This window comes from Poromitra crassiceps (assembly GCF_964638095.1).
Source record: "Poromitra crassiceps genome assembly, chromosome: 4".
Lineage (NCBI taxonomy): Eukaryota > Metazoa > Chordata > Actinopteri > Beryciformes > Melamphaidae > Poromitra > Poromitra crassiceps.
The window spans coordinates 6,778,312-6,850,400 of record NC_139626.1 but is presented as its reverse complement, the minus strand read 5'-3'; the positions used below and the strand labels follow the sequence as shown (position 1 = coordinate 6,850,400).

Sequence of the window (72,089 nt, the reverse complement as noted above, 5' to 3'; positions counted from 1 at the left end):
GGATCGTTAAAGCTTGTTAAACTTTCTACTAGTCTCTCATGATTGTACTACTGTATGAACTGATGCAATAAAAAGCAGTCCATCCACATTCCCTGTACAACCAAATCTGAGTTGAGACTGAGAGTAAAAAATAACCACTGATCACCACCAGATTTTCTATAATGATGCAAGAATTAATTTAAGAACTTTTAGATAGTTTTGAACACCCGCCTGAGAGTCATACCAGCGCTATTGTAATTCTCAATAATAGCTCTATTATAGGTCTCAGATCTAATAAGTGTCGCTCAAAAATAAACACGTACTGACAGGGGAAAACATGCCGCACGAACAATGATTTCCTGTGTGCTGTTCGTCTACAGCCAACAAAGCAAATCTGGGTATATATCCGACATCTACTGAACTTTGACTGTATGTCACATGCTGTGCTACATTACATTAACACCCGGGCAATTTCTCCTTCGCGGCCGAGGATGTATGTGCCTCCATTCCTCTTATATCAGGAGACTTATGTACCCGAGAGGTATACTCAAACTTTAAATGAAAAACCTGTTGACACGTCCGTGGGGACAAGAGGAGGGCTGGTGAGGACTGCAGCCCTCTCTTTGGCTCAGCTGGATGGACCAATAGGAGGGCTGGTGGGGACTGCAGCCCTCTCTTTGGCTCAGCCGGATGGACCAATAGGAGGGCTGGTGGGGACTGCAGCCCTCTCTTTGGCTCAGCCGGATGGACCAATAGCGAGCGGGCTGCCATGAGGTGTTTAATGGTTGTGTGAAGTTCCCACAGGGGATGATGGCTGCTGGGAACGCGGACGAATCCGGCCTCCGTGCCCCCCCCCCCTGCTCTACAAACACAGCTCGAGCCCCACACACACACACACACACACACACACACACACACACACACACACAGTGATGGATGAAACAGGCCGGAGCCTACAGTACCCCGGCCTTATTTATGGGAGCAGAAAGCTCTCTCCGTCTGTCCGCACACGGCCCAGTGAATGCATTACATTGCGGGTAGAAAGAGGAAAGAAGGAGGGGGGGGGAAAGACATCTGACATTGAGATGAACTACATGCTTGTAACAGTTCTTCTGCAAATGCGAAGTGATTGCAGTTTGTAATATGGACATTCCAGAGGTGGAAGTGAGGCAGACCACCAGAACTATCCTGAAGTAGTCTGCTCTTCCAATCATGTTCATCATCATCATCATCATCATCCATGGGTTGCTGATCCAGAACGCTGGAAGGCCCATTGACCTGCCCCCTTCTCTGCAGCCGCCCTGGCTGGGTATTGGGGCTGGCTGGTGGGAAGGGGTCCACGGAACGGCTGGAAGCTTCCATGTTTCTATTTTGTGCTTATTTATGTGCGTGTGTTTTGTGCGTCACTGTGTGCGTAAATATGTACATGTGTACAGTACGTGCATGCAGCAGGCGTGGGTGGTTTGGTGGTCCTGGGTGGGCCATCGGTGTCTCAGACTGTGACCCGAGCCAGTGTGGCGGGGTTCTGGACTGTTGGCCACAGCAGGGCCTTTACAATGGGGGTCTGCTTTTTTAAGAGTCTAGTTACTTTTAAGGACTACACAACAATGTGCACAAGTGGTTCCGCGCTCCTGGAATTTTTTTTTCGTGCAGAGCAAAAAAGTTTTGTTTTTAAGAGCGTGGGCAGTACACGATTATGAAACACTTCAACATAATGAGAAAAGTATGATTGGAATTGTAAATACTGCAACTTGCTTTGGTGTCGGTTGAAAGAGGTCGATCGGTGTTTGATCACTGTCCAGATCGACGACGTGCTCTGAACACATTATTTAGAGATTGGGGGGGAAACACGCTGTACCGGATGATTAACTGTTGACACAACAGAAATCAGGTTTTATTTGAAGGATATATCTCTAAATGTGCTTCCCTCTGCCAAGTCGCTGCAAAATATGATCAATCACGTCATAAAAACCTCATCCCCGCGGATGCAGGCATTTATCAACGAGGTACTTGGGCTCAATGGGTGTCTTTGCAGACATATTTCATTTGCTGTTGAGCAACATTATTCAAATGAGTCGGGGCGGAAAACATGAATTCTGTTTGGAAAATTGTGCAAAGATGTGACGCTGGGGGGTTTGTAAAGTACTGCCTTTTGACATTCAGCGATGAAGTAGCGATACACAGTAGCCTGAGACGGCTTTGGTTTTGTAATGCATTTAATCGTCCATATTCTTCTAGGTCTCCTATCCACAATAACATCCAGAAGAAGAATCTGCTGATGGAATCAGCTTCCCCCATCCATCCATCCATCCATCCTCAGTGGAGGTATAAAACATAGCCTGCCCCTTGTCTCTTCCCATCTGGGTCAGATGTGCCGACTAAGGGAGCCATCATCTCGGCACACAATGATAACAATATGAAATGAAGCAAGGCGTCTCCAAGCGCCAATGAAACTCAGGCATGTGCGTTTGGCTGAGGGAGAGAGAGAGAGAGAGCGAGATCCTTCTGACAGTGTGTTTGTTAAAAAGATAGCAACAGATCATTTGGAGATGCCAAGAAACTAAACGGAGAGGAGGGACGTTGTCTCTGGTATGTAATACATCATTATAAACAAACAGCAGAAAGGTTGTATGTTGGTCTACGCTTTCTGAGCCCTGTCCCGGGCTTCCACCAATCTCGGTGAGGGTTTGGAGATGGTGCAAAGCCCGATGTTTACAAGATGGAAAAGTCGTCCTCGGATAGACAGATGGTAGACGCCGGCGAGTCACAAAAAGACCAACTCTCTCACAGAACCGTTTTATGAACAATTATTAGCCTTAGCTGTCATAACAGAAGTAATCCGCTCCACGCCCCAGTGTCTGCCTGCTGCTCTCATTCCCTCGTTGCACCGAGCAGACCTTTCTGTGAGGACGAGGCGTTGGATCTTAATGCCCAGCTCTCCATCATGACGTTGTTTGTCAAGTACGAGAGGTCTGCCTCAGAGGGATACGATCGTCTGAGCCCGTCACAAAAACTCTCCGGGAAAAGATGGAACATCTAGGCAGAAATATTCCAAAATATTATTATTACAGCGCTATATGGCGCCTCGACTGGCCCGACACGAATCGTTTGTTTCGCTAGCAACGAGCAGATGCAGTGGCCCTCTCTGCTGCTGTGTTGTAATTCTCACCGCGGAGAGAGCAATGTCCTTCCAGGGACTCTCTTGTAGCTTTGCAACCTGGGTCAAGAACGGGACATTGCATTAGGCACACAGTTCCAGAGGCTCTTTGTCATCTGATAAGGGCAGGGGAGCTCAATTGATCCTGATCTTAAACTCTCCTAAGCCGGGGAGATTGTGGAGATAGGGCCCTTAGCCTCTCTTGGGCCGCGCAACCCAGAGCCACACGGCGAGGAAGCAATTTCCACCGCACTTTGGACTGATTGCGTCGAGTCGATCCAAGGGGGGTCCTAAAAAAAGAAACCGATGTCTGATTAATCAGTACCGGGCCTCGAAAAATAAAACAGCTTCCATCTGGGACCCAGTCAGAATGTGTGCCGGCGCCGCTGTTTGTGTGTGTCTGTGTACGTATGTTTATGTATTACTAGATGATTATGAAGTTCAGGGTGAACGAGACGCTGCCCACCAGTGCCCTCAAATAACCTCCCCAGCTGAGGAAGTACGACACAAACATACAAACAAGCACAAAGGCACCGGCCTGTCTGTGGAAGTGACCATAAACCCTTCGGGGGGGAAAAGAGCGAGTCTCCAGTTTGTTGTTCTGGGAAGCCCAATACGCCACTGTTTACTTCTCAATCTGGCATTTTGCAATGCCAGTGAGTTTTGAGCATGGTGCCTGTGGGTTTTCTGAGCAACGCTACGCTAGGTACGCTATCGTCCCTCAAGGGAGTTCAGAGCCCAGCATTTTACCGAGACGATCGGGAAGCAAAGGGGGGGCTGAGATCTTCCTACTATAAGAATGAGAAGTGTCCGTCCACAGCTATGCCGTTTTACGTGGGATCGGGCTGAAAATTTCAGGAAGTGTAGCACCCATGCGGGTGACCAGACGGAGACGGATTTTTTGTATTAGGTAATTGCCCTAATGACCTCATCAGTGATGATGTCATCAGTGATGTCATCAGTGATGATGTCATCAGTGATGTCATCCTTCCTGGCTGAGGCTATGTAAGTTCAGTGATGATGTCATCAGTGATGAGTCATCAGTGATGTCATCCGTGATGATGTCATCCGTGATGTCATAGAGCAGGCGAGGCCACGGTATCGGGCGAGCTGCGTATGCGACGCACAGTGGGCGAGCTGCAGGGCGGGCGAGCCTAGGAATTTATTTAAGGCCAAAAGGACAAAGATCCTGCTGTCATCAGCGAGCTCCTGTGCAGAGAGCTTTGGTCATGATCAGAATCAGCTGCTATTCCCCGCAAACATTTATGAGAGAAGCAGTGGAAAGGTCTCGATCACCACAGTTATGGTTTGGTTGATACCAGCGTGTTACCAACGCGATCAATAACACTGTGGTGGCCAGTGATGACATCGAGGGCATTGATTAGCCTCACTCGTCACAGTCTGTTTCTCCACGTTGAACTGCTTTGGGGAGCTGTGGGTTAGAAGCTGCCTACTGACTCCATTTATATAGAATCCCTTACATGCCGTGCACCACCCACTCAAATATTTGACTTTGGTGGGACAAAGATTATCCCACCAGATTTAATTGTTTCTGTGTGCTCTTATAAGGGAAGCTATGCTTTAACGAGCTCTGTTCTTATTTTATGATTTCATAAATGTCTGCTGAATTCACTTGACTTATTGAAAACATGCCCGGGCTCAAGTGCTTTGGGTGACCACCAGATTTCTGTGTGTCTGTGTGTGTGTGTGTGTGTGTGTGTGTGTGTGTGTGTGTGTGTGTGTGTGTGTGTGTGCGCGCATGCGTGTGTGCGTGCGTAGGTGCGTGTGTGCGTGCGTGCGTGCGTCTGTGTCTGCAGGCCATGCCTGCGTGCCAGTGTGTACGTGTGGACATGTACCATGTGCAGCTAAAATTGAAAAGACAACTTTGTCCATTACCCAATAAATTGATCCAGTCAGGTTTGCTCAGCCACCATCTGGAGATGACATGGCTGCTGAGAGGAGCCTGAAGAGCAACTGAGCAGAACAGACATATTTCAGAGATGATGAGACACAGCAATTACTCTGAAGCCATTTTTCCTTTCAGCATGAGACGGGGCGCTGGGTTGGGCCCGACAGTATATGACCAGACCTGGGTCACTGTTGTTGTATAATGAACTGTTGACAATGAAGAGCGAATAGAATCCATTCATTTTATGTACAATGTCAAACCCCAGGTGTACAAATTATTCCCTTGATTGGTTAAAGAGATGTGTAGTTTTCATCTGTCAGCAGGAGCTTTTCAAACAATTCTTCATTTGCTGCTTTGAGCACCAGAAGAGCGGTGTCCACTGCATCAGGACAAAATTCACATCACTTGATGTCAGGCCATTAAAAAATACATTACAGTAAACAAACTATCAAAATGCTGGACTAACACTTTCCTGTGATTGTCTTAACATTTCTGTAATTCATTGTTTTATCATCTTGTACTCCAACAGGATTTAATCAAACACAGACTTATTTGCTATTTGACCCAGGTTTGTATCAAAATGTAACTGACCTTGACCCAGGTTTGTATAAAAATGTAACTGACCTTGACCCAGGTTTGTATCAAAATGTAACTGACCTTGACCCAGGTTTGTATCAAAATGTAACTGACTTTGACCCAAGTTTGTATCAAATGTAACTGATTCTAGAGATCTGCTTAGGCCATCTGCACTCAGATGGCAGGAGAGAATATGGTGTTCTACAGTGTGAAAGCAGGGTTTACAGCATGTCAAGTGCGTACAGACACCTTTCATTGCTCGTGCGTGTCGAGTAATTCACCTTGCCTATTTCAACCTCTCTGAAGTCCATTGACCTCAAGCAAACTGTTGGATGGCATTATAAAACTTATGTATTATTATTATTATTATTACAAGCTGTGAAAAGTCACGACACTGTGATGCCACACACATGCTAGCTATAGGTTGACCTTATGCCTGCTCCTCTCTCTCTCTCTCTCACACACACACACACACACACACACACACACACACACACACACACACACACACACACACACACACACACACACACACACACACACACACACACACACACACACACACACACACACACACACACACACACACACACACACACTACACTACACAGAGTTAGTGGTTACACCAGACAAACCTCCTTCTGTCATCTGTTAGCATTGGACATATTGTATCTTTTTGCACACAGTCTAATCGGGTGCCAAAAAACCAAAGCTCGACACCCAGTTGATGTGGTCTTTGTATGGCAATGACTATTACTTCAAAAATCCACACAAACAACACTCCAACCGCTCAGCACATCTGCCACCTCTGGAGTTAACTTATTTGTCAAAACAGGCGAGAAAATTAATATTTTCATTTGAGGTTTCTCCATGATGCAATGTGCATGCGGTGACAATTAAGCAAAGAAAATTACATTCTCGCCCCTGGAGTTTTGGTTGAGCATGCGGTTGTTTAGAATTGTTTGTTGACAGTCCTGTTTCCTATCGCGCCGCACCTCCTGTTGTCCTGAGCACACATGCTTGGCTCCCCTCCTGCATGCCTGGCCTCGGCTGAGAGACTGTGAGGCTTACCATGGCTCAGTGGAGCTCCTTGACCCGTACGCCGCTACCGTCCATCTCTGGAAGAGTCACACACTTCGAAATCGTCTTAAGGCCCAATTATACTCCATTTTCATCCGTAAATAAGGGCGTCCGTTTCAAACGGTGTAATCGTCACTGCCCACATACTTCCATGCGTCTTTCACGTTGGTATCATGTTAAGCAATATATCCACCAGTGGGCAGTAGAGAGTCAAATGCATGAGTGTGTGTTCCTCCGTTGCATGCGTATCCGTAAGCTTTCAGATGACGGACAGAAAACGGACGAAGTTAACGCAGAGTACGGACAGAAGGCTCTGTCCGTCTCCGTCTCCGTCTTTAACGTTGAGTATAATTGGGCCTTTAGTCGCGCGCAGATTGCCTGCGCTATCACGTACCGATACCCACTTAAAGCCCAATTATACTCAACGTTAAAGACGGAGACGGACAGAGCCTTCTGTCCGTACTCTGCGTTCATTTCGTCCGTTTTCTGTCCGTCATCTGAAAGCTTACGGATACGCATGCAACGGAGGAAAACCACACACACACTCATGCATTTGACTCTCTACTGCCCACTGGTGGATATATTGCTTAACATACCAACGTGAAAGACGCATGGAAGTATGTGGGCAGTGACGATTACACCGTTTGAAACGGACGCCCTTATTTACGGATGAAAATGGAGTATAATTGGGCCTTTAGCCCAACCTAGCGCAGTTGCTAACGACGCAAATCACTTACTAGCATGCGTCGTGGGCGCTGGAGTTCACGCGGGAGGACATCTCGAGGACATCGCCTCTGTCCTGACCTGCACCGTATCCCCTCCCCTGTTGACAATGACTCTCTCAGCCTGCAGGAAACACTATCCACCTTTCAGCGTCTGCCTCCGTGAAAGCAACACACAAAATGACTTACACTTCATGCTTTTTAGGCGGCGGCCAGACGTCTCTTCTGGTTTCCATTTGTTTGACGCTATTAGTGCTTATGACCTGATAAGGGAGTGGCTGGCGGAGCACAAACATCCGTCTCCGAATACATCCGTCATAGTCCATATGTGTTTGACTGGAGCAATAATATCCGTCGGTGGAAAGGTTTGACTGGGGGAACCGGGAGGTGGAACTACTGGGGTGTAGCAGCAGCATCTTGACTTTATATAATCCTTGACCAGGCCAGGGTCTGAATATGATGTGTTGCATTAACAGTCTTCTTGTGCTCGGTAAATGTATTCCCTCTCAATAAATGTCTTGGATAGCCGGCAAGGTTGTTAAGCAATTGCGCAGGCAGCTGAGCAGCAACGTAATACATTAAAAAGAGTGAGACTGTTATAGAGCTTTTGTTTCTTGGCCGATTTAAATGAGCCAAAGTGCTTCACATGCTATGACTGACTGTCTCCTCAAGTTAATTTCCAGTGGTGCATTTGTGGTCACCAGAAGAGACCCGCTTGCTTTTTGCAACATGCAGATCGCAGTCTGGCAGAAATGCGTATCAGTTTAGAATCTCTTATATTTGCGGATGATACACAATCTATTTTATTTGGCTGTTTCATTTGCATCTGGCAAGACATCAGTTAAGTCTGTGTTGACAGTGCGTAAGCTATTTAAGTGGTGCCTTCTCGAAGACGTTCTGGCAGAGGCCGAGACAATAAGCCTGCGCTGCACAAAGCTGAAACGGGATATTTTGCCATTCCATTATGTGACTTCAAAGGGAAGAAACGAGAGCTAAACACACATTTGAGAGCACAGCGCGTCTTCGACGTTGATGTACGTCTTCAGTCAGAGGATTTAAAGTGAAGACGTGAGGAGATACTAGATGGGGACGGGCTTGCGTTGAGAGCCTGAGTCAAGAGAGGACTTTGTTGGGAAACAAGATTAGCTTAAGAAATTGACAGTTGAAAGATCAGCATGAATGCAGAGTCCACAGAGAACTCCGAGTCCATTCAACCGGATGAGCAGAGTCTGCGTCTTTCACTATAGTGCAAAACATCTCCTTCTCCCACATTTGGACAAAGGAAGTCCGCCGTCGTTTATTGTGGTTAAGGTCGGAGCTATAAATATTCCAAACAGCGGGCGTGAGTCAAGCAGGAACGCTTCGTGACCTGGTGACCTGACCTCTCTGCATTGTCTGTCTCATACACTTGCAATTAGAGAGACACTGCATGAAATAGGCCACGCCCATCACGGGGGAAAGCGCTCCATTCACTCCCATACACCAGCGAATTAAACATAGCTAAAAGCTGTTGTGTGGGGGGGCTGCGCAGACAACAAATGTAAAAAAGAAAATCGGCAATTAAAGTTTTTTTGTACTCCCGAGCAAGACAAGGAAGCCATTGAGAATGGGCGAGAAGAAAAATGTGGATCTAGCTGTCAAGGAAGTAAGTTGGAGTGTTCATGTTCCGTATATATGATCTTTGTGTGCAACACACGACCATGCACGCGACATAGGAGAACCCCAGGATGGGGGGGGGGGGGGGGGGGGTGTTGTTTCCCCCCGTTTTGGGGGCGTGGTTTCTGAATGATAACGTGCTCCGCAGTGTCTCTATATGAGTCAAGCAGGAACGCTTCGTGACCTGACCTCTCTGCATTGCGTGTACCTAATAATAATCGGAGTCTGTCTCATACACTTGCAATAGAGTGGAGTGGGCACCCTCAGAGGACTCCGCCTGCACCTGGTGTTAAAACCCCTCATTGATGGCACTCACATGGGAGCCAGGTTGCAGTGTCGTCCACTTGTTACATCGTTGTGCGATGGATCACATCTGACTTCCTGACTGTGCACCTTAAAGCCCAATTTATGCTTCGTCTGCCGACACTTTTGAAACGGTCGCCGACAGAAATGAGGACTTGAATCGACACTTTCAAGTGTCTGCGAGCAGCGTCTGCTACCTGGTGAAATGTCTAGTGTCGCTGACTACGTCACATAATGTCGCGCAAGTCTGATTGGCTATATAGACGGGCACGCGCGACTTCCTTGTTTTAGTTTTCGCTGAAATGAAATTAATGAGCGTGTCCCCGCCTCCTGGTATTTTTATCAGCATCTCCTTGATGTATGACTTCGTGAAAATCACAAAGAACACCGTGACCAACTTCCCAGAGAGAGAGGAAGTGATTGTGTGGTTGTGTGTCGTTATATGCGGCGACGTGGGTTCACTGACAGCATTCCCTCTCTTGCCTGTCTACACTGCACTAGTTCTCTGCCTCCCTCTGTCTCTAGCGTCACGTGACCGTTGCGCCGTGGAGAGAAGCATAAATGCAGCAACATGAGCGACACTTTATTTTTCGTCTGCGACCATGTGCTGAGCGACACTTTCTAATAAGTATAAATTAAGCTTAATAGTGTTCGCCCCGCATCCCCGGGCCCAGGAGGGTCACCGGCAGGTCGCCGCGGAGTAATGACCTGTACGCACGCAGTAACGCGGGGCAGATGCTTTGTCAGCAACAATATATTTAGGTACCGCTCATGTACGCCACTTAAGGACGTGTTCTTGAATTACTTGGGAAACCTAGTTCCCGCAAGTTGCTTGAGTAAAAGCACGGCACGTCCGCTCTCTCTTGGAAAACACGGGCTTGAAAATGACTTAATGATTGAACATTATGGATGATGTAGTGAAACGTAATACCAATTGTTAGCCATTGGCACAGCTAAAGACAAGCTCCGCGCACTCACAGGAGTACAGTTGCCACAGGGCTGTTCTGTTTTGTGTTTACACTAAGTTTATTTAGCTCTCTGAGGAGCTCACGTCAGTGCACAATGCCCCAGTAGTGGTGATTAAAAATTACGTTTGCCGATAAAAGTCATCATAAACACCAGCTGGGTACATTTTCAGCGTCTGATTGGATAACTCCTATTTGTCTGCAAGTGCAAGGTTTCAGTGAGTACTCACTGAAACTTTTGACAGTACTGTACTATTAGGCAAGTGCGCTGCAGATAAGCACCCACAGAGCTATGAGAGAAACCGAGGAGGGGTGCGTTTTGAACTCTCTCTCTGTGTATGAAGCTGAAAGCCTTGAGGGAATGAGAGAGGAGAACGATGTCGAGTGATGCCTGTGGATCACCACCCACCCTCGCCAACAAAGAAACGTTAAGTGTTGTGACTGAGCAGAGAACATCTCAAAGAAACGTTAGTGTTGTGACTGAGCAGAGAAGATGTCAAAGAAACGTTAGTGTTGTGACTGAGCAGAGAAGATGTCAAAGAAACGTTAGTGTTGTGACTGAGCAGAGAAGATCTCAAAGAAACGTTAGTGTTGTGACTGAGCAGAGAAGATCTCAAAGAAACGTTAAGTGTTGTGACTGAGCAGAGAACATCTCAAAGAAACGTTAGTGTTGTGACTGAGCAGAGAAGATCTCAAAGAAACGTTAGTGTTGTGACTGAGCAGAGAAGATGTCAAAGAAACGTTAAGTGTTGTGACTGAGCAGAGAAGATGTCAAAGAAACGTTAGTGTTGTGACTGAGCAGAGAAGATCTCAAAGAAACGTTAGTGTTGTGACTGAGCAGAGATCTCAAAGAAACGTTAGTGTTGTGACTGAGCAGAGAAGATCTCAAAGAAACGTTAGTGTTGTGACTGAGCAGAGAACATCTCAAAGAAACGTTAGTGTTGTGACTGAGCAGAGAAGATCTCAAAGAAACGTTAGTGTTGTGACTGAGCAGAGAAGATGTCAAAGAAACGTTAGTGTTGTGACTGAGCAGAGAAGATCTCAAGAGGGAATTCCTTTGTGGAAGAGGACTTCCTTCCCATTTGTGAAGCTAGAGAAATTCCAAAGTGCGGCGAAAAGCTCCACTTCCTAATAGCTTGTGTTTGTTTTCACAGAGACATTAAGAGGAGTGCCAGGTGTACAGGTACAGACGGGAAAAGGAATACACTCAAAGGAAGAATGACAACAGTCCTTTCAAATATATCTGCTTTGACTTTATTCATGTCCTGTACAGTATTTCATTTCCAAAGTCTCTATCATACTATATGACAATAATGGCTATCATTTACTACAAAAGGTTGCATAAATAATTTAAATGTGGAAATAAAAAATAAATATGCGGTTCATTCTTTGTAACAGTCCCTCTTTTGTGTCTGTATAGGAAACAGCCCTCCTCTTTAATACCCTGCCATGAGAGGGCAGCACTGCAAAAGACCACACAGGTACAATATGTACAATCAGGCAACTCTCTGCTTACATGACAAAATCCCTCCCAGTTGCTATTTCAAACACACCATTGAAAAAGGAGCAAACATTGTCGGCACAGTTTGGAAAACCAAAATCAGGAAGCAATATGAGGGACAACAACGGAATGCTGACAATATGCGGAAACGTTCCGAGTGTTCTTTGCGAAGCGCAGGCCCGTCTGCCTGCCGTGCTGAGAGAGGAGGAGGCTGTGTGCTGTTGTCAGCGCTGAAACACTGGGTATCGCAACTGCCTCTTCCTGCCTGCATCCTGGCCGGAATTCACCAGTAAATACGACGATTCAAATTTCAATCGTGATTTCACTTTGTTATTCCTATCTTTCCTGTTCGTGCTGCTATTCCGAGAACAGGGACAGAGGAGTGGAGGCGTCATGAAATACCGTCGGGATGGATTTTGGCTGTGGCTAGTTGATCGCTGCTCTATTTGGCTTGTTCCAAATGAGTTCCAGTGTGGGGGTGTGCCGGAGAATGCTTTGCCCCCAGGTAACGAAGCAGAAGACTCCTACACACATGTGGACTGTTCTGTGTGTGTCTGTGTGTCTGTGTGCGCGTGTGTGCGTGCGTGCTCGTGCGTGTGTGTGTGTGTGTGTGTGTGGTTCCAGCAAACAGGAAGTGGCTATGTCTAGAGGAAATGGCTTTTTTATGACTCAAATCCTAAACACAGGAATGGGCTCATTTAGCAATTAAGAGGAGTCACAGGAATGCCCAATGCCCCCTTGGTGTTGGAGCGCTGACACAAGCGTTCAGCCTCTCTCTCTCTCTCTCTTTCTCTCCCTCCACCTCCACCTCCGTCTCTCTCCATCAGGACGTGGGAAAAGCCCTACTCTAACGGGACGGGCCCGGCTGGGGTGCTGCGGCAGCTTGGAGAGCGCTAGGGGGTGGGGGGTGGGGGTGGGGGGGTCTAGTCCTGATGAGTGAGGCCTTCGCTGGGGGGCTGCCAGAGGGCCGCCTGGTGGACCCCGGAGCACCAGGGGCGCAGTGGCCTCTCAGAGCCTGTCAGCATCCCACCTCCCAGAGCCCACAGAGCTGCCACCATCTCCTCTGCGCACAGCCGGAGGGAGATGGATTACAAGCGGTTTGGAGCAAAGATACACCTTTTCACCGTTAAAACCGAGCTGCTGCGGAGTGGTGCGCTGCGCCGCTCCGTGTGCCTCCGCCGGATGTTTGAACAGGTGGGTTTGGAAAGCGTCGGAGGACTTTTTTTCTCGTCGTGCTCAAAATGAAATGTATTTGTGTTTGAGACAGAGCCAAACCCCAGAGTCAAGCCAAGCCAAGCCAAGAGTCGGGGCGATCATCATATACTCACATCATATTCTCTCCAAGAGCTACTTCTCCTGACCAGTCACATGGCAAGCCCTGGCATCGTTGGTCCACTCATTTTGGTCATGCAATTTAAACAAAGTTCACAAATATGCTGACAACTGGCTGAGAAAACAAACAAGGGTAGTGCCCGGTATGGTGGTCACGAGTTAAAATCAGCCAAATCAAACATGTGCGTGTGTATGAGCGAGTGTGCTTTGGTCTCTCTGTCCTTGAAGTGGAGGAAACTGCGGAGTGGACCCTCAGTACGAGTTGCCCATCACCGTCGTGTTGTTCTTGTTGCGGCCCTGTTGAGACAAGCGGCCGTGCTTCTTGTTGCGCCGCAGCCTCGGCACCTCCTTGGCCTCCGACTGGTTGTGGTGGCGGCTGTAGCGCTTGCACTTGCAGGAGGTGACCACGCGGATTTTGTACGTCCGATTGCCGCCGCTGGGACACTGCAGCTGGACCCGCTGCGTCCGCGAGTGGGCCGGGATGCAGCGGTAGTCCGAGGCGCTGCTCCTCCACCACTTGCCGCGGACGATGGAGTTGGGCAGGAGGTGCGCCGGCATGCACTGGCCCGAGCACACCAGCTCCTTGACGGGCTTGGCGCTGCGGCAGGACCCGTCGGTGATGTAACGGGTGGAACGCAGCTCCCTGCAGCTCAGCTCAGAGGCACCTGGGGTTTGAAGAGCGGGGATATCAGTTACACTCATGGCTTTGGCCCAAAACAAACACTTTGAAGTATACCGCAAAAACTGCACGGACCATCTTCGGTTTAACTTCTTCAGAACAGCTGCGTCTAATTTTGATATCGGCTAATTTCTCCGAGGCTGTGTTCGTGTCGTCACGGCCTCACGTACGCATTTTGCATGCTGTGATTCGATTAGATGATATTAGATATTCAGAGATGGTGGAAAACATGACATGAGCCAGATTCAACATGTACCATGACGCAAGCAGACTGAAATGCATTTTTTTTATTTTTATAAATTCAACATAATTTCAATATTTGTATGCAGTTAAGTTCTGAGCCTATGAGACCAGATCAGATTTGCTGAATTTGATTCATGGTCTGATCATTAGCTGACGATGGCGCTTGACAAAGAATTCCAGCTGGCAGTAATCAGCTGATAGCAAATCCAGACCAGAGGGCCATTAAACAGCTCAATCAAACCTAATGGAGGTTTGAGTCGGAACGAATGTTGGCATAGAGAGTCGGCCCTCAGGAAATGTATGTGGCGATGGAAGAGTAAATAGCTGTCTGGTTATTTTAAGGCAGTAATGCAAGTGTACAATTTTGAACAAATTGGACATCTGCCAAACTGGTTCAAGCTAGACCTTATTCAGCATGTAATCCTATATTTTAGCCACGGCTTTTTAACAGAGTTTAACATGAGTTATTGTCCACCATTTTTATTTTTTTTTATTTTTTTTATTTTTACAAGCACCGTGTAAAAAGGGGCAGAGAGGAACTGCCGGTTAAGAAATGATACACTCAGAGAGGGATCTGTTTTCCTCCGTGGCTTTCTTTGCAAAAAAGGGCTGAACAAAGGATTTATGCGAGATGACTTCCTTTTTTCTCTCTCCATGAGAACCTGATCTAGTGTTATTCTGTGGCCACGGCAGAGAGGGGCTGGACCACAGTATACAATGTCTACAAGCGCGTATTCAGCAGCGCTTTGCATCAATTACCCCGAAAAGTCCGGTCGCCTTGTTCTCTGAGCTGTTAAACGCACTTGGTGCACCACGCTTGTGATGTGATCCTACATAAGGCTCAGGATCCAGTCACACTCTCTCTCTCTTCTCCCCTGCATCGACTGTTTTCTTCTCTGTACCGTCGGCCTGGAAAAAAGCTGGATCTCACCGCACTGCTATAGTTCTTCCTTCTCCCCCCCCGGCGGCACTGGGAGACGATCCCTGATTTGGAGCGGGCTGGAAGGAGGCCAGGCTGTGGTCATCAAAGCCTCTGCCTTGACCCCTGACCCCGCACAGGGACCGCGAGAAGCCATCGCCACAACACACTTATCCGAGAAAATAATCTTAGGATTATGATTTATGTGTGAAACTCGGTGGATATTGCTTATATCCGCTATGAGACATGAAGAGATGTGTTTTACCATCTCCATTTTGGAGACTGGAAATTGCTTTTAATGTGTAGATTTGTTGCTTTATGTGATTTCCAATTCCCAACAACCTGCAGAGGTAGCCCTTGCAAGGGGGAAACAATCACTCACAGTAACCCATCTTGACTTGCTAATTGCCCTATAGTCAACTGTTGTTATCCTAATCTAATCAATCATTTTGTTGTCTGATCTCTGATTTGAGTGCTCATGATTAAATGAGGGCTGTGAAAACGGTGGGAATAATCACACCACCCATCTTGAATTCATGAAGCAAGCAGGAGATCATTCTTGGAGCACGGGCCAATCAGAATATACTGTTCAACCTTTACACGGGCCAATCAGAATATACTGTTCAACCTTTACACGGGCCAATCAGAATATACTGTTCAACCTTTACTAGCCACAGGTGGGAGTCATTCTCAAAGCCAGTGTTGCATTCAAAAAGCAATTTCCAAAACCCCCGAAGACGTCCCCCGAAGAACAAACTGTGGGGTTTTCTCTATTTGGGAGACATGTTGTTGCAATCAAATAGTTATGGCGTAAGTAGAGCTTGACTAATAGCATAAAGAGAGGAGGAAATAACCTGGAAGACAATGTGAAAAAGCCCTGATCTCTCTATAAATGCTCCACTTCAAATTATGTAGGCAAGAAACCACAACTATGTCTGTCTGTGCTGCTCTTCATCTCGACTTTGGCGTTGCATAGAGCTACTAGAAGTCACCCCTGCCTTCCCACACAGAGCTGTCCTTTATCTGAGCATCAATGTAAAGATGAATTGAATAACATCTGCTGATGTGGGTGTTTTAGTCAGATCAATCAATCAATCAATCAATCTGTAAAAACTAATAACTTAGGCCTATAAATTATGAAAACAAACGAAACATGAAGGCAAAGCTTGATGCGTCATTTACATTTCTCAAGTCTCAAACAATTACGCTATGAAGTATTGAATATTATGTTTCCTCAGACACACAATAAAAACGGTAATCAACTTATTTAATCTAAAAAGTGAGACAAATTAATTAAGTTGATGAATTGCAATATTAACCTATTTGGTTATTGATAAATGTCTGTCTGGATTTTGCTACAGTATTATGTCCCACGCACTGGAGTAGACAGTTAAGACTAAAGTAGCCTAGTATAATACTGTAAGTTAATTACTAGTGATCACATGTAATTAACTGTAATAATACCTCTGGCAATATAGTTTCTTCAATTTTGTGCATTTTTGGTTCAATGCAAATGATTTAGAATGCCTTCTTCAGGTTGAGCTGAACAATAGCTAATTTAATCAGAACCCTTTATGTTCTGAAGGGTTGAAAATTGCTGCAGATTTTACATATTTTTTTCCAAACACTTAACTTCGGGTAATTAACTTTTAAAAGGTCTATATTTAAAAAATATGTAGCATTCTATAACCAACTTCAAAACGTGAATACTCACTATAGGAGACTGTGTTTGCTGTTCTCCTTCCACCGTTTTTCGCCCTGTTATTCATTGTGCTGTTATGGTGGTTGTTGTTGTTGTTGTTGTTGTTATTGTTGTTATTGTTGCCATTCGACGCCTGTACTGCCTCCTGGGGTGTCCGGGTGTCTTCCGTGTACTCCGGTACGATCTCCGTAGCATCATTTTGTAGTACCTTCCATCCCTTCACAGCGGTGCAGCATCCGTGGAGCAGCAGGAGCGCCGCGCTGGAGACGAGGAGCGCCAGAGACACCTGCATGCTTATCGGTCGGCGGCTAAAGAAAAAAAAACAACCCCTCTCTGACAATGATGCCCGCTTGGACAAGTTGGTCAATTCCACCCTTATGCAAGAGGCGCACACGCTATTTAAGCCTACGCAAGTTGCGTCAAGGCTGACAATTAAGCGTTTGTGCCAAGTGGGAGGGGTTGAACCTGAGCGCAAAAAAATTCATTGAGAAACTATATGGGGAGAGGTTTGGATGCGTGCGCAAGGGGAGGGGGGAGAGGAGAGCACGCCGGGTTGGTTAGTAGGAGTGTGTGTGTGTGTGTGTGTGTGTGTGTGTGTGTGTGTGTGTGTGTGTGTGTGTGTGTGTGTGTGTGTGTGTGTGTGTGTGTGTGTGTGTGTGTGTGTGTGTGTGTGTGTGTGTGTGTGTGTGTGTGTGTGCGTGCGTGCGTGCGTGCGTGCGTGCGTGTGCGTGCGTGCGTGTGCGTGTGTTGAGTGAGACAGCGGATGCGGACATCTCACCGACGTGTTGTTGTTGGAATTAAGTGTGCAATTGCAACTTTCTCCCCCTCAATGATTCCCGCAGCCATGACGTGTCTCCAAAGTATCCAAGGCGTTTTTGAAGCACCGGCAGTTTATTTTGGACTGCTTCTCAGGGCGCAGTGAGGAGATAGCCTACAGGTTTAGTTACCCTGCGCAGCACTGATGATAGCTATTAGGCCTACCTACACAAGCTAATCATTAATTTCTCTTTTTAATGGCATGGCCCAACATCAGTTTAACTCTCAACAGAAACAGAGGGTTATTGAGGGTTCATTCAAATAATAAGATGTACAATGAAAGATGCAGGGCCTCTTCGCCTCTCCAAAACTTAAATTCTTTGCACAACCAAAATAAATTCACTGACTTGTGCGTGTGTGTGTGCGTGTGCGTGTGTGTTATGAACCATTTTTCTATATTCCATGTTTGTCATGGGAATCCAATATTCTATATCCCTGTATCTGGTTTGAATAAAATAATTTGGACTGACTGGATGTATACTCGGAATTCTTGGCATCCTTCATGATGAGTGCTGAAAGATGGAGCCTCCTTTATTCAAACACTGCCCTCTTGAGGGAAAGTAAACAAGTCAAGTCCTGTGAGAGAGGAATTGGATTAGGATTTAGGGCCCATTGATCAAACTGCTCTCTGACTCCTTTGGTGGGCACACACATGCAGAGGCATGTCAAAAGGTAAAATAAATAAATCCACAGATCTAAGGTGGAATAGCTCACACACACACACACACACACACACACACACACACACACACACTCATATTCGTAGTCAATATCGCTGTTTTGACACATTCTTGTACCCATTCATTTGAGGGGCAGAGATGCTTCCATAATCATACATGTAGGCCCTGAGGTCCATCTAGTTTTATCCAAGCCCTAAATCAGGGTTTGTAGAGCTGTAGCCAATGGCCATCGGTCACAATTCACAATGGTGGATATATAATTGGCGATAGCACCAAATTAAAATAATGATATTGTATGTCGAGTCTTAAATATAATGTTTGTCAGTCAACAACATCATTCTTCTGGCATCTCTTTTACCCCCGGGGACCATGCAGGCATTCAGCACTCACAATGCAGCCCTTCATCATGTCTGATCGAAATCGCTTTTCAAATCTGGATTAACAGACAGGTGATTGATTTTATTTGATAGAGTGTCAAGCATCACTTTTAAGGATTTAGTATTTGTATTTATTTAAGGTGACCTCTATTTTATTTTGTGTGGAGTCGCCAAAGTAATTCTTGTCACCCACTTTGGATGCCAAGTATTAAAAGGGGCACCGTGCAATTTAAAGAATTATACGCTTTACTCCACAACTGTCTGCCAAAGCCAAACATGTCTTGTTTGTCAGGTGCAAAGTCTGCAGCTGCACCTAGAAAACTACAAAAGAAAGAAAAAGGGTAACTTGGAGAGCACACCTTGGGGAATCCGAGTACATTATCAGAACGACGTGAAGAACGACTCACTCACTTGTTGTCCATGAAGACACTCCAACAGACTTCGAGGACCTCAACAAGTCTCACTGTTACGTTCTCTGCTTTCTGGCTTTGAGGGCTGAGTTGTTATGTTCACAAGTAAATGAATGGAATAACATATGAATTGTCAAGTTCAGCGCGTGAGTCCCTTTTCATAAGCCAGTTCCTAAAGTAACCAGAGCCGACAGCTATGTCCTCCTAGTAGTGTGTGTAACCCTACAGCTCGGAGCTCCTGCCAGCGTTCTCTTCGGCGAGCGACGGACGGTCCCGCTGTCTGCCACATAGCGAGCTCTGATTACAGCCTTGTCTCTGTCGCTGCGACGGATGTCAGTCACAGTCTCAATTTAGAGCTCTCTGGGTTTCTTCCCAGAGCCCTCGGGCCGCAGCAGCAGCGCAGGGTTTTTTATCATGATAACAGCATGGAGACGCCTAAATAACAATCAGATGCTCGCCAGATTGCAAGACGGCCTATGGCGCTCAGAGAGGAGACGCTAGAGTCTTTTCTTTTATGGCACATAGGAGGAGGAAAACACAATGTTTGAGAGGTCCATAAACAAAGCATTCAACTCCTCGTGTTGGCAAATCGTTCATCATCATTTATCATTGGAGTTTGTTAACTACTTGGTCACACAGGTTAGAAATACATTTCCGGTTTTCCTTTTGCAACATAATTAACAGGACCATGAAAGTAAATAAGGAGCTATTGTTACTATGTTGTGTATTCAAAATTCTGCAATGTTTAACTTATAGGGTGGAGAGGGGGTAAATTATTCATAATATGTCCACGCCAATTATGCAGAGGAGCCTCAAGTTGCAGCTTTCGGGCTTAGCAAATCAATCCCTGGGAAGGTATTATGGCCAGAAGCTCATAAATCTCACTTGCATTGCAGTCATATAGAATTGTTAGAAATGTCTAGAGTTGAGAAGGGAGAGTGCGCAGAGATTTTTTTGTTTTTCCTGAAGCAAAAGCGATGGCCGACCTTTTGCATGAAGTGAATTGTGAGCCTGTCAGGCACATTAAAAGTGTATTACAAGCATATAGCTTCTCGCATCATATTTAGAAAACTTGTCTGCAGATGCATTATGGCATGCATTGTAAAACATGATGAATCATTGTATTGTATTATTGTATTCTGGTTCAACTGCATGGATACAAAATATTATTTTGTAGACATCATGCAGTTGAACCAGAAAATGTTATCCCCCCCCCCCCCCCCCCCCCACACACACACACACACACACCATTGTGCTTATAATGCTTCATAGAAAACTTGTCTGCAGATGCATTATGGCATGCATTGTAAAACATGATGAATCATTGTATTGTATTATTGTATTCTGGTTCAACTGCATGGATACAAAATATTATTTTGTAGACATGCAGTTGAACCAGAAAATGTTACCCCCCCCCCCCCCCCCCCACACACACACACACACACACCATTGTGCTTATAATGCTTCATAATTCCTTTTGAGGCCTAACACCTCAGTTCAAAAATATTCTACAGTATTAGTTGTTGATATTCTCATGCATGGAGAGGTTTCTAAAAGACATGCTCCAGTGCATGGTGCACATGGGGAGAGAGCACCGTCACCTTTCTTGTTTATTTCTCCTGATGGGGGAAATCAGCTACTTTAACACCTGTTGCTTGTCTCCAGACAGAGGCTGTGGAGGTGCGAGGCAGGCTTAACATGATGTCTCTTCAATCTGCTATTCTGTTGCGTTCTCTTGAACATGTTCTATTTGTTCTCTTGATATCCAATTAAAGCTATTATTTTTCTGCTATACAAATGACTCGATTTCCCTGCAGGAATAATTAAAGTTTCATCTTGTCTTGGTGGTTGTTACACTATTCCTGCTGGAGATGGGCGGAACTCGTACTAAAACTGTCCAAGACATCGTTTCAAAGTCATAAATGGCTCACTTGGACATTCACACAAGACAAAGAAAATATGTTGGACTACTACACCATTGTGTTGAATTGGGCTAGATTGCTAGATGGTGTACTGGACGCAGAAGTATGGCGAGGAGAGATGCATAAAACATTGCTTCTGGCTCAAGAGGTCACAAGTATAAATAAGCCCGACAGTGAAGCGGTGGTTTTCCACAGCCAAAGATCCAATCGTGAGTGGCGTTTTGTCTCACGCAGCAGCCAAATGTCACATCAGGATCCAACTGTTAATATTGTTTTTCTCTCCTAAACTCTGCACTGGTTCCAACTCAAGTACTTTCCCAAATCCTCACTTTGAATTGGATTTATTTGTGGATGCTAAAGTCAAAACTGTGGAGCCGCTGGAGCTCTTGAAATGATCAAAAACAAATATGCATTCTTGTCGATACATTTTCGTGCTCCCTGTATGGGTGCAATCATGATTTGTATACATGTGTAAAGAATATAGAAATCGGCATTGACTACAAAGAGGGCCGTAAATGTTGATCAATTGCTGTGCATATTCTCTGGGCGTATTTGAATGTTTTTCAGTATTGACAGCGGCTCTGCTCTGTGTCAGTTTGTATATATGAGATTTCCAGAGCTACTTTTCTCCTTTGCTTTGTACCGGCTCAGACAATTGATTTATCAACTGTTCATATACACACACAGTTCCTGTGCATTGTCCCAAAATGAAAATAATTCATCACTGTACAAGTTGTGCAGCATTGCCTGGACATAAAGTAACACCCGTCCTTGAACAAAAAGACATTCCAAATCCAAAAAGGAGTTATACAAATATTAGGTCTATATTTATATTTTAAAAAAATAAAGACTGAGTGAGTTTCCAATTCATTTTCTCCATAGTCATTCAGAAAAATCCGTATATAAGGACTTTTAAGGCTGGAACCAAGCCACCCCGTGACCTACTGAATCATGAGTCAGAGTGACCATAAAACATTTCAGTCGGAGCAAAAATAAAAAATAACATCGGGGGAAAAAACAAATTTTTTAGATCCCCCCCCCCATAATTTTTGGAGAAAATTAATGGGAAACTCACTTCCCGGGCAACAAATGTCACGTGACTGTTTGCGTTTGAGCTCTATTATGAGGCTCTGATTCATAAAATAAAACCAAAGCAAATGTGAGAGGGAGGGATGACATGCAACAATAAATAAGAGGGATTAAAACTCATGATAAGTATTTGGTATTGGCCTTAGCCTGCCGAGACTTAGGTACAATCACTGTTTGCCTGTTGGCTGTTAGCGTGGATTTGTGAGTGGAAGAGGAGGTCACTGGGAGGTGAATTCTCCAGAGCATTTCTGGCCGAGGCATGATAAGCCTTGGAGGTCCAGAGTGAGATTCTTCCTCGGTTCTGCTGTTTCATGTGGTTTTCACACAGGAAAAAACAGGAGTTTCAGTCTTGGCTGTTACAAATCAGACCCTAGCCATTTCGATTGTTTGTCTTAGAGCTTTTCAGAGAGCAATCATCGGAATAGAACATTGCCCATTGACACCGCCTTTCAGCCAAGTAGAGGGAACTGTAGGAACTGGAGCTGTGGTTGGCTTGGAGAGCCTGGCTGGACCTCACAGACCACACCAGGCTGTGTGCTGACCAGCCTGGAGCCTCCAAGCACACCGCTCACCACCGCCACACAGCCTGCCAGCTCACCGCACGGTGCTATTCTTAGATGGAAGAAGAATCACCCAGCAAATTATTCACGACACAAAGTACAGCTTTCTCTCTCATTCTTCCTCTATGTCTCTCTCTCTCTCTCGCCCACTCGCTCACTCACAGACACACACAAACACACACACACACACACAGACACACACACACACACACACACACAATAACCAAGTGGGGGCACGGCATGGTGGAGCCTCACACCAAGAAGGTCCTGGGTTCGATTTGTGCCTGGGGGTACTGGGGGTATGTCTGACTGCCTGGTGCCCAGGTGGGCTATCTCCTGAAAAGGGCCTTTCTGTTTGCATGTTCTCCCCGTGCTCATCTGGGGGTTTCCTCCATATAAATAATCCCCACTAAAAACATGCAAGAAGATCATCTGACCAGCGTCTGACCAGCGGCGGATGGAAGAAGTTGGTCCCCGGGCGCTTCACTGCTGCTGCCGCCCACCATTCCTGGATGAGCCAGGGTGGGTCAAACGCCTCTGAGTGTGTGTGTGTGTGTGCGTGTGTGTGTGTGTGTGTGTGTGTGTGACTGTGTGTGTGTGTGTGTGTGTGTGTGTGTGTGTGTGTGTGTGTACGGGCTGCCGTGCACATGTGTATATGCACAGGTGTGTCATCGGTGACAAATAAAGACACGGTTTGTCCCTCCTGGATCTCAATCCTGCTCCATGGGGCCCGGATTACTGCCGGGTTTTCTATCCCACCAGGTAGTTGATTGCAGTTCAGCATTCACCTTGGTGTCCCAGGTGTAAATCACTCTGATTAGATCACTCAAATGGAAACCAGCAGGGCTCTAGGTGCTGAGGACCGGCTTGAAACCACTGCAATGGACCCATTTCACAGCAACCGTTTTGAGGTGGTAAAGCAGGAAGTGAAGCAGGGGTAACCAATACCATTAATGATGGTTCCATTCCATTTAGGTGTTCCAGTGCCAGGGCCCTCATTAATGCTATTGGTTACCCCTGCTTTACCTCCTGCTTTACCACCTCAAAACGGTTGCTGTGGAAAGGGCCTATAGCTAATTTCACATGATATACCCCACTCTCTGTAACACGGTGGCTGGTTAGAGAAATATGACTCTAGAAATGGCCTGTTAAATACATACAGTACTGACTACTGAGGCACTGTTTGGAGGCAAGAAGGTCAAGCTGGGTTTGATCCCCAGTGTGGTAATACTTGTCCAAATATTCATGAGCAGGTTAGGCCTATATAGCTAACCTGCTGCACCTGTGCTCCATGTGCTACAACCCAGCTGACCCAGCACCACAAACAGAATCTCCCTTTTGGCTCGTGAATAAAGTATATCAAACACATTATGAAAACCAAACTCGATTGACTTTTCAAACAAGAAAGGGGGGAAAAAAGGCCCACTTTGCACCTTGGAGGCTATTATTGGCAACTGAGATACAACAGAACAACAACCATGCTTTGAAATCCCCCGGCTTAATTGGTTTGGCATTGTCAGCCCTATGTTAGATTAGATGTTAGATTTTATTTCACTGGCAATGCTCTTCGTTAGATGGAGTATGTCAGTTGTACGTTTACAAGACTGTATTCTACATCAGCCATAAATGATGTTTAATTTAGCCCCCGCTGCAGAGAGAGGAAAGCTGTGTCGCCTGTTGCACGTGTAGGCCGGCTGGGCCCCGTGGGAACTCAAACCAAACAAGGCTCTGATGGTGGAGCGCTGCATCCATACGGTGTGATTAGCTGTCCTCCATACAGTCCCTCCATGTTATAGTGGGTCCATGAGGTGCAATAGTGGTGGTGAAGATGCGATGGCATCCTAGGGTGTACTTGGATTCAGAAATCATGGAAAGGGGGTATGAAGCCAAAATAAGTTGGAGAACCCGATAGTATAGACGGTTTTCACCAGCTGCAAACCCACAGCACTTCCTTTTTCTCAGCTTCTTCTTCTGTGTTTTATGGCGGTTGGCCTCCTTAAATGTTGCATTACCACCACCTGAATTGTATCAGCTTCACAGCTAACTATTTACAGTGTCCACTTTCTCAGCTGTTCAGGGGAAAACACTGACATAGCCTACTTCTATTTCTATTTTTTTTCCTTTTTGCTATGTAAACGTTTAAATGTAAAGATAGGCCTATGCGTGCAATAACATACTGATAGTCAGCTTACTCTGTAACATGTAGCTTTTATTAGCCTCTCAGGGGGGGCCACCTCGGCATTCTGAAATGTCGGCACTCCGAAATACTGGCATTCCGACAAAATTGTCGGAATGGAGATCTGTCTCGCCATTGCGAAAGAACCCTAACCCGGGGGACCGGCTGGAGCTAACCTCTCCCAGCCCCCACGTCTAAACCTAACCTCTCCCACCCCCCATGCCTAAACCTAACCTCCTGCAGACCCTAACCCTAAACCTAACCTCTCCCACCCCCCACGCCTAAACCTAACCTCCCCCAGAACCTAACCTCTCCCACCCCTGTAGGCTAAATAACTCAAGATGCTATGTCGGAAAGGCGGACATAATATCTTTCGCAATGGCGAAACCTTTTTTGGAGATAAAAAGGGCCGCCTCTCCGAAAGCATAGAAGTCAATGATCGGAATGCCGACACTTCGGAATGGCGAGATGACCCCCCTCTCAGGCTAGCTCCAGGACAACAACGCTTCCTACCCAGCGTGTGCACGTCTTTCCGACAGGGGTGGTTGTTATGGCAACTATCAACAACAACAACTACTACTACTACTACTACTAACTACTACAAGACATAAAGACCGAAATAGGCTACCTCTGTTACTGTGTCTGTCGGAGACACGGCCTAATGTTAACATTTAATATGAGCCGAATATCAGCCTGCGCTCAGCTATGTACAGTATACAGGAAGTAAACCGGAAATTCAGGTGGGTTGTGACGGTTGTTATTGTTGTCAAGTTAAAACCGTCTATACAGTGTGTACTATCTAGTCTCACTCAGAAGTGCCATACACATTTTAAATAGAAGTTGGTAGCTGGAAGGAGGTAGCTTGGAAAGAGGGTAATTAAGACAGCTGCAGCTGAGGCCAGGCAGCGGGAGCAGTGTCTACTCCATTTTTACAAGGACTGTACAGGCTTAATATAATGAAGCCTTCATAAACTCTTAAACATGTTAAGCTACTCCTCCCAGGCCTACAAATCCACATTATATCCATGGATCGGGCATATAAGTGAGACTTTGGGCGAATATGAGTATTATATGAATTGAAAGGTCTCAGTGAGATCTTTTCAGTGCCATGTTGACACCGAGCAAAAGCCCACTTTTGACATTGAATAAGCATTGTGGGTAGGGGATTCTAACAGCACTTGGGTCAAGTCAACATGCATGCTGACGTACGTCATGGTAATATGATCACATCATTTTTACTGTCCTATTCATATCCTGATTAATATTCTAGGCCAATATTAGATTCATGTACGTTAATATTCTCATGAAATACTTAGGCTATTTATAGATTCAACAAATAAACGAATGCCTTTATTGGCATTGTAACATGTTCAATGATATTCAGTGTACGTACTGCACTGAATCTCATTGTAAATCTATGACATTCAAGCAAGCTACACAGGAGGAATAAAAATTTAGATATAAAAATACCAAATATAGGCTACATACAGTATAACGGATAAAAAGGATAATATGATTAAAAAAATAGGCATGGAAAAGAACAGCATTATGCATGTCATGTATGTGCATGGGTCACAGTCTGGTGTCTCTGGATGTGTGACTTTAAAGTGCAGTGCATTGAGCAAACAGTTATACTGTAAGACATTAAGCAGCAATATGGTATCTGGTGTGAGGTAGAGGGCTAACTCTGTAGTTTTTTGGCAGACTGGTTCAACAGATCTTGCTCTTGGTTAGAAACTGTTCCTTAGTCTGGTAGTACGGCACTGATACACCTATAGCGCAATCCGGAGGGCAGGAGAGTGAAGAGGTGGTGGCAGGGGTGTGTCGGGTCACTGCAGATGGTGGTTCCAACTGGCCCTGTCCCAATTAAGGCCAGATTTAATTTGGGTTTTCCTTTATTCCTCGGGTCCTCGGTCCTAAATGGTTTCTGACTATTTTTTAATAAGACTTTTCCTGCACTAATTATATTAACATATACAATGCACATAATCTATTACACTTCATAAAAAGCCACTCAGCTACTTTTCACTCTTTGACTTCACTTAATGCAGCCCAGTAGATGATGGCTTTGTCAGTATCAGGTGGTGCCAAATATTGACTGACGAGCGTTTTTGCGTGGTGGAAAAAAATCTCACCAAACTTGTGAAAATATGGGAAGAAGAAGGGTGCTGTGATATATGGAGGTGGTGAATGAAAAATGCGGTGCCGCTTCAGCGCGAGGGTTGCACATACTTCCTGAATGTCAAAACCTCCCAGAATCCCTTGCAAGATGTGCTAATTAAGCATGAAAACAGCCTCCGCTGCTGCACCGGTGAGGACTCACGCCGGCTCCCTGTGCAAATCTGCTATGGCTATTTTGAGAATCGCTCACAACTTTGCTTTTTTTGCTTTTTTACGAGATTAATAAAACAGGATAACAAGCATGTGAAAATAATCCACAGCTCTTGTGTCTAATCCAATAAAGGCTCAGTATAAACCGAGGTATTAAAAGAGGTCATGTCTCAGCTTGTCATGTAAAGGTGTTGTAGCTAGCTAGCTGTCGATTCGAAGCCCACCCACTGAGCGGCTTCCTGAGCAAATCCCGCAAGTCTTTCTTAACGGGTGCACAAGTAGGTAGCTGCAAAACAAAACATCGGCGGTTAGAAACAGCTTCAGCGAAAGTGTTTATCCTCCTCCACCTTTTTCTTCAGACATGGCCTCTCGTGGCTTAGTTGTGACAGCAGACGTTGATGCATTGTAGACATGGTCACAGTCATGGTACATTGGAGAGCGTATCGCAACAAACCCTTCATTGCTCATGGCTTTTATATGGTGCTAGGACTGCTTCCTACAAAAACAGGGCAGACTCTTTTCAACGCACAAAAGCCCAGTCACAATGTGTTAATCTACGAAAAGCATTGCAGTTGTACGCATATATTTGGACGAAATTCATTCATGTTTTTAAGACGCCTGTATGATTGATTATGAACAGGATGTTCTCTCAGTCGCTCTTAATGTTGGAGACATGGACTTTATTCAGAGCAGTATAATGGTGGGAAAGCAAATGATTATGAGAAGTTGGAGGAACCCAGGTAAGCCTTCCTTTCAGGAATGGTTCACAGAGTTGGCAAAAGTGACATCATACCAATACATTTCTTTACTGGGATGCATTGCCAATGTGAATTAGTCTGTTGCTGGTTGGATGAGACATGGGTGCATATTAATGTGGGGATGTACATGTGATCTGTGTGTGTGTGTGTGTGTGCGTGTGTGTGTGTGTGTGTGTGTGTGTGTGTGTGTGTGTGTGTATGTGTTTTCTTCCCTCATTTTATTTGTGTAATTGTATTGTTATTACTACAAATATACTTGTGGTGATTATTATGTTGTGTTTGTATAGGAGTCCTAGAATTTGTTGACCAGAATGTGACATTAATGCATTTGGTTGTTGTTGAATAAAATACATTAGTAGTTAAGAAGTGCTTTCTGGATGGAGTGAAAAGCCTCACTATTCAGAAGATGATCTTCTTAAAACCTAAACTAGCTCTTCATCATTTAAATGGATGCTACTGTACAGCTTGAATAGTTACAGTGAGTAGGAGTCAATTAGCAAATGAATCCAGGTGATGCTATTTGGGTGGTACTGTCTATTCACGAGTTTCCTGGTGAGACCGTGGGTGCTTCATGACACCCTCCCTCCCTGTTTCCAGCTGCCGGTTGCCTGTTTCCGCCCAGGACCGTTCATAGAGAAAGAGACTGAAAATAATCATAATGATTGTTGTGACTTTGTACCTACCTATGTCTTGTAATGGAGCCTCCCAGCACAATAATTTCACACGTGCATAATTGTACAACGGAGTGACAATATCTTGAATCTTGAAAGAGAGAGACCGCTAAAACTCCGTTCAATGACCAAATAATAAGAGTTCCGGTTTGGACGTTTAGCCTTCAAAACAAAAGCTGCCGCTATGCAACCACATACTATTTTTTTTAGCAATTTCGGCTAAAATAAGCCCATACAGTACGAGTGAATTGACATTCACCTCGTTTTTGTAAAATATCGCCGCTATGCAACCACACGTTATTTTTAGCCATTTTGAATCAAATAAGCCAAACGTTCCCTCTCTTTGACAGTGGCGCGCACGTCCTTACTAGTGAAAAAAATTTAAACAGGAAGTCGACAACCGGCAACCGCTGAGAATCATGGGAAACGTAAGTCCAGGAATAAGGTGAATAGCGCCAAGCGGGATACTCGACTTGCTTTGCCCGGGGGCCACTTTTTCAAAATGACAAGAGCCCAGGGGCCTGGAAACCCTCATCCCAAACAAATCAATAAAGGATCTCTCCAAAAAGAAAATGAACCAAACATGACTTTGTGCACACAGGATAGTTAGTTCAGTTATATTAGTTATATAATAGTAATATTTTCATTGTGAATCAGAAAATGGTCGGGGGGCCGCTTGGCACCCTATCGCGGGCCACATCTGGCCCCTGGCCCACGAGTTGAGTATCACTGGCCTATGGTAATGCAGATCTGAGAGAAACAGTATCACAACATACAATTCCTATTAAAGGACAGCCTTACGGATACATACCCAGACATATTCCAGAGCCACACAAACCTTATGTGGCATGTGCAAATGTTTTGAATAAACACAGCGTTTTATAGGGTTATAGGGTTATGAATACTTCATATTGCTGTTGATATTGAACTTGCATCCAGAGTGCTGTGTTTCTGATGGCAAAGAGCTGGTTCAATATGCTCCTTCTGGTGATAAAATGGCTTAATAATAGACATTCAGCTGCAACCGCTGCGGCGGCGAAATCTGTTTTAGAGCTGAAAACAAGGCCTGTGTATCAACAATGTCACTCGACTACGACAGGCCGTTTTCACGATGTTTTTGTTTGTGGCCAAGTTTAGTACATTGTATTCTCCCACAATAATCAAGTGGGTCCCTATCAAGTGTTTTCCATCATTATTGCTGCTGGGTATGTAATGCCGCCTGCGCGTCTTTCCCAACACAAATCAAGCAACACCAACACTAATCTGTGTGTGGATGATCATCAGGGTGAGTTTGGGTGCCATGAGCTGAGGAAGAAATATCGGCTAATACCCATCTCTCTCTCTCTCTGTTACAAAGGCGGAGGGTGGTCTCACACAACGCTTGTTAACTATCTTGTGTCAGGCCTGTCACACCAGCATTCTATTAAGCAAGTGTGTGCGTGTGTGTGTGAGTGCGCGCGCGCACGTATAGACACTCAGCAAGGACCAGCAGGATCCTTCCAGCACAGCAAGCGCCGTAAAACAGCAGAGCAGGAGGAGATGAAACGAGCAACACCACCACGGGCACACAGGCACTTGGAAGAGGATCTGACAACCATCCCATTCCAAAGCCCCGTTCTCTCCCTCTCTCCCTCCGTCTCAATATTTCCTAATAATTAGCGCTGCGCCACAGATGTGCATTTCTCCCTCTTCACCCTGCCGCCTGCATCTCCGCCCTCCCGATCCTCTGTGTTTGCGACGTGAATGTGGGATATTAGGATGGGGATTTAAAGAGAGGATCATATGCTTTCTATTTGATAAAGCCATTACAAAGATGAAAGCTGAAAGGGCCATACACACCAAAGCTGCAAGGAATTACATGTAAGCTATTTAAGGCCGTAATCATATTTTTAAGCAGTTTGATGAACCCCGAGCATGTGGGCAACATGAGATATGCAACTGAGTTTTGAACTTTGAAAATCAACTCTCTGGTATTTTGACTTCATAAACCCCCGAGGGGAACTGGATAAATGAGTCAAGTAGCAATAAAACGTTCAAAGGTAACTGATGAACCTTATTTGGTGAAATTATGGGGGTTGGGATTCTGGTCCATGGGCTTACTTATCAAGGCCAAACATATCTTCACCCTGTGCAACTGATTGGATATCCTGTTTCTCACCATTGAATCATTTCCCCCATAAACAAGTATCAAACATAAGTTTCCACCCGTACCAGTCAAAAGAGATGAGTGACTCTGAGGTCATAATGAAATCTGGTATGAACAAGACAATGATTCAGTGGACACTTTCATCCTTCTTGAGCAAGCCTTGAGAAGAAGAAAAAAATCCATGCATGCTCTGATTTTGCTTTCCACAATTATATCGCAGAACAAATTTGAAATGTCTTCCATTTGAAATGTGATATTTTATACACACGTCAAATGTCATACACACATCTTGAGTTCATCCTTTGCTTGTGTGTCACAAATGAAAGTGTCACTTCACCTAAACAGGGAACAGTGCACATTCCCTTCGCAGGAACCTGTCTGCTTTGATTCCTGCCTTAGCTAAAATTCTATAAGAAGAGACCTGTTAGTTGTCATTCATTCACTGTCCATTTATTTACACACCTAGGAGAAACCCTCTAGTTGTCATGCCTATCGCCCCGCTTCTAGGAGAAACCCTCTAGTTGTCACGCCCCTTGTCATCAATCACTCCTTTCCCGCAAATTCTTAAAGATGAGACCTGTCAGTTGTCATTCATTCACTCTCCATTTATTCACTCTCCCAAGGAGAAACACTTTAGTTGTCACGCCCACTCCTTCATACCACCAGGTCATCAATCAACCCTTTTCCCGCTTCTATCTAGCATCACTGTTCGTGGGCGGTAACGTTTAGATTAAACCAATCCGAGTAAGACACATCTTTCCATTCAGCCTATCATCATCTAGCTGTCAAAGCTAAAAGCCGCCTTTTCTCTTTGTGTGGTCTGCTGGGTTTTCAGTGCGTTCCTGCGTCCCTCCACCCCATTCTCCTCCAGTCCTCTCCGCGGTCTTCAGATTCAGAAGCCTTCTCCAGCAAGACCAAGACCACCTTCACCACCACTAGGTCTAGACTCCACGGGGGGGATATTCCATCCTACTCCTGCCTGCACTACCCCTGCTGATCATGACGTCATTATCAAGCTGACGTCATGACAGAGTCTAATCGCCAAATATAATTTAATATGCCTACAGGCTCATGTATCTAATCATTTAATAAATCATTGTCATTCGAGAAATGTGTCTACACAGAAACTACAGAAACTACTGCCGTGCATCCTTTCGTAACGGTTTGTCCACATGATGATTTCATCATCTGCCTGCCGTCTAACAGTTCCTTATCCATATATACTACCCTGTAACTCTCGCTCTCAAGCTGTCTAAATCAGCGATACGCACGTATTTACGTGTGTCACAGAAGTGTCACAAGAAGTGTGAATTCTCCCAGCCGTCACAGCACTCAACAGCGCCACTCTGGTCGAAAGCTTGGTAAAAAAAATAATGGCACCAGCACAGAATTCGGATAAAAAGAGGCATTTATGAGCAGCATCGAGCTTTCAAACCCCTCCGTCGAGAAGCAATGGACCCTTCTGCTCTAGTAGGTGGCTTTGAAATGTTTCTGTGACACTTGTAAATACGTGCGTATCGCTGATTTAGACAGCTTGAGAGTCGCAGGCAAGTCCACGTACGGATAAGGGACTCTAATTGTAGGGTAGACGACCACGTGACGATGACATCATACCCGGAAGAGTCCGAAAGGGGCTACGTGCATAGCAGAAATAAATGACACTTCATCACACTGAGCCCCGCTCTGTTATTGATGAGTTTGCGGAAACAAGCATCCTGGCTTTCTTCAAATAAGCTGCAGAGAGGGACCCATAACCTGCTCCAACACGTAATCCCTCCACTTTACCCACGCTACTTCCTGTCTCGAGGTTCTCCCTTCTGGATGCAACGGAGATCCAGGCGTTTCACTGCTAGTGTGGATAACAAAAATCGAATTCTGTCTGCCTTCTCTGTGCTTCACCAGCAATGAAATGATCACATGCACATCCATGCTGTCACATCCATGCTGTCACATCCATGCTGTCACATCCATGCTGTCACATCCATGCTGTCACATCCATGCTGTCACATCCATGCTGTCACATCCATGCTGTCACATCCATGCTGTCACATCCATGCTGTTACATCCATGCTGTCACATCCATGCTGTTACATCCATGCTGTTAGATCCATGCTGTTAGATCCATGCTGTTACATCCATGCTGTTAGATCCATGCTGTTAGATCCATGCTGTCACATCCATGCTGTCACATCCATGCTGTTACATCCATGCTGTCACATCCATGCTGTTACATCCATGCTGTTAGATCCATGCTGTTACATCCATGCTGTTACATCCATGCTGTCACATCCATGCTGTTACATCCATGCTGTTACATCCATGCTGTCACATCCATGCTGTTAGATCCATGCTGTTACATCCATGCTGTTACATCCATGCTGTTACATCCATGCTGTTAGATCCATTTTGTTACATACATGCTGTTACATCCATGCCACATATAGGTTGAAAAACTCAACTTTGAGCTATACTCCTGATTCATCCAGAGGAGGGAGGAGGTCCCTGGTTCACCGCGGCCCCTAAGGGACCACACAGCTGGCCTGCAGTAATTGCTGTGCACGGGGCCGTGGAGAGAGAGCGTATAGAAGAGTAACTCAGGCAGAATCACCGCAATTGACTTGAGCCTTTTCAATCGCTCTGCTGGACGTCATGCTGCGTGAGCAGCCCGTCCGTAAGGCCCAGGTGGTGTGTCCGTACAGTCATGTGAAACGAGCATTCCCGTCAGGCCCAGGTGTGTCCGTACAGTCATGTGAAACGAGCATTCCCGTCAAAACGTGACGACTTGCATTGGTTTTTGAGCTGTGAATTATTCTAATTTTCTCTTCTCATATTGGCTACTATATCTCTCTTTCTATTGAACAGGGCGTGTGCAAGACTTGCGCAATAGGGCTTGTGCAATATCACTAGGACTTGTGCAATATAATTAGGGTAGGTGCAATATCTAGAGGCCACGTGCAATATTCTTTAGTCTTATCTGACGATCATGTATGGTATCCGCTCAGTGTCTCTGTGTGTGTTGTCTGTCAATTTGTTGGTACTGTTGTACTGTGACTGTGTGTAGCACTATTTGTTGGTACTGTTGTACTGTGACTGTGTGTAGCACTATTTGTTGGTACTGTTGTACTGTGACTGTGTGTAGCACTATTTGTTGGTACTGTTGTACTGTGACTGTGTGTAGCACTATTTGTTGGTACTGTTGTACTGTGACTGTGTGTAGCACTATTTGTTGGTACTGTTGTACTGTGACTGTGTGTAGCACTATTTGTTGGTACTGTTGTACTGTGACTGTGTGTAGCACTATTTGTTGGTACTGTTGTACTGTGACTGTGTGTAGCACTATTTGTTGGTACTGTTGTACTGTGACTGTGTGTAGCACTATTTGTTGGTACTGTTGTACTGTGACTGTGTGTAGCACTATTTGTTGGTACTGTTGTACTGTGACTGTGTGTAGCACTATTTGTTGGTACTGTTGTACTGTGACTGTGTGTAGCACTATTTGTTGGTACTGTTGTACTGTGACTGTGTGTAGCACTATTTGTTGGTACTGTTGTACTGTGACTGTGTGTAGCACTATTTGTTGGTACTGTTGTACTGTGACTGTGTGTAGCACTATTTGTTGGTACTGTTGTACTGTGACTGTGTGTAGCACTATTTGTTGGTACTGTTGTACTGTGACTGTGTGTAGCACTATTTGCCCAAGACAAATGTCCCCTCAGGGACAATAAAGTGTATCTCTCAATCTTGTCATCATCTGTCATTTCACTTCCCTTCTTGATCTCATTGCTTCTCTGACTTGCTTTCCCTGGCTCCTCTATTTTTCTCATTTGTCCCCATCACTCATGCTCAGTTCAGCTGGAGACCTCAAACAGGAGTTTGCCTCCACCCAGTGGCCACAAGCTGCAGCACGTACAAAGACAGGCCAGTACTGGACTGGTTCAGTGTCTGATATAACAGCCCGTTCACACCATACGCCGAAGCAACGCTCAACCTAAGGTCAACCTACGCTGAGACCCACAAGTTTCATTTCGGCGTCCTTGTTAACAGGCGAAGCCGTTCACAACAGCTGCTCAAGGCCCGCTCAAGCGATCGTTAAGGATTCAGTCCTATTTTTCAAGCGTGATGCGTGAAGCATGAAGCTGCCATGCATGCAGTGAATGGAGGTTGTGACGCTCGCCAGGCGCTGAGGAAAGGCGAGTGATCTGGTGCGACCGGTTAGGCGTGAGCTTACGTTCAGCGTGTGTCAAGCTTCAGTTCTGCTTATGTTAAGCGCCTGGTGTGAACAAAGGCTTACTCCACTGTGTACCGAAAGCCAAGTCCAAGATGACTAACGTAACCCTACAAAACGATTGATCAGCACAAATTATGGTATGCTATCAATACATTATGGTACATTTGTAAGGATAGTGGATAGCCTGTGTGCCTATTTGTCAAAAATGATAACACTTTACATACTGGACTTTTTTCTGAACAGAATTCCTCAAATGATCACATTCATCTTTTTCCAAATGTCCTCATGGGCAGTTTATTCAGCTCATGTTGAAGCATTTAACCATAAGGATTCTCTTTGCTCATTTTTCAACAATTATGTGTTCTGTATCCCCCCCCCCCTCCAGTGCATTCCCCTACTTTGTAATATTCAAGGCCCATTAGACAAATTTTGAAGGGTTGGCTTGCATCATATGATATCAAAATGCTCAGGAAAAACAAGATTATTGTCATGTAAAGTACACCCTTGCACAACTGAGCCATTCCCAGCTTTTCCGGCTGACCAGTAAATTAAAAACATATTATGGTATTTTGCAAAGATTACTATTCTCAAATCATAATTGATGGAAAGACATCATATGTTCCAATTTCATTTTTATTATAAATTCTAGAGTAAACATGTGTCATGCTCATTTTAATCCAAAAGGCAAAAGAAAAAAGAGAGGCCGCTCATCACATGAGGTATTATATCTTAGCCATTTATTCTTAAACATAAGAAAGAAAGGACTTCTTCAAGGTAAGAAAAATAACATTGCAATTTAAAATCAAGTGCACTTCAACAAACAGCATCTCCATCTGCAAAGGAGCTGTCTCTTCCTACTGTGTGAAGTGAAATACACCAAATCAAAAAGAGATCCAAAGAATCAATCTTCACTGTAAGGCTTTGGGTGGGATGCTGTGTCGTTACAGTTATGATGCGTTTCTTTGACGGTAAAAAAAACAACAACAACAAACAATCCACAACCCGACAACATCACACGAATGTCCTCAGTGACGTCTGTACATGAACCATCGATGTGACCAATGTGACAAAGTGAGAGCTTGACTGTGACGTGCAGGTCCAAGAGGAATCGAGCAGTGGGCTCACTTGTGCTACAAAAGCCAAGTGTCTCCAAGCGAGTGGGATGAAGACCAAAGCTCTGGAGTCAGTACCTGACCTTGACCTGGACAAATACTATCTGTAAATCATTCCATGTGTTTGTGGTGAACCTTCTTGGAAGACCAAACGGGTGGGATAACTGCATCAGTTCAGCTAAAGTCCAGTCAGCCATTTAACTCGCCATGATGTCAAATGTCAATTGTTAAGTCACGGAAGGGTTGAATAGTGATGTTGTTGCAAATACTTTTCATGGTTTGCCTTTTGTCTACTTCAGTGCAAATGGTTGGATTTTGCCACGTAGGACAGCGAACGAGTGGAAATAATCCCAACCTGGATGATTACTGAGCTGGCTGAACGGTAAAGAGGGAGAAGGAGGTCACAATCACGCTTTCATGGGGACACTTTTCAGAGTTTCCTACTTAACAAAACATTATTTAATCGAATAGCAAAATAACCAACCTATAAACAAATCATGGATTTGAAGTCGTTGTAACAGGACAAAGCTAGATGAAAGTTAACCAAACAATACTTGGAGAAAATAAATGAAAAGGAATGTTTCATTTGCAATTTCAACACTCTAGATCTAGCTATAGATCCGATATCAGACAATACCCTTTCTATATAGTAGGCTAGTTATGACAGTAAAATGCAGCAATTCACAATAGCCTTAGTGCGTGTTACATACTCCGTATATATAACAATATACATTAATGGCAGGTCACATTTGACATTCTCGACAATACATCACATACTGTACCATAAGCATAACCCACAAAATGATGCTGGTACCATGTTAATATAATAATAATAATAATAATAAGTAATAAGTGGTTTGGTATTGACATGACAGGGTTTCACATTCAAGACAAAAGACAAAACAGTTATCATGGGACCTTAATAATTAGTTCATTGTAGTGGCCTTCGACAGAAAATGCAAATTTCGGTTTCGTCGTTTACTATTTATTATGTCATGACTTATAATCATCATGAATAATGATCATTAACAATTAAAAAAGAGCTTGTGTAAAACCACTAGAATCATTCAACAGCAGGTGGCAGTGTTTCTCTGTTACTCAATGCCTAAAAGAGTGTTGAGCCAACTGATTATGCAGGCGTAGCCATCGCACAAGCTCACTTTTTATGCACTGTTGGTCCACTCCCAAAAGCAACTGTTTCAACCCCCAGAATGCAAATAAGAATCATCCGGCAATCAGATGTTTGAGAGACACAGTTCTGGTATTACAATACAGTATATCTGGTATTACAATACACTATATCTATCCAACAGAGAAGGAATAGTGGCCGTCACTCCATTGGTACTGCGTCGTAAATGCAGAACAGAAAGACTTCTACCATGGCTACCACTGAATGAACTAGTTTCTTCCGTTTTCCAAAATCCCTATCATGGGAGTACCGTAGTTATGTTAACCTTGTGGAGCATGAGCAAAGTCCATCACTAATCTAATCAATGAGCAGGTTGGTGTAGGCAGTTGATGCTTTTAAGTACATACCCTCCTCATCCTGTAGCCTACTGGTTTGAACGAATTCCCCATTTGAAAAAGTGCACGTTTCAGTAGCAAATGTCATACTAAGGTGATTTTAAAGACATATCCAGACCAATTCTGAACAGTTGTTGCTTTTGTGTACTCTCACTCTCGCGAGAGCAGACGCAAGTATTTGAATGACAAAACCAACCCCCTGTGCATTTGTGTGACTACAAATCATTAACATTTGTAAACGGCATTTGTACAATAGGTCTCTTGGCACAGACAATCGTAAATGGTTTATTTCTGTGAGAGCACGGAGGTTTTATCGCTCTCTCTCTCTCTACATTACAATATATTATTAGGGTTGTATTACTGTATAAAGTATTTGTAGACGCGTTGATTATACAGGAATGTTACATGGTACATGGTGCATGGCTACACCTTTTTGTTTGTTATAAAATGTCTTTTATTGGGTGAACTCCATTGTTGTGCAGTCGAGTGTGGTTTTGGTTCATGATGAGGTGACAAACTACAGCATGATCCATGAGAATGGATGGACCCAGAGCTGTGTAAGAAGATCCATGATCCATGAGAATGGATGGACCCAGAGCTGTGTAAGAAGAGATGCGACATCTCCATTCACTCCATTTGGACCATTTCTTTTACTCTCAAGAGTTCCAGGAACTAAGGTCCTGGATTAAGCAGCACTGTCGAGTTGCAGAAAAATTTGACAGTTTGTGTTGTCCTTTGAAAGTTTTTCTTTTTCTTGAATCAAATTGTACATTATCAGCTTTATTTCAGCATGCAAAAGTAGTGCGAGACCCATTCCTGGCTGTTCATTGGCTAATGAGTCTCGCATTTTGGTCCTCCGCTGACGCCACTCTCTCTCTAGAGGACACTAGATGGACCTATACAAAAAAATCTATGTGAAAATGGTCTTAAATATTTAAAGGGACAGCTCACGCTCAAATCCAAAATACATATTTTTCCTCTCACCTGTAGTGCTATTTATCCATCCAGACTGTTTTGTGTTAGTTGCCTGAGTTTTAGAGATATCGGCCCTAGAGATGTCTGCCTTCTCTTGAATACAATGGAACTAGATGGCACTCGGCTTGTGGTGCTCAAATCGAGGGGGGGAAAAAACATTTGAAAAACTCAAAAGCAATGTCTCTTTCCAGAAATCATACCTTGGTTACCCAAGATAATTCACAGACCTTGTTGTGACCGAACTACTAGCAAGCTGGTGCTCTAGCTGATGCTAGCTGCGTGTAGGAACTACAGTAGACAGCTGCTAGCGGGTGTTGTTCGGTCGAAAGAAAATAGTTCCTACATGAAACCGCTCACGACAAGGTCTGTGGATTATCTTGGGTAATTACCGGGTCATTATTTCTGGAAGAGAGAAGGCAGAAACTCTGCGGCCGATATCTCCAAAACTCAGGCAACTAACACAAAACTATCTACCGGTAGATGGATAAATAGCACTACAGGTGAGAGGAAAATGTGTTTTGGATTTTAGGGTGAGCTGTCCCTTTAAACCACTGCGCTTGAGTTATCTCGCCAAACACTAGCAATCCCAAAAAGGGGAAGCGCTGCTTGCAAGATGCATGAAATAAAGTGTTTTCTTCATTTATATTTGCAACAGATTCAAGTGCAGGTTTTATCCACGTTCAGGTGCATGAGATGACCAAAGCACAGAGTGGATAGGAACAACCTGCATTATAAAATAGGAGTGAGAGCAGAATCAGCGGTACGTCACTTACACAGTACAAGTTTGCGACGTCTCCCATGAGAGCCATCTCAACCGCACTCCTGTTCTCACTCAACAACACTTTGCGATGCATTAGCCTCCATTCTAACTCCCTGTGATAATATCACCTTCTCTGACTTCTCCTCTTCGCCAATGATGAGTCAGAGGCTACGGCGCCACTTGGCATTTCAATGCAATATTTGAGATCCTATACCAGCGATCAGACTTTATGAGATCCGATTGCTGTGCTAACTCATGACCTGAAAACGGATGTTCTGTGTCTGTGGCTTGTATTTACTTAAATCTGTCAGCGTCACTTTTCCCCACTCTCCCTCTCCACCTCTTCACATTGCTTGTATGTGTGCTGTGGCTGGACTGCGTCCATATATGTAGAATTCCAATCAGAATTTGAGTCTGACCACTTCCATTCAGCTTTCGAAGATCTGATAGCAATGTGACCTTTTTTCTCTGCACCCAGACCCTTTAACGTGGTATGTCTGGATATGATTACATGATAAAAGTTCCACTGAAATGACAAGTGCAACTGTAGCCAGAAAATCACTTCATTCTAACACACACAAGCTGTTCTCAGATATCAGTAGAAGAAAAAAAAATCTCCTGTCAAGAAAGAAAGAAATATTTTGAATCACCAAATGAAGAGGTGATGAAGTGAGTGTAGTCCTGAATGTGTTGACAGTCACATGCACGCAGTATTCCAGACTCTGGCTCATACATGCACGCAGTATTCCAGACTCTGGCTCATACATGCACGCAGTATTCCAGACTCTGGCTCATACATGCACGCAGTATTCCAGACTCCGGTTCATACATGCACGCAGTATTCCAGACTCTGGCTCATACATGCACGCAGTATTCCAGACTCTGGCTCATACATGCACGCAGTATTCCAGACTCTGGTTCATACATGCACGCAGTATTCCAGACTCTGGTTCATACATGCACGCAGTATTCCAGACTCTGGTTCATACATGCACGCAGTATTCCAGACTCTGGTTCATACATGCACGCAGTATTCCAGACTCTGGTTCATACATGCATGCAGTATTCCAGACTCTGGTTCATACATGCACGCAGTATTCCAGACTCTGGTTCATACATGCATGCAGTATTCCAGACTCTGGTTCATACATGCACGCAGTATTCCAGACTCTGGTTCATACATGCACGCAGTATTCCAGACTCTGGCTCATACATGCACGCAGTATTCCAGACTCTGGCTCATACATGCACGCAGTATTCCAGACTCTGGCTCATACACGCACGCAGTATTCCAGACTCTGGCTCATACATGCATGCAGTATTCCAGACTCTGGCTCATACATGCACGCAGTATTCCAGACTCATATCCCAGCTAAGATCACAACACAAGCAGCAAAATCTATATGCATCTTCATGCTGTTCCTGAATCTTGCTGTATATTATGAAGAAATAGAATATGCCAAGTATTACAATGGGAAATTGTAAAAACCAACAGTAAACAGGATAATGTTTACATGCCTCAGTATCCCAGCTAGTATTGGCATATTATTGCTGTTGTAATCAGGTTTCTTATAATTGGGACATGAAATAATATTGTAAACAGAGCATGGCGTTTTACATGCACCTCATACATGAGTATCCCAAATAATAACAATAAGAATGTACATGTAAATGCACTGTGGAGTAGAAAAGTGGAGTGTCATGACATAAGAGCCGTGTGAAAGTTGATTATCCTATAATGTCATATACAAATATAATATGGTTGATATAAGGACTAAGACATGTACTAACGATACCTACACAATTATAGACACATTGCTCATACATTCATATATGTCAACACTTAAATATGTATACATGTATATATTCATATGTATAGATATATCAAGGAGGAATAAATAGTGCCATTAATGAGGTGAGACATCCTAGTTGAGCTGTTCATTTTTCTTGGCGTGACACCCCTTCATGCTAACGTGCCCCAGGACATTTATTCGTGAGTATTATGCAATTTGACGAGTGGGACATAGTGGCTGAACTAGAGACAGTGTGCACTGTGCTGTGGCTGAACTAGAGACAGTGTGCACTGTGCTGTGGCTGAACTAGAGACAGTGTGCACTGTGCTGCTGTGGCTGAACTAGAGACAGTGTGCACTGTGCTGTGGCTGAACTAGAGACAGTGTGCACTGTGCTGTGGCTGAACTAGAGACAGTGTGCACTGTGCTGTGGCTGAACTAGAGACAGTGTGCACTGTGCTGTGGCTGAACTAGAGACAGTGTGCACTGTGCTGTGGCTGAACTAGAGACAGTGTGCACTGTGCTCGTCCAGATAAACAGTTGTGACTATCTGTCACCCTCTCTCTCCGTCTTCCCGCCGTTCTCACAGTTCAACCTCCATGGGAGCTTGTCTCCAGAAACAAATCTGCGTCTGTCTCTCTCTCTCTGGAGGAGTGACCTTGTACTGGTTTTAAAAACACTCCAAAAAGGCCCTCTCCAGCACTAAAGTATAGTATACAGTATTATGCCCAGTAATAAATACAATGCTTTTCCAAAAAGATTAACTACCATTGTCTATATACAGTATGTAACAACTACAGTCTTGTGGTAAATTATGTGAAATACAACATTGTCGTTTAGATGCGATTACATTCTACAGGGCTGATGGGGGGTATTGACATATATTGCAATGTACTAAATCCAGACAAACAAAAAGGCTTTGTGGTTGGACCCTGTGTGTGTGCGTTAAACCAGGCATCGGACATTACTGTAGGACCACACCCTGTGTGTGCGTTAAACCAGGCATCGGACATTACTGTAGGACCACACCCTGTGTGTGCGTTAAACCAGGCATCGGACATTACTGTAGAGCACACCCTGTGTGTGCGTTAAACCAGGCATCGGACATTACTGTAGGACCACACCCTGTGTGTGCGTTAAACCAGGCATCGGACATTACTGTAGGACGCACACTTGGGAATGAGACAAGTGGCATGTTGTGTATGATGAAACAGTGCTATTGGATACCGGCTGGAAGGCTGTGGCAGGGAAGTGGCAGTGGACAACTCTCTGACATGAAGACTGTACTGTACCTTTCTTTGTACTGAAATTGGGCGGCACCTATCCCTGGCATGACTGTACTGTACCTTTCTTTGTACTGAAATTGGGCGGCGCCTATCCCTGGCATGACTGTCCTGTACCTTTCTTTGTACTGAAATTGGGTGGCACCTATCCCTGGCATGATGACTGTACTGTACCTTTCTTTGTACTGAAATTGGGCGGCGCCTATCCCTGGCATGACTGTACTGTACCTTTCTTTGTACTGAAATTGGGTGGCACCTATCCCTGGCATGAAGACTGTACTGTACCTTTCTTTGTACTGAAATTGGGCGGCGCCTATCCCTGACATGAAGACTGTACTGTACCTTTCTTTGTACTGAAATTGGGCGGCGCCTATCCCTGACATGAAGACTGTACTGTACCTTTCTTTGTACTGAAATTGGGTGGTGCCTATCCCTGACATGAAGACTGTACTGTACCTTTCTTTGTACTGAAATTGGGCGGCACCTATCCCTGACATGAAGACTGTACTGTACCTTTCTTTGTACTGAAATTGGGTGGCACCTATCCCTGACATGAAGACTGTACTGTACCTTTCTTTGTACTGAAATTGGGCGGCACCTATCCCTGACATGAAGACTGTACTGTACCTTTCTTTGTACTGAAATTGGGTGGCACCTATCCCTGACATGAAGACTGTACTGTACCTTTCTTTGTACTGAAATTGGGCGGCACCTATCCCTGACATGAAGACTGTACTGTACCTTTCTTTGTACTGAAAATGGGCGGGGCCTATCCCTGGCATGATGACTGTACTGTAGCTTTCTTTGTACTGAAAATGGGCGGGGCCTATCCCTGGCATGATGACTGTACTGTACCTTTCTTTGTACTGAAAATGGGCGGGGCCTATCCCTGACATGAAGACTGTACTGTACCTTTCTTTGTACTGAAAATGGGTGGGGCCTATCCCTGGGGTGCATTCAGCTGCGGAAATCAGGTGCGAGTCAAGCGTGGCAATGGAAATGCTACATAGGGCTAGCTTGTATTTGGATGCAATAGTGTGAAAAAGCCATGGCTTGTTTGTGCATCTATCTCCAACTAGAAGAGAAAGGAATCTCAGGATATGAGTGGGCTAACAAAACTTTGGGCACCATCTTTCCTATCGTCATGGAATGTTTGACTTTTTTGGCCATCGACCTCCCGTTATCTTTTCGCCTCGTTTGATGTCAATTCGGTGTGATGTCATATTCCACCTATTTTCTCCTCATGTTTGTTTCTTTTGTTGCATTATATCAAATGAGCCAAGTGGCTATAGAAGTCTTTCAATATTTGCGACTCTTTAGCCTCGCAATTTTGGGAGACTCCTCCTGGCGTGACATCACTGTTACCTCATGACATTCCCGGCAGTGGAAAACTATGGAATGATTGTGCTATAATCTACTAGTATTCTGTACCACCGTTAGGGACTTGAACGCTCGGAAACTGGAGCACAGCATTGGCCATCTCAACTTGTGGGAATTGAGGAAATGCTTCGTAAGTAGCTCACGTCTAAAGATGATACCGATGGTAATTTGGAGCATTTGGGGCACTAGCAGTGTGACTGATGTCTGTGTGGAACGCAGTTAGAAAAGGCGACGAGGCTTTCGCTTTGAGCCAGAGAGATCAACTCTCAACTCTCATCTCAACTCTCATCTCAACTCTCATCTCGTCCTCGCAGGAGGAGCAGGCAGAGGGCCGACAGATGGACCCTCACCGAGCAGCAGTGGAGATTTGAAAAAAAGACGCGCAGTATGGATGGTACATGAGCAATGTGTGTGTGTGTGTGTGTGTGTGTGTGTGTGTGTGTGCGTGCGTGCGTGTGCATATGCATGTGTGTGTGTGGGTGTGCGTGCGTGTGCATATGCATATGCATGTGTGTGTGTGTGTGTGTGCGTGGGAAAGAAATAAACATGTAAATGAAAGCAGTGTATGTTTGTGTGTCATATGAGTGCTGGTTTGGTCGGGGGGGGGGTCTCAGAGAGCAGCTGAAACCTGTGAAAGGCGTGACGGGGGGAGGGGGGGGGGGGGAGAGAAAGGGTACAGGGTCTCTTCATCTCTAAGCCCCTCCTCTTTTCATTTGGTCTTTAGTTTGCCCACCTCCCCGTTCAGCTTGCCCTCCTTGGCCAGCTTCTCGTTCAGCTGGCACAGTTGGCGAAGAAAGCCGTCGTTGGGGCCAATCTCCCTCTTATGCCTCACAGTCACCACGGCCGTCCGGGCGTCCATTTTGTGGCGCAGCATGAGGTAAGCGACGACCACGGTGGGCGAGCGGCTGTAGCCTTCTCGGCAGTGTACGTACACCTTCCCTGGGGGGACAGAAGCGAGACGATGCGATGAGCTACGACCACACGTGGTATTAAAGTCACACATTTTGTAAGCATCTCAAATCATATATTTATCTCATGTTCGGCCATGGCGAGTTGTGCCCGGATGGTCAGATCTGACACTCCATATAAAGCATACTTTCTCCCTACAGTATTTGTTGCTGTCATGTGACCATCCATGAGTAATTAGTAGGGCTGGGTATTGGTTCAAATTTCAAGAATCGATTCGATTCCGATTCACAAGGTTCCGAATCGATTAATCCCGATTCGATTCGATTCGATTCCGATTCGATTAATTTCAATATCGATTTGGTTAGTGATACTAAAACATGTTTTTTGAGCTGTAACCTGAATTACATGATTGTCCAGTTATGTAACACAGGGGTTCCCCAACCTTTTTTGCGCGACCGGTTGTCAACTTTAATGGTTTTAGTTACACATATATTTACTCACCAGGTGGTGACAAAGGGTAAATAACAGCCTTTTCATCTGTCAATAGACACTTTCACAATTATGCACAGTGATTTGATTTCAGCCTATATAATTTCTAAAAGTAGATATTAATGATCAAACATTTCCATTTATGTAGCCTACAGTATTTATGTTTTTGTTTCAACTACAAACATAAATAAACGTCAACTTGAAACTATGTTTCAACTACCACACATACCATAAAATCGATCTCTGGACATATGAATCGATATCAAAGGATTCAAATAAAAATCGATTAAAAATCGGAGAATCGATTTTTTTAACCCAGCCCTAGTAATTAGTACAGATAGATTATTCAATGTGCATGTGCCATCTTTCAACATGACTCATCTCACTGCCTCCCATTACATATTTGAGGCATGACGTGCTAGTTTCAACATGACTCATCTCACTGCCTCCCATTACATATTTGAGGCATGACGTGCTAGTTTCAACATGACTCATCTCACTGCCTCCCATTACATATTTGAGGCATGACGTGCTAGTTTCAACATGACTCATCTCACTGCCTCCCATTACATATTTGAGGCATGACGTGCTAGTTTCAACATGACTCATCTCACTGCCTCCCATTACATATTTGAGGCATGACGTGCTAGTTTCAACATGACTCATCTCACTGCCTCCCATTACATATTTGAGGCATGACGTGCTAGTTTCAACATGACTCATCTCACTGCCTCCCATTACATATTTGAGGCATGACGTGCTAGTTTCAACATGACTCATCTCACTGCCTCCCATTACATATTTGAGGCATGACGTGCTAGTTTCAACATGACTCACCTCACTGCCTCCCATTACATATTTGAGGCATGGCGTGCTAGTTTCTAGTTTCTAGTTTGAGTTGCGGCTTGTTCAGAAGGTTATGAGAGCTCAATAGGATTTCTGCTGTATTGTAGCTTTTGCATTTTAAGACTGAAGAACAAAGTTGGGTGGAGGAGGGGAGAGAAAAGAGATGAAGGAAGTAAAGAAACAAAGAAGATCAGAGACTGTTGGGGTGGGGGGGGAACATCTGCTGTGACCAAATTTGCCGAGCGAAGCATCTCCTCTGCTAGGTGATGCAAATACCACACCTGACCTCTGCTGCAGTACCACACCTGACCTCTGCTGCAGACTAGGCAAAGTCAATCATCTTCACTGCTGCACCCAACCCGCACCCTGCTCACTCACTCCCCACAATCTGTGCTCTTTGTGTGTGCGCGCGTGTCTGAAACCCGACGCTTTTGCTCCTCCCTCTCATCTCTTTTCTCATTTGCTCATGTCTCCTCCACACCCTCTACTCCATCCTCCTCTCCTCCTCTATACCAGAGGTTCTCAAATGTTTTTCAGCCAAGGACCCCCTTACAAGATAGAAAATATACCGGGGACCCCCTCATTCTGATTTGTGATTTTCGGCTAAGCTTAATTGTTTCCACGGTAACGTGCTTGACTGTTAAATTGATAGGTTTGTTAGATTAGAATGTAATCCATGAAGCATTTTAGATTTAAAGCATAACATATTTTTGTTGAACTATGAAGCTTTTGCAAAAAAAAAGTTTTTAGTTTTATTTTCCTGAAAACCTTTCGTGGACCCCCTGGCAAAGTGCCACGGTCGGACCCCTGGGGCTCCCCGGACCCCCATTTGAGAACCACTGCTCTATACTATACCCAATGACCCCGCCTGCCACTGATCAATGCTGATTGGACTGTATGCTCGTTAGATAAGACAGTTCTGTGGCTCATCACTTCACTCGTTCACAATGATTCACTCACGCACTCTTTCAGTTGCTAGTTGTCAAAAGTATCAATAGAAAACATTTTGAAACGGATACAATACTCTGATACCAGCAGTGCTTTCTTTTAATGAAAAATCATACTACTGATTTTCCCCTCCTTATCATTGGTGGGTATCTGTTGCTTCAACAAGCTAAAGGTGTTGTGATAGGCTGATGACTAGAGCAGGGCTAATCTGCTGTGTTGTGATAGGCTGATGACTAGAGCAGGGCTAATCTGCTGTGTTGTGATAGGCTGATGACTAGAGCAGGGGTAATCTGCTGTGTTGTGATAGGCTGATGACTAGAGCAGGGGTAATCTGCTGTGTTGTGATAGGCTGATGACTAGAGCAGGGCTAATCTGCTGTGTGAGTGCAACATTTTTCATGAGTTTTATCGGGCCTAGATTATGGAGAAGCGTGCATATGTCCTTCCGTCCATCTGTCTTCATATATTTGTTATGCCTCTTGATTGTGTGTTGTCATTTACCCCCTGTGGTATCGAAAATGGTATCGAGTATCGATATTTTCATGGGTATCGGTATCGAAGTAGAAATTCTAGTATGGTGACATCCCGAGTGATACTATGCATGGCATAGTATGATGCCATGCCATGATGATAAAATTATAGGCATTCGCAGACAACAATTACGTGTATTTTTTAAACAGGAGAAAATTGACTAATTACATAACAGTCAGGCACAACTACAATTAATATTGGCAGTTGTCTTTACTATCAATGATGTTCTTAATATCGATGTAAAGTGTGTTGTTCCACTTCTGTGTCAAATCTATATCGAATGAATGCATTTGATTTGTTTAATGTGCTGATAAAGTTTGTATGGTCGTTGCTGCATACTGGATGGCAGTATGATGCAGTATGAGTCTGTGTGGAGATAACCACTTACATAGCCTCCCGTGAGACGTCTTCAGTCTGGTAGATTGATACTGTAGGAGCGATGCAACGATGCACTTCCTCACTAAGGGCCTGACCTATGACCTTTTCAGAGCTTGGAGCTAGGGGTCATAAAATGTCACAGATAATGTTACAGATCGCAGGAATGTCATGCAGGAAGACCTGTGAGGCCTGCAGGGGGCAGCGCTGCGGTTATTTACTAAAACCCTCTCCTCTCCTCCTCTCTTGGCCTTTTCATGTTCTCTCCTCTTCTTGTCCTCTCCTCTCCCCTCCCTCTCTTCTCCACTGCTCTCCCCTTCCTCTCCCCTCCTTCTCCACTGCTCTCCTCTCCTCTCCCCTCCCTCTCTTCTCCACTGCTCTCCCCTTCCCCTCCCTCTCTTCTCCACTGCTCTCCCCTTCCCCTTCCTCTCCCCTCCCTCTCTTCTCCACTGCTCTCCCCTTCCCCTCCCTCTCCCCTCCCTCTCTTCTCTTCTCCACTGCTCTCTGCTCCTCGTTACAGTAGCCCTTCACTCCTGATTTACCGCGGCGTTGGGGCGCCTTTGCCAAATTGCCTGGGAATTAAGATGCTTTGTAATTGCTCCTCTGTGTCAAAGCTGACAATAAATCCATGGCCATGAAACACACACAGGGTTCAGGACACCAATTAAAGGCATCCCTCAGGTGTGTCAACAGTCACATGGCGTCCATTTGGTCGCAGCTTTGGGAGAGACAGAGAATGATTTTGAGTGTGGGGGGGGGGTGGGTGGGTGGATGGACTGGGGGTGGGGTGGCTGCTCTATTTACAAATGGTGCACTGTACTGTATGTGTGTGTGTGTGTGCACCGTTAAAATACAATACATCTGACCTACTCAGTCCATTAAAAAGGCAATGTAAGACCATCCTATTGATTTGTGCATCATGACTGTCCCTCATACATCATGTCATTGTTGATGAGGAATATTCATCCAGCCCCCCCCCCCCCACAGCCAGCCCCCCGCTCCATCCCACCCCCCCGCTCCATCCCCCCCCACGCATCTTACTGGATGGTGGACCGTGACAGAAAAGCATCTTATTGGATAGTGGACCGTGACAGAAAAGACGGGCAACAGGGCTTTGGTGCTACAGTACAGGTGTAAAACATGGAGCGTCTTCTTGACAGTGTTGACAGCCAGGCAGGGACCTGATGATCTGATGATGGAATGTGGAACAGGACTCAGGAGTGTCTCCGATTTAGCCTGACACGCCCGGGGCCCTCAGGGGCCCTCATATTCAGGATTAGATCCCTGCTGTCTTCTCGTTAAGATCCACAGCAAGGAAACAATATGAGATCGCCTCGTTAATTGATGCCTTGCATCCTGTGCCCTAAAGGAATCCTAGAGTTTTCTATTCATGCTGTCTCCTTAAAGTCGAGCTGAACCCAACAATTACTTTTCTTTTCTTTTAGTTCAAATACCTGGGTATGCAGTGTGCACCTATTTAATGATGTATGCAAACAAAATCACAACAATCTAATTTCTTTAGTTTTTCACACTTTTTCACATCAAAAGTTCATTTTTCAAGATTTCATTGATAACAGTAATGTACAGTTTGCTGACGTCACCTAGTACTATCAATTTTCCCCCTGCTGCCCCGGTCTCTGCTCCACCCTCTGCCGATCTGGGGCGAGCTGTAGACTAGCACCATGCTTCCTCCGACACATGCGCAGTTGCCAGCCGCTTCTTTTCACCTGACAGCAGGGAGCTTCACCGGCAGGAACGTAGCACGTGGTGGGAGGATCACGCTATTCCCACCAGTTCCCTTCCGCGCCCGAACAGGCGGCCCCCGACCGACCAGAGGAGGCGCTACTAGCGCAGCGACCAGGACACATACCTATATGAAGAGAGGCTCACCTTTGCCATTATTGTGCGCCAGGGCCTTGTCGATGAAGTCAGCCCCCTCCTCGAAGAAGGCACTGAGGTTGAACTGCTCGGTGTCGTTGGCCTGGACGCCGTGGTATGTGACACCCGTGCCGGCGTAGAACCCTGCGTTGGTGTTGACGTGCATGAAGGAGTTGCCCTCTGCCACGTTCAGGACGTGCGTCACTCCAAGTTTCTGCAGACGCAGCACATTCTGGCCTACAAACCTGGGAAGGGGAGATGAGATTCAGCTCAGAGTGGAAAGACATGATGTGCAGGATCAGGTTGGAAACATCAACCACCACCCAAATGATAGACGGGGGAGTTTTGGCAGGTGGCTGATATATTTGTTCATTCCTTCAGCCACTTGGCAGGTTTTTGAAGTCTGTAGAAGGTGTCGTCTGTCCTGAACAAACTGCATGAAGGCTAGCCTGGCTATCACTGTGGTGGATGCGACAAAGATGCACACTTCCACCCTGTAAAGGTTGAGCATCAGAACCTGAGAGCTCTAAACACGATTCCTATAGGCTATAGCCTATAGGCTCGTTTGAGATGAGCAAAGTCTGCGCCTATAGGCTTAGTATATTCAGACAGAGGGAATGAAAACAGGAAGGGGAGGGGCCATGGGACCAACAGTATATTCAGACAGAGCAGAGCCGTATATATAGAAGAGTCGCGACATCTCCATTCACGCCAATGGACCAGTTTTTTTTACTCTCAAGAGTTCCAAGAAGTAAGGTCCTGGATTAAGCAGCACTGTCGAGTTGCAGCAAAATGGACAGTTTGTGTTGTACTTTGAAAGTTTTTTTTTTTTGTTAAGAATAAAATCATACATTATCAGCTTTATTTTAGCATGCAAAAGTAGCGCGAGACCCCTTCCTGGCTGTTCATTGGCTAATGAGTCACGCATTTTGGTCCTCCGCTGACGCCACTCTCTCTCTAAATTGCTCTGGACAGAGGGACTGAAAACAGGAAGGGGAGGGGCCATGGGGCATCAGGCTTAAAGAGAGGCAGAGAACAAGGCAGCAATACAAATGTCAAAGAGAAAACAATAACATGCAACTCTGTAATTGATGGCATTTTAAAACAACATGGAATTGTTGTTGTTGTTTCTGCATTGAACTCGTTTCAAGCAGGACCAGAGAGAGAGAAGTCGATGGCTAAAAGAGCTTCATCTTAATCTCTCCATACTCAGCCAGCTCCACTCCAGTGGCTCCGCCTCCATCTTCATCTACTCAACTTCCCAGAATCAATCAATCTTTTGCTGCTCTCCTCCTGTTCTACTGTACCCCTTTATATCGCCCCCTGCTGACTGGAGTGAGTCAATACAAGCCCACACAGCTGACAAACAACAACCACGGTACATACGCGCCCTGTGCACTGTCCACGGGCCCTGTGCACTGTCCACGGGCCTGGCCTGCTCGTGCCTGCCTGCCTGGCTCAATGCCGGTGCCTCCGCTGTTTTCAGACTCTGGCCAAACCTGGCCCGACGCGGCCAAAGGTATCCACAACTTCTGTTCAACGATTCAAGGCTATTGATTGTCAATTAAAAGTGCCGTGTACTGTAGAAACGTTTGGCACAGCATTCAGTTACAGTAATTAGCTCTATTGAATGTACATGTTGCACAAATACAAAAACAAAAACAAACCACACCATATCAAAGACAAAATGGCTAGACAGGGCTAATGGAGACAAGGTTTTACTCGATACCGTTTCCTTCGATGCAAATAGATAAATAAATAAATATATATATATATATATATATATATACATGCTACGGAATGCTATATATATGCTACGGAATGCTACAGAAACGGTTGCCAAAATGAGCTAACGTTTAACATTTTATATGATATATTAAAGGCTAAAACTATCAATATCCAACGGATGAAAGCCAAATAAATCATTTATTTATTCTTTGAAATGGTCACATGATGGAATCTGAGATAAAGTCAAACATTTAAATGAGGCCCAAGAGCCATAAATCCTTGTGTAAAATGCTCACAAGCGCTACACTGCCAGCCGTGTGTGTGTGTGTGTGTGTGTGTGTGTGTGTGCCGTGTGTGTGTGTGTGTGTGTGCCGTGTGTGTGTGTGTGTGTGTGTGTGCCGTGTGTGTGCCGTGTGTGTGTGTGCGCCGTGTGTGTGTGTGTGTGTGTGTGTGTGTGTGTGTGTGTGTGTGCCGTGTGTGTGTGTGTGTGTGTGTGTGTGTGTGTGTGTGTGTGCCGGTGTGTGTGTGTGTGTGTGTGTGTGTGTGTGTGTGTGTGTGTGTGCCGTGTGTGTGTGTGTGTGTGTGTGTGTGACTCTGGACAGGTCCCTAGAGATGCTGCAGGTCAGCGGGCCGCGCTGCAAGAGCTAATAAAGATCAACTCTGCCACCATTTTGCTTGACAGCGGGAGGAGGGCTGCACTGAGAAGCACTGAGAAGCACTGAGGAGCACTGAGGAGCACTGAGAAGCACTGAGAAGCACTGAGAAGCACTGAGGAGCACTGAGGAGCACTGAGGAGCACTGAGAAGCACTGAGGAGCACTGAGGAGCACTGAGAAGCACTGAGGAGCACTGAGAAGCACTGAGGAGCACTGAGGAGCACTGAGGAGCACTGAGAAGCACACTGGGTTGAAGTGAGTGCACCTCTAATGGCTTCCTTCCCATTCACCTGGCCTGTCCCAGCCTCCACCCTGCTGCCTGTCCCAGCCTCCACCCTGCTCTCTGTCCCAGCCTCCACCCTGCTATCTGTCCCAGCCTCCACCCTGCTGCCTGTCCCAGCCTCCACCCTGCTCTCTGTCCCAGCCTCCACCCTGCTGCCTGTCCCAGCCTCCACCCTGCTCTCTGTCCCAGCCTCCACCCTGCTGCCTGTCCCAGCCTCCACCCTGCTCTCTGTCCCAGCCTCCACCCTGCTCTCTGTCCCAGCCTCCACCCTGCTATCTGTCCCAGCCTCCACCCTGCTGCCTGTCCCAGCCTCCACCCTGCTATCTGTCCCAGCCTCCACCCTGCTGCCTGTCCCAGCCTCCACCCTGCTGCCTGTCCCAGCCTCCACCCTGCTGCCTGTCCCAGCCTCCACCCTGCTGCCTGTCCCAGCCTCCACCCTGCTGCCTGTCCCAGCCTCCACCCTGCTCTCTGTCCCAGCCTCCACCCTGCTGCCTGTCCCAGCCTCCACCCTGCTCTCTGTCCCAGCCTCCACCCTGCTATCCGCAGTCCCACCACATCCATTATTAAATAGCAGCTTCACAAAGAGCCAACGTGCTCCTCAAAGAAACCAAACAACCACAACTTAAGTCTGCCCCTAAGCTGCAGGCACTGCTTTCACTACACGCATTGCAACTGATTTGAGGGTTAGGAAAAGACCTTCATCTATTTGGCATATGAATGGTGTCCCACAGCAATATTCTGGAACTCTAATAAGCCTGTATGTATAAATAAAGAAGGAGAAATCCAGGCTGACTGGTCAGATCACATGAGCATACTGAGCTTCTCCACGAGTGAAGAAGTCAACTGGTCTGCTTGTGTGTGCCGTGAAGAACTGAATAGCAAACAATTTCCACCAACAAGTTCTTCTTCTTCATAGCAATTTTTTTTTTCATTTATTAGATCACACATTGTTTACAAGTCAAAATTAGGCCTAATCTTCTGCCAACACGTTGATGGTCTGCTGCAATCTACAAGATGAAACAGGGCAACAGTAAATATGCTGGACCACCACAATAACCTACCAATCACCCTCCCCCACTGCAGGTAGAGCTGCAAAGTGATAAAGCCCTGATTTGTGGGGGCTTTCGGGTCTCGTTGAAGAGGCGGATGGCAGTTGGGAAGAAACTGTCCCTGTGTCGAGAGGGTCTGGTACTGCCAGACATCAGTCTTCTGCCGGGGGGGGGGGGCTTAAAGAATTTATGACCTGGGTGGGAAGGGTCGGCCATGATTTTCCGAGACCGCTTTAGCGTCCTGGCAGTGTGTAGGTCTTGAATGAGGGATGGCAGGCTGTATCCGACCACCTTTTCAGCTCGGCAGATGATGCGCTGCAGTGTGGAGATGTCCTTGCGGGCAGCAGCAACGTGCAGGTACCAGATGGTGATGGAGGAGGTGAGGATGGACTCGAGGGTGGAGGTGGAGAAAAGGGCCAATGCTGCCTTTGCCACCTTGAACTTCCTCAGCAGAAAGTACATCCTCTGCTGTGCCTTACGTCAGTGGTTCTCACATGTTTTCACATGAGGAACCTCTAAACTGACAAAGATTAGACCACCACGGACCCCCATTTGATAGGATTTTGTCCCACGGTCCCCCATATGATAATAAGAGTGATGCTTTTAGATGTTTTATTACAGAAGGTGTATCAAACCCATGACCAAAATAGGCATTGTGTTACTTATGAATGGAATTATAGTGAAAATAAATTACCCCCCTTTTGGCTGGGGACCCCCGTGGAACCCCCTCAAGGACCCCCATTTGAGAACCACTGCCTTACGTGACCCACAATGACAAGTGAAGAGGTATGTAGCAAGTTTACTACTGTAGTTGGAAGTTACACTAAGCGATTTTTCCGACCACTAGAGGGTGACAGAAACCACAACACATTTTGTAAACACACGCAGCAAAACAACTGGGCGATGGACCTGCCTTAAAGTGACAATCTCAAAGATGTTCATTGTAAATAAATGTCTGTTAAGTCACTATCTATCGCCAAATGAGTTAACAGAATGGTGATTGAGCCTATGGCCCATTGATAGAAGCCTTTGCATTTTCAGTATTGCAGCATTTATGAACAGAGAGCCGCAGGGATGACGTATTTTTGTTGTCAGAACGCGGAAGTCCCGGACTTCCTGGTTCTTCACTGTTTCTGTCTATGGGATTTTTGAATGGGTTTTTGCCGCGATGCTTCAAATACGGTCTCTGGGCAACGCAAGATTAATCAAACGCGAACCAGAGTTCAGTCGGATAATCTTCAAACATGAGGACCACTTTCATGAGTTTTGTAGCGTAAATGCGAGCCCTAGAAGTAAAAAGCTTGAGCTAAGCTAATCTAGAACTACACACTGTCGCATAGGCTTCCCCGTCACGTCAGCACTCAACCTGGACTGTTGTTGATGTGTGCACTGATTACCCCGGGCTGAACGGGGCTGAACCAGGTGAGGGAAAGAGAATTTCCGTGTTCGTCCTTTGAAGTGGTGACGTTATTGACGTATATATACCCATCGACTCAACAGCTAGCCGCCCTTTTAACGGCACGTAAAAGCTTCAAAACTCATAAAAGTGGTCCTCGTGTGTGAAGATGATATTACTAAACACTGGTTCGCGTTTGATTAAGCCAGCATTGCCCAGAGAGATTAATAGAAGCATCGCGCCAAAAACCCATTCAAAACTCCCATAGGCGAAAACAGTGAAGAACCAGGACTGTTAGCATCGATGATTTCCGGACTCGTTCCTGCGGCTCTCTACTTGGTGTCTGTGGTGACACAAGGGGGCGGAGCTAACACAATAGACTCACTCTGTAGGTTCCCGACAACTCTTATGCGAGGGTAACCAGCTGCTTTTTTTCCAGGCGACCCCAAGGTTGGGAACCACTGACCACAGGCCAGGCCACAGATAACACATGCCCTATCGGCCTCTGTTCCAGGCCTCAGATAACATCGAACAAAGAAGATCAGTATGTTTCCATGAGCAGGAGTCCCAGCTGAACAACACTATATTTAACTGATATGAGTCCTGGACTGAAAAAGTCAAACTATCAGTGCTCGATAATATTACTCTATCCTGGTTAGTTCAACTTCTTTGTGGCCCAAATTGGGTCACGGGCCCTATTCCCACATGACGAGAGGCTAGTGAACATTTTCAAAGGATAGCCTTCTTCTCATTTGAGTCATGACTCATAACTGTTAGTGATCTGCACCGTAAACAGAACTATGGTATTGTATATTGAGGAAATTAATACATTTGTTTTGAATGGAGTCCATTCACACACACACACACACACACACGCACACACGCACACACACAGGATAATAATCTTATTTTGCCAGTCAGCTACAAAATGTATGTTCCGTTGTAACAGCTTATGGCTGATAAGATACATCAGACAGTGGGACAGAGCACATACTTTAATCAACAATCAATACTAGCTCTCCCTGTAGCCGCCATTTACAATATCGCATGACACTGCCCTCTCACTCGGTTCCAATTACACGGCTTGCTAGTACTACAGTATTGCTACGATAGTAAAATATCTGACCAACTTTTAATAACAGACCTAAGTGTGTAAAGAAAACGCTCCCGTCGATTACTGAGGAAATGGCGTTTTTATTTATTTATTAGAAATCACAATTTCTTCATCGGAAATGTTGAAATCCACGCAGACGGCACGGATCGTTTTAAGCCGACCGTGATGTGTGTTTAGCGCCAGCTAAGGACGAGGCTGCCAACACTTTGTTTTGAGACTTGGCCGGGGAGAGTGGCATATTCAGATTGATTTTGTTGTAGCAGCGAGCTAATGGGCTTGCATTCTGTCCTGCTCGCCCTCTTTCATACGCGCCCTCTTGGCAGTGAGCGGAGCCAGGCGATGGATTGGAAAGAGATACTACATTTCTCCGGGGCATCCCTGGATTGTCTCTGTACTGGATAAGGATCTAACTGTATATTAGGGGGGATTAAGAGCTGCTCTGTAAACGCTTCTCATCAGAGCTCAGCAAAACATATTTGAAAAAGTACTAAATTTACTATGCAATTATTGTTTCTCCATATACTGTGTGTTTTTCCATACTACAAGTTTGAAACTTCAACCGTGAAGATGATTTCTGACATTTTTGTCCCATGAGAGGTAACGTCATTTGACAAGGTTAGAAAATTAAAGTGCTCCATGTCTTACTCAAAATGTTTTCAACTATTTCCAACTTTTTCAACACTTCCAAGCATTCTTGTGTTCGACACTTAGGAACATTTTGTCGCTGGGAAACAATTGAATAGACTTTTGATCCTGTGGATCACTTGCCTATTTTGGCGGGTGGGGCAACACTCAATTTGCAGTTGACATGATTTAAATACTCTGCAAAAAATGAAGTACATTAACAATGCTTTCCATCAAATACATGTTGGAAAGAATGCATTATTCTTGTGATCCCCCCCTCCCCCGTGGCTGATAGATGATGGTACATTCTACCATTAGTTTGACCTTAAGTATGTTATTTATTTTTACCTCAATGTGTGATCAAAAAGAACAATGCAAGTCCTGAATTGTGGGTAAGGTGGTCTATCAAAAGCAATCTAGATCCCAGGAAAGCCAGGAAAGGACCGTGGATAGCTGAGTATTTGTAAAGCATGTCTGTCTGCCTGTCTGTCTGTCTGTCTGTCTGCCTGTCTGCCTGCCTGCCTGCCTGCCTGCCTGTCTGTCTGTCTGTCTGTCTGTCTGTCATGCATTACAGACTTCTTCTCATACAGTCTGTAAACAGCAAACAGGAAATACCAGGAACTGGCCTTACCAGAACGGTGAGCTGTAAATTCCCTAAGAGTCGGCATGTTCATTACATAGCCTGTAGCGCCCAGTCGACCAACAACCATGGATTTATGGTTTGGCCTATACCATGTTTGTGTGTGTGTGTGTGTGTGTGTGTGTGTGTGTGTGTGTGTGTGTGTGTGTGTGTGTGTATGTATGTGTGCGTGCGTGTGAGTGCTTGCGTGCGTGTGTGTGTGTGAGAAATGAAATGGTGTGTCTACACACACCATTTCATTTCATAATAGTGGAACCTAAGTAAGCACGCCATCAGCCCCGGAGCTGCCTAAGGGCGTTGTCATCTCTCCATTCTTCTCTCTGTACACCAAAAGCTGCACCTGCAGTCACCAGTCCGTCAAGCTCCGGAGGTTCCACCTGCAGTCACCAGTCCATCAAGCTCCTGAGGTTCCACCTGCAGTCACCAGTCCGTCAAGCTCCTGAGGTTCCACCTGCAGTCACCAGTCCGTCAAGCTCCTGAGGTTCCACCTGCAGTCACCAGTCCGTCAAGCTCCTGAGGTTCCACCTGCAGTCACCAGTCCATCAAGCTCCTGAGGTTCCACCTGCAGTCACCAGTCCGTCAAGCTCCTGAGGTTCCACCTGCAGTCACCAGTCCATCAAGCTCCTGAGGTTCCACCTGCAGTCACCAGTCCATCAAGCTCCTGAGGTTCCACCTGCAGTCACCAGTCCGTCAAGCTCCTGAGGTGCCACCTGCAGTCACCAGTCCGTCAAGCTCCTGAGGTGCCACCTGCAGTCACCAGTCCATCAAGCTCCTGAGGTTCGCTGATGGCACCACCCTTATAGGGCTCATCTCCGATGGAGACGAGTCTGCGTACAGGTGTGAGATCGACCATCTGATGACTTGGTACAGTCCAAACAACCTGGATCTCAATTCTCAAAAGACAGTGGAGATGGTTGTGGACTACAGGAGGAACGCAGCCCCACCCTCCCCATCACCCTGGGTGACTCCCCAGTCAGCACTGTGGAGAATCTCCGCTTTCTGGGTTCAATCATCAGCCGGGATCTGGAATGGGAGCTGAACATCAGAGCTCTCACCAAGAAGGCACAACAGAGGATGTACTTCCTGCACCAGTTGAAGAAATTCAAAGTGCCAAAAGCAACGATAGTGCTCCACTACACCTCCATCCTCACCTCCTCCATCACCGTCTGGTATGCTGCTGCTGCCCTCAAGGACATCTGCAGACTCCAGCGCATCATCCGCTGTGCTGAAAAGGTGGTCGGATGCAGCCTGCCATCCCTTCAGGACCTGCACGCCGCCAGGATGCTAAAGCGGTCTCGGAAAATCATGGCCGACCCCTCCCACCCAGGCCACAAACTGTTTGTGGCACTCCCTCTTGGCAGGAGACTAAGGTCTGTCGGAACCAGAACCTCTTGTCACAAGAGCAGCTTCTTCCCAACTGCCATCCGCCTCTTCAACGAGGCCCGAAAGCCCCCACGAATAAGGACTTTATCACCCGGGCCCCCTTAGCGCAGCCGGCTTGGCAACAGGCCGGGGTCCCCCCACTGACATGATCCTAACCCCCCACCCCCCATCATAATGTCACTTAAAAGGACTGCACCTTAAAAAAAAATTGATTGTCTTTCTATATTGTTTTTGTTCTACTATTGATGTGTGACCTGACCGCTACGCTGCATACTTGCAGTAAGTCAAATTCCATGTAATCTGGTTACTTACTGTGCACTGTTAATTGATTAAAATCATCTGTTATTTTCCTACCAAGATGGACTTGTGGTGATGCAAGAGAATACTATCAATAAGCAACTTTTTTTTCTTTCAGAAAAGCACTAATTTATATGCTTTTGTTTATGGCCTTAAAACTTGTACCTGTTAGTTATTAGGCTACTTGGTACTAGTATTATTATTATTATTAGTGAGTTTGGAGAGCGGTTAATCTCCACTACATCGCTCCCTACAAATGCAGCTTCTCACACACACACACACACACACACACACACACACACACACACACACACACACACACACACACACACACACACACACACACACACAGTGATTTCTCGGCAAAAGTATTTTGTTTTGAAGGAATCCACAATAACCGTCAACTGTTTTTGGTTGTTTTTGAATCCATATTATGAAAAATAAACAATCCGATTGTTGACTGGCTGAAGACAGGCTTCAGTAGAACGGCTAAAAGGGCGGGGAGCTGCTGAATAAAGACGACGTGATTCAGTGATATGGCTTAATAGATGGAGGGTTTCATTTAGTCAAAACTGCTCTTTGCACTGTCCTTCACATTGTGATACCGGGCGTTTTTTTCTCTCATATTAGTGGATGGGAACAGCAGGCATGGACTACCGTCGATTAGAGTATCCGATAGCCTATTATTAGGCTATTGTTATTATTATTATATGCTAAAATGTCCGTGTTAGCCAAATATCCGCATGTCAAGCGCCTACCCCGGTTATATGTTGATCATTCGAGGAAAAGACCAATTATTTGTTTACAACAGGCTGTCGTCACGATAGAGAGAAGGCACCAAAATAACAAGCACGCCCTGCTGCGCGTCTGCCCTGCTGCGCGTCTGCCATGCGACGCTATTGTCATGATGGTCGTGTCTGGTGCTCTGGGTGCGTTGCTGGGGACCGTGCGTGGAGTAGCGGGGAAATCTACCTGTCTGTGTCACCACCTGATTACCGTCTGATGGACGTGAGAGAGAGGGCGTCATTGGTCTTTATTTGAAGAAACGGCAAATGACTCACGCGTTACCGATGTATATTCTGGGGAAGACCTCGTGGAAGTGTTGCGTCGGCAGGTTGAAAAAGCCGCTGCCGTCAGACAGGAGCTCCTTGAGTTGTTGCGCGGTGACCAGCGCGTTGCCTGGCACCGGGGCATCAGCAGCCTGTGCTGGTTGTTGTTGCTGCTGCTGCTGCTGTAGCTTTGCAGGACTCAGGTGTTTCTTCATGGCTCTCTCTCTGTCTGTCTTCTTCTCCTTCTCCGCCTCTTTCTCCCAGACAGGTGTTCGGTTACTGCCCAGCGCCGGAGTCGTGTCAGCTTTCCGGTTGTTGCAGCTACATGTCTCCTCTCTCCACCACGGTGTCTGTGATGAGCGGGCGCCCCAGCGAGCTTTTCCCACCAGTGTCAAGTGCACGGGAATTAGGAGTCAGACTTCCGGGGCAAAACCTTCAAAGTAAAGCTATTAGTAACAAATGTACACAAATAAGTGTGTGTGTGTGTGTGTGTGTGTGTGTGTGTGTGTGTGTGTGTGTGTGTGTGTGTGTGTGTGTGTGTGTGTGTGTGTGTGTGTGTTTGGCAATGTGGGCTCTATTCTCTTTCTGTCCTCTGTTTCAATTGTTGTCCTGCTGATGATGTCATCAGTGATGTCATCAGTAATGTCACTTGAGCATTGTGCATTCAGTGATGTCATAAGACACTGGTGATGTCATCAGTGATGTCATAACAAGACTGATGGATGTAAACACACCCGCACACATGTAAACTTATATTAAGAGCAATAACATTTTGTGAGCAACACACACCCGCGCACGCACCAGTAGAGCAGGCAGGGCCACGCAGCAGCCAAGCTGTGGGCGAGGCCATGTTGCGGCCGAGCGTGCGTATATCGAGCGTGCGTATATATGCGTGTGTGCGTATATATATATATATATATATGTATATATATATATATATATATGTATATATATATATATATATATACACGGCTCGCTTATATATATATATATATATATATATATATAGTGGGCTTGAGAAGAGATGGAGGGGGTGTCGCGCAGCTCTAGGAGCCTCCTGTGAACTTCACAAAGTGACTTAGATTTTTATTATAGGTGTTGGTGTAAAGACATTCTGAGCAAGGGGTGTAACAACTTAAGGAGTAGCCTATATGCAAGGGAGCAGTGTTAGGGGTAACTCATTACAAAAGTAACATATTACATGTAATATATTACTTTTAGCAGTAACTCAGTAATATAACTTATTACTTATAGGATTTCAGTAATATTATACCAGTTACTTTGTCAAGTAACTCAAGTTACAAATTGAGTTACATTTTTTTAAATCAAAGCACGTGTTTAAAAAAGATACAATCATTTCCTAATCAAACTGTGTATTTTTATGAAAATAACCACTATAGATGACAATAACAAAGGTAAAGAATAACATTTCGAATTTTGGATTGTTTACACTGACTTCAAGGCGGTTGAAATTATTTTTCGGGATGGTTCCGGGCCGCGATGTCATTCTGCTGCTGCTGTTGTTTTGGTGAAAGTAATGCAAAAGTAGTGTAATAAGTAACGAGTTACTCTTCTACACAGACAGTAATATTGTAAAGTAACTCATTGCTTTAAAATGAAAGTAACTAGTAATATGTAGTAGGCCTACCGTATATTACATTTTGAAAGTAACGTGCCCAACACTGCAAGGGAGTAGCAGCCTATATGCAACACTGCCCTTTTATGTTGAACGCAAAATCGCATAACTTCCGGTATTGTTCTGGCTGTCGGCGGCTTGCTTGACTCAACTCCCTTTCCTCCACTATCTCTGGCAGACACACCCCAGCTAAATCACCCACCGGCAGTCTCACAGTCAGACACTCCGGAGACGGCAGCCGGACCGGAGGACAAGAGCGACACACGCCAACAAGCGTGTGCTGCTGGCATCGCAACCGACGACGACCGACCGATAAGCAGGGCGGTGGGAGGACAAAATGCTGCCTTCAGGTGCTCCTGTTAAACTCCTACCTCACAGGTTTAGAACATACACTGTAGGTTTAGAAGTCGAATGTATGACTCTGATCGCCGGGCAGTGCGGGCACAATAGCAAAATGGACCCAGAAGACTTTTCTGATGTTTTATTTTTGGAAATAGTAAAGCAGTGACAAAATAAAGAGGACATAATACTAGCCTGTGCATCAGGTGTGTGTGTTGATGTTTTAATTAATTTACTAAAACCAAAACATAATTGAAAACGAAATAACAGGTCTAGGCTTAAAAATGTGAAAATACAACAATCTCTCAAATAAATCACTTTACTAGCAGCTTAAATTTTAAATGAAGCTGCTAGTAAAGTCCGCAATTCAATTAAAAGAAAATCCCTACCTTCCCCATAGGCTATGCATGTTATTACTACTTTGTTGGGTGTTGTTGTAATGCGCTCACATCACAATTACAACATTTCCCACAGCACAGGAAGGTAACAGCAGCGCTACCAGACCGCTCAATTATCTCGTCTGGTTGCACTTAATTCGCATTCCTGTTTGCACACAACATAATGTTGCTGCCTGAGAGCACTGAACACAGTCACAGTCTTGACAGTCCTCACATACTGAATTATACTTTGGGTCATATAGTTAACTATAAACTACACATAATATTCTCATGATTTATATATTTTTGCGATACAATATGGCACAACAATGCCACAGCTGTCATTAACCATGATCAATGGATCATGGTTAATGACAATCACCTGTTACAGTAGGCTATTTAATTAAAATCGCATATGCAACCAAGATGTCTGGGATCAAATAAGCTACTATGAATTTCCTATAGAAATTTAGCATTTTCCTCATTTTATCTCAACAGCTGCTCCCTATCCTCTCCTTAAAACACACCCTTGTGCTGCCTTAGTGAGGATTGGCCTGCCGTAGTCACTAAATCAGCCACCCTCATACAGAACAGAAGTAAGGCTACCAGGTGACGGGGACAATCACATGTAACACCAAAATACTTTTTTATATGCTTAAATCAACGTCCATGTGGACTGTTACATTGGAAAAACCAATAGAGAATTAAAACCCAGAATTAATCAGCATAAAATTGTCATCAGGAATAATTATCAGAAGTCATCTATTGCCAGATATTTAAATATGTGTAAACATGAGCACCCTGAGATTTATGAGGATTGAAGTAGTGAAGTCTCCATATGAGAGGATAGACACTAGGCCTGCACAATATGAGGAAAGTCTGCGATGTGCGATAACATTGTTCAATATAGCGATGATGATATGACTTGCGATAAATAAACAAATATTAAAGTATGCAGATTAGCTATACAGTTCCTATGTCTTTCTGCTTTAATAATGCTAACATAGACCCCAAACATTGAATAGCCTATGTCCACTGAATAAAGAAATGAAATACACACTGACTCTAGCTGAAACTACACACAGCGTGTTTGGGCTTTGGCAGAGGGGCGGAGCGCACTGTTGCAAGGGAAAGGTGTACGCTGGATTTACAACACAAGACAAAATGATCAGATGCTGAGTGTGAATGCATGTAAATAAAACCACTTTTGTTATTCATTGCGTTTCAGGCAGTCTTTGCGATGTGTTTATTGTGCATGTTCATATTGCGATGACGATGAAAATACGATTAATTGTGCAGCCCTAATAGACACCTTCATTCTTAAAAAAGAGAGTATGTGCATTTTTGAAGTAGACACTTTGTTCCCAAAAGGGCTCGATGAAGAAAATGATCTGGCATGTTTCCTGTGAAGAGTGGGGTGTTGTGTTTATGTTGCTGCTGAGCTGTGTGACAATGATATGTACAAGATTTCAATGGTTTGTTGATCATGTGTGTTTATGTATTTGCCTGTGTAGTTGAATGTAGTTTTATGTGGGATGGTCTATATAGACAAGCTCTGTGTATTTAATTGATCGTATGTATTTTAGGTCTTGTAAATATGATTGGACTGCATTAGGCTACTTGATGATTGTGTGATGAGCTTCAGGTGCTGGGAGGGGCCTGGGATAGAAAGAGGTCTTCTTGAGCCCAATGGGCTCATTTCACAGCAACCTTTTGAGGTGGTAAAGCAGGAAATAACACAGGTGTAATCATTAGCATTAATGAGGGCACCTGACATGGGAACACCTAAACTGAATGGAAGCATAATTAATGGTATTAGCGTACAGCTGCTTTACTTCCTGCTTATACCACAGCAAAAGGGTTGCTGTGAAATAGGTAAATTGTTTGTCACACTGCAGCTACTGAGGAAGGCAGTGGCCAAAACATCTGGCTGCACTATAGGGTCATCACACAAATAAAAGAAACCAACCTTTTTCCTGAGTGCATGTCAGATTGTAGGCCTACTTTACTAAATCAAACACACCTACACTTTACTCAGTCAGTCAGTTCAGTTGTACCTCTGTGTAACAATAATATTCCAGACTCAGATTCTGATCATTTTAGTTGTAGTTTTAGTTTGACACGCTAAAAAATGTTTTGAGTAGTTAAGATGTAGTTTAACGTGTAATTTGGTAAACTACAGTTTTAAAGTAGTTTACCAAACACTGGCAGCAGCCTCTCATCATAGATTGTGAGTTCAAATCCAGGCTTGTCTTTTCCAAAGTCTTAAAGCCTCACAAGCAAGGGGCAGACATTTCATCCATTGTGATTTACTTCCAACAGCAATTTCTAAAGCTCTCCACCCAGACTGTTATGGACTTTGTCATGACATTTTTACATTCTACAAATCCAATGACAATATTTTATGGCTGACAAACAAACAATTCTGCACAGTCAGACTTTGCCATCACTGAACTTGTATTGGACATGTTTGGTTGGACAGTGAAGCTTGTTCCCCCTGCAGACAGTGGAGCTCTTCAGCAGGTTAGATGCAGCGGTGTCTGTTCAGTCAGTTCAGATTAGCAGACTGAGCGAACATTCTCTTACAGCGCGGACACAACAGTATCCTGTTCCAGTGTGGATGTGTTTGTGTTGTTAGGGCACTTCGCTTGTTTGTTACCGGTTGTTACAGCAGAACTCAAGAGCGCCAGCGCCCTCTGCTGCCCTTTCACTGACCTAGCAGCACATTTGGTTCTGCTAACTGGCACAAATCAGTTTTCCCACACTTAAGGCCAACGCTTGTGAATTCACCCCCCCCCCCAAAACACACACACACACACACACACACACACAAAACAAAACAAAAACACATTTAAAGCAGTTTGATCAAACCTTACAGCCCCCCCCCCGATTTTTTATCCCATTTTATCCCCCATTAGTGCTCACTTGATTTCTCAATCCTGGTTGCTACTCCATCCTCTGCCGATCTGGGGAGAGCCGGGCATGGGCAGTCAGCCAGCCGCTTCTTTTCACCTGACAGAGGAAGCTTCACCGGTAGGACATAGCACGTGGGAGGTTCACGCTATTCCAACCAGTTCCCCTCCCTCTGAACAGGCACCCTTAACGACCAGAGGAGGAACCACATTAGCAACCAGGATATTGCATGTTTTTGTGAAGGGGGTTCCTATATGAAGGAAACCCCCGGGAGGCACGGGGAGAACATGCAAACTCCACACAGAAAGGCCCTTTTGCCGACCCCACCCGGGCGGTGGGCACTCGAGGACATGCGGACGGGCACGCATTCCTTCAGCGTTCACCTCGTCCCCAGGTGGGAATCGAACCCACGACCTTCGAGCTGTGAGGCGATAGTGCTTGCCACTGCACCACCGTACCTCCCTTACAGCGACTGCTTTAACACAAATGACAGATGACTGGCTGAGAGAAATTGACAAGAAGAAAATGACTGGGGCTGTCCTGCTAGATTTTACTGCAGCATTCGATGTAATTGATCATGAATTGCTACTGAAAAAACTTGCAAGTTATGGTTTCTCTCAGCCAGCATCATCATGGATAAGAAACTATTTAACAAATCGCTCACAGACAGTTTTCGTTAATGGTAGTTATTCACAAGCTAAATCAGTAAGATGCGGAGTGCCCCAAGGAAGTTGCCTGGGACCTTTGCTCTACACCATTTTCACTAATGATCTGCCTCTTGTACTGAATAACTCCTCCATCTCCATGTACGCAGATGATTCAACTATATACACATCGGCGCTCACAGAAAAAGAATTAAATACTGTCCTTGACTCAGAACTGAAATCAGTGGTTGAATGGATACAAATTAATAAACTTGTATTAAATACATCAAAAACAAATAGCATTGTATTTGGTTCAAGTCATGCCCTTAGTTCAAACCCGGTCTTGAAACTCTCAATAAACAATGTGACAATCAATCAAGTCCAGGAGACAAAACTCCTTGGAATTATATTAGATAATAAATTATCTTGGTCAAAACACATTGATAAACTTGTAGTTAAAATGGGTAATGGGATTTTTGTTGTTAATAGATGTGCAAAATTTCTGTCGCCTGTGATTCTCAAGCAGGTTATTCAAGCTATAATTTTGTCGTATCTTGATTATTGTCCAGTGGTGTGGTCTAGTGCTGCAATGAACAAGCTAAGGAGACTGCAGATGGTACAAAATAAAGCAGCTAGGATTGCATTTCATTGTGATAATAAAACAAATGTGTCAGCCATGCACAGCTCCTTGGCTTGGTCATTTGTAAAAAATTGACTACTCTACTCACTTCTTATGTTTATGTGGAATATTCTTGACACTAAAGACCCCTTATCTCTGTATGAAAATGTATCTCTAAGTCATAACAGGCACACATACTCAACTAGACATGCTACTGCAGGAGGTTTTACACTTCCAGTAGTTAGAACAAATGCGATGAAAAGCACTGTCCTGTTTAGAGGTATGCAGGAATGGAACACCCTTTCCACAGATATTACACAAAAGAAAAGCAAAAAACATTTCAAATTCTTGGTAAAACAGCACTTACTACTGTGATAATGCTATGTATGTATGTGTATGTATATATGTGTATATATATATATGTGTATGTATGTATGTATGTGTATACATATGTATATAGAGCATATTGAAGCATGTACATAGCTAATATATCTGGTGATGGTAATAGTTATATGTATAATTATATATATAAGATATGGTAATGGTATATATAGGTATACATAATATGTGATGTAGTTTTATGTGTATTCTACACATCTGTAATGGTATGTAGGTAATTCTGACTATGCAATATCATGACAGTATGTATGTATGTAATATCTGAAGTTGTACCGTTTGTACAGAATGTATTTTTATACAGAATGTAAATTTTGTATGTGATATCTTGAAACTATGCAAGTTGTTTGACCCCAGGAAGAATAATGGGGATCTTAAATAAAGACAAAGACAAAGACTGTGGTTTCTTGCCTTCTATATAAATCCAAACACTTTCAATGACCCCTGTCCACTTTCAACCACTTTCAAGGCCTTGTTTTTGTATTTCTCAAATTCACAAACTTTCAAGGATTTCAAAGACCTGTGGGAACCCTGCACTCAGAGATCATTCAGCTAAGTGCCCTATTGGGATCAAAAAGGTCCCCTAGATTAGTGTACAAAGAGCCAAACTTTGGGGTGACTGCACATCTGTGCTGTAGTGAATCTGCGGGTGCTGTAGTGAATATGCAGGTGCTGTAGTGAATATGCAGGTGCTGTAGTAAATCTGCAGGTGCTGTAGTGAATCTGCAGGTGCTGTAGTGAATCTGCAGGTGCTGAATATGCAGGTGCTGTAGTGAATCTGCAGGTGCTGTAGTAAATCTGCAGGTGCTGTAGTGAATCTGCAGGTGCTGTAGTGAATCTGCAGGTGCTGTAGTAAATCTGCAGGTGCTGTAGTGAATCTGCGGGTGCTGTAGTAAATCTGCGGGTGCTGTAGTGAATCTGCGGGTGCTGTAGTGAATCTGCAGGTGCTGTAGTGAATATGCAGGTGCTGTAGTAAATCTGCGGGTGCTGTAGTGAATCTGCGGGTGCTGTAGTGAATCTGCGGGTGCTGTAGTGAATCTGCAGGTGCTGTAGAGCAGTGATTCCCAACTAGGGGTACGTGTACCCCTAGGGGTACTTGAGCAGCTTGCAGGGGGTACTTGGAATGATTGGGGATTACATTTTACTTCCAAAATGATAAAAACAATATTCCAAGTAATAGGTCCATCTTGGTAAAACTGATGACTTTTTCCAATTGAAAACTGTCAGAATTGTATTAAGGGGAGTTATTTAAATTATTTACATTTAATAATCAGATGTTATGCCTACTAAAAGGTTGATGTGAGTTTAATAGAACAAATTTAGGAGAATCATCAACACACATGAGTGAGGGGGTACTATTGGCATGGCAAAAACCTCAAGAAGTACACAAGACAAAAAAGGTTGGGAACCACTGCTGTAGAGAACAGGGAAAGGCGGCTCTTGACCAGTCATGCCGGTCATCATTTTTCTGTTTCCATAGAAATGTAAGGAGATGCGGAGCAATGCCATGGCAACAACAGATCTTTTGGAGAGAAAAAATGTAAGCACCCTGATGTGCGCACACAACAGCGCGTGCACATCAGTGCTGCATGCTTTTCAACAGTTTAGTTTGTCATCACAATATACCCAATCAGGTCTTCTTCACAACATTTGAAAAAGAATGGACTGCAGCCATTGCAGTGGCAATGCAGGATAAAGATGCAGGATAAATGAATGATGGGGACGGACGACAGGTCCCGTCTGGCTAAGAAGAGCCAAGTCTTACCATTGATTTAGTAGCATCTTTTTATTGAATAATTGGACTACCACCACCTGAGGCCTGCCTGCAAATCAACTATCAGTGACAAGCTCTGCTCACACTACAGGCTCAAATTTAATTTGAAATGATCTAAAAGTGCCCCCTGTGGGCTGATCCCCCCCTCCCCCAGTTTTTTATTTCTCTCTCTTTTTTTTTGCAAGACAGACAACTCTTATAGTAGTAAGAAGAACCATTGTGATGTCACAATGTCTACGTGCAGTGTGAAGGCCTAAAAATGTAAAATATCACTGGGCGGATTTTTGTTTTGTTTTGTTTTATTTATTTATTTATAAAATGTATTTTTATATATATATATATATATATATATATATATATAACAAGGTTGAGGCCGAGCCCCGAGCATGTCCCTCAGCCTGGCCCAGGTCATGCGCCAGTCTGCCAGCAGACGTCAGCGCTCCCCTGTCAACTCGTCCCCAAGGGACTCAAAGCAGCACCCACTGGGATAAGGATTTATTTTGACATTTTCATTAGCCGTGCTATAGTAGTACAGACTTGAGTAGGTTCCACTGTCAAATAAATCACACGATTTTTGTATTTCAATTCTTGCTCATGCACATCTTCCTTTATTCAAAACGTAACCATGTGGCTCTCAGTCCACATCATTTTCAAAGCTCATAATTCCTCTGAACACGTTTCCCTTCTTTCACTGTATATTTTCTCCTAAAACTATAATGCTATCCCTCCTTAAAAACACACTCGTCGTCACTGACCAAGAAGCACCAGTAGGGGTCTCCATTGTCTGTGTTTCAGTACACCCACCCACTATCACCTCAAAGGAACATTGAAAAGGATCTTTTTGTTTTTGTCATGTAAAAAACATGTAGTTTTTCATGTGGTTTTTCATGTTTCTAGTTGAATTGAAGCATTACATGGCCCTTTATGGCTTATGACATTTTCATGACCCTTAGGTGTAAGAAACCCTTTCTCTAGTCTAATTCAACAAAACATGCATGTGAAACTCTAACTAAGGCTGTTTTGTTTTTTAAATCCTGAAAAGTTGACTTTTTTATTTGGAGATAGAAGGATTTCAATCGACAGCAGCCTCTTGCAACAATTACCCAGATGGCCTCTGCTGTACTCTATCATGAGGAGCTGCCTCTCCATTGTAATGCATATCTGCACGCCGTGCCTTTTTAATGCATATCTGCACGCGGTGCCTTTTAGCTCGGAGCTCCTTTCATACCGACATCAGTGCATCTCAATCAATCTGAGATCCTTTTCTCCACGCTGACCACTGTTTTGTCCCGCTTGGGCAGAGAGCTTTTGTCACTCGCCACTAGAAGGTTATTTGTCTTATGTCGGCGGGTATTTATAACAATAGAAGTCACTATAGCAGGGAACAACAATAGTGAAAGTGTGATTGATATAACCATCTGCCTGACTGGCCACCTTGATCAAACTGAAGAAAAAGGAGGGTGAATCAGCTGACTGAATACTGCATGGTGCTGTAGTGCCAAATTCACTGACTGGATACTGGTGCTGTAGTGCCAAAGTCACTGACTGGATACTGGTGCTGTAGTGCCAAAGTCACTGACTGGATACTGGTGCTGTAGTGCCAAAGTCACCTACTGGATACTGGTGCTGTAGTGGCAAAGTCACTGACTGGATACTGGTGCTGTAGTGCCAAAGTCACTGACTGGATACTGGTGCTGTAGTGCCAAAGTCACTGACTAGATACTGGTGCTGTAGTGCCAAAGTCACTGACTGGATACTGGTGCTGTAGTGCCAAAGTCACCTACTGGATACTGGTACTGTAGTGCCAAAGTCACTGACTGGATACTGGTGCTGTAGTGCCAAAGTCACTGACTGGATACTGGTGCTGTAGTGCCAAAGTCACTGACTAGATACTGGTGCTGTAGTGCCAAAGTCACTGACTGGATACTGGTGCTGTAGTGCCAAAGTCACTGACTGGATACTGGTGCTGTAGTGCCAAAGTCACTGACTGGATACTGGTGCTGTAGTGCCAAAGTCACTGACTGGATACTGGTGCTGTAGTGCCAAAGTCACTGACTGGATACTGGTGCTGTAGTGCCAAAGTCACTGACTGGATACTGGTGCTGTAGTGCCAAAGTCACCTACTGGATACTGGTGCTGTAGTGCCAAAGTCATTGACTGGATACTGGTGCTGTAGTGCCAAAGTCACTGACTGGATACTGGTGCTGTAGTGCCAAAGTCACTGACTGGATACTGGTGGTGTAGTGCCAAAGTCACCTACTGGATACTGGTACTGTAGTGCCAAAGTCACTGACTGGATACTGGTGCTGTAGTGCCAAAGTCACTGACTGGATACTGGTGCTGTAGTGCCAAAGTCACTGACTGGATACTGGTGGTGTAGTGCCAAAGTCACCTACTGGATACTGGTACTGTAGTGCCAAAGTCACTGACTGGATACTGGTGCTGTAGTGTCAAAGTCACTGACTGGATACTGGTGCTGTAGTGTCAAAGTCACTGACTGGATACTGGTGCTGTAGTGCCAAAGTCACTGACTGGATACTGGTGCTGTAGTGCCAAAGTCACTGACTGGATACTGGTGCTGTAGTGTCAAAGTCACTGACAGATACTGGTGCTGTAGTGCCAAAGTCACTGACAGATACTGGTGCTGTAGTGCTGTGTGTGTGTGTGTGTGTGTGTGTGTGTGTGTGTGTGTGTGTGTGTGAGTGAGTGAGTGAGTGAGAGAGAGAGAGAGAGAGAGAGAGAGAGAGAGAAAAAGAGAGAGAGAGAGAGATTTGTATACAGTTCTGGATCATTATGTTTAGGGGAAGTCCACAGAAGGAATGTGTTTTTACACTTTTCTAAGACGACTGAGCAACCATCTTAGCCTTCTTGCCTCATTCCCCTCCAATCATCTAAATTATTAACATTACAAATCCAGGCACACTGATGCATTATTTAGTAAGGCCCCTTCACATTAGGCAGATACACTATAAGACTACGGACAGATACACTGTAAGACTACAGACAGATACACTGTAAGACTACAGACAGATACACTGTAAGACTACAGACAGATACACTATAAGACTACAGATACACTGACTACAGACAGATACACTATAAGACTACAGGCTACTTAACAGGCTACAGTACCTTCATAAACAAAACTGGACCCGCCTCCCTCCATATAGTTTCATAACTGTTCCATAATAGGCTGAAATACGGTTGAGCAAAACATCTAGAAACAGGTTCTGTTCAAAAAGTGTTTCCCTATAGACATGATTCCTCTGTCCCAATTTGACCATCTACAGTGTTTTGTTCCCATGAATATCAACTGTAGGCATATTCCAGATGTGCTGGAATTCCCTTTTCTCCATCACTGAGATCAAATTGATTTGGTAAAAAAAAAAAGGGGGGGGGGGAGTAGCTTTGATGTAGGCTACAGTAGCAAGCTACTTTTATTTTTGGCATGTAGCTTAGCTTGCTACATTTAGCTGGGGATAGCT

General features: G+C 44.9%; 2 protein-coding genes across 2 annotated transcripts; both read right to left on the bottom strand.

Annotated features, from left to right (window-relative positions):
- Window positions 1-11,600: 11,600 nt before the first annotated feature.
- sost (sclerostin) lies at window positions 11,601-17,038 on the bottom strand. Its single transcript, XM_083636198.1, has 2 exons — window positions 16,736-17,038; window positions 11,601-13,845 (listed from the first exon to the last, which is right to left on the bottom strand). Exons 1-2 carry the CDS (start codon window positions 17,013-17,015, stop codon window positions 13,433-13,435), a joined length of 693 nt encoding a protein of 230 aa, XP_083492324.1. The 5' UTR covers window positions 17,016-17,038; the 3' UTR covers window positions 11,601-13,432.
- A 27,384-nt stretch (window positions 17,039-44,422) lies between these two features.
- On the bottom strand, window positions 44,423-60,121 carry dusp3a (dual specificity phosphatase 3a; the record flags this gene model as incomplete). Its single annotated transcript, XM_083634939.1, has 3 exons — window positions 44,423-44,652; window positions 49,701-49,933; window positions 59,919-60,121. 3 exons carry the CDS (start codon window positions 60,119-60,121, stop codon window positions 44,423-44,425), a joined length of 666 nt encoding a protein of 221 aa, XP_083491065.1.
- Window positions 60,122-72,089: the final 11,968 nt, after the last annotated feature.

Bases quoted from the DNA above. Each gene is read 5' to 3' on its own strand.
- sost (XM_083636198.1), bottom strand. From the start codon at position 17,015: ATGCAGGTGTCTCTGGCGCTCCTCGTCTCCAGCGCGGCGCTCCTGCTG. The intron at 13,846-16,735 runs GTGAGTATTCAC...TTCAAACCCCAG, and splicing joins AGCAAACACAGTCTCCTATA to GTGCCTCTGAGCTGAGCTGC.